Below are 72089 nucleotides of genomic sequence, written 5' to 3'. Positions count from 1 at the left end.
AGGTATCATTTTACAAGAGACTCTCTGAGTTTCTTGGAGGCATATGCACATTTCAGTAAGTTTCCTTGTGTGCATACTCAGTCGTGCCCACCTCTTTGTGACACCATGGACTGTAACACACCAGGCTCCTCTGTTGATGGGATCATCCAGGCAAGAATACTGAAGTGTGTTGTTATTTCTTCCTTTAAGAGATCTTCCTAACCCAGGGATCAAGTTCTCATCTTCTGTCTCCTGCATTGCAAGTTTATACCACTGAGTTACCTGGGAAGCCATAAGTTTCCTGGCTGTTACTGTTCGGTAACTAAATGGTGTCTGATTTTTTGTGACACCATGCACTGCAGCATGCCAGGCTACCCTGTCCTTCACTAGCTCCCAGAGTTTGCTCAAATTAATGTCCATTGAATCAGTGAAGCTATCTAATCATCTCATCTTCTACCACCCTCTTCTCCTTTGCCTTCATTATTTCCCAGCATCTGTTTTGTTTGTTTGTTTTTCCCCAATGAGTCACCACTTTGCTTCAGGTGGCCAAAGTATTGGAGCTTCAGTTTCAGCATCAGTCCTTCCAATGAATATTCAGGACTGATTTCCTTTAGGATGGACTGGTTGGATTTCCTTGCAGTCCAAGGAATTCTCAAGAGTCTTCTCTAACACCACAATTCAAAAGCATCAATTCTTTGGTGCTCAGCCTTTTTTATGGTCAAAACTCACATCTGTATATGAAAGAACATAGCTTTGACTGTGCAGACAGTCAAACGTCAGCAATGTGATATCTATGTTTTTTAATATACTGTCTAGGTTTGTCATAGGTTTCTTTCCAAGGAACAAGTGTCTTTTAATTTCATGGTGGCAGTCACCATTCACAGTGATTTTGGAACCCAAGCAAATAAAATCTGTCACAGCTTCTACTTTTTCCCCTTCTATTTGCCAAAAAGTGATGGGACCAGATACCATGATCTTAGTTTTTTGAATGTTAAGTTTTAAGCCAGCTTTTTTCATTCTTCCTTTTCACTGTCATTAAATCTCTTTAGTTCCTCTTCTCTTTCTGCATCAGAGTGGTATCATCTGCATATTTGACATTGTCGACAGGGCAATCTTGATTCCAGCTTGTGATTCAGTCAGCCCAGAATTTCACATGATGTACTCTGTATATAAGTTAAATAAACAGGGTCACAATATACAGCCCTGTTATACTCCTTTCCCAATTTCGAACTAGTCAGCTGTGCCATGTCCAGTTCTAACTGTTGTTTCTTGACCCACATACAGATTTCTTAGGAGGCAGGTTAGGTGGTCTGATAACTCCCTTCTCTTTAAGAATTTTCCAGAGTTTGTTGTGATCCACACAGTTAAAGGCTTTAGCGTAGTTAATAAAGCAGAAGTAGATGTTTTTTATGGAATTCCCTTGCTTTCTCTAAAATTCAATGAATGTTGGCAATTTGATCTCCAGTTCTTCTGCCTTTTCTAAACCCAGCTTGTACATTTGGAAGTTCTCAACTTACAAGCCTAGCTTGAAAGATTTTCAGCATAAGCCTACTAGCATGGGAAATGAGTGCAATTGTCCAGTAACTTAAATATTCTTGGCATTGTCTTTCTTTGGGAATGGAATGAAAACTGACTCTTTCCAGTCAGTCCTGTGGCCACTTCTGAGTTTTCCAAATTTGCTGGCATATTGAGTGTAGCACCTTAACATCTTCTTTTAGGATTTTAAATAGCTCAGCTGGAATTGCATCACCTCCACTTGCTTTGTTTTTAGTAATGCTTCCCAAGGCCCACTTGGACACTCCAGGATGTCTGGCTCTAGTTGAGTGACCACACCATCATGATTATCCAAGTCATTAATATCTTTATTATACAGTTCTTTTTATTCTTACCACCTCTTCTTAATCTCTTCTGCCTCTGTTAGGTCCTTACTGTTTCTGTCCTTTATCATGTCCATCCTTACATGAACATCCTTACATGTTCCCTTGGTATCCCCAATTTTCTTGAAGAGATCTCTAGTCTTTCCCATTCTATTGTTTACCTCTACTTCTTTTCATTGTTCATTGAGGAAGGCCTTCTTATCTCTTCTTGATATTCTCAGGTATTCTGCATTCATATGGGTATATATTTCCCTTTCTCCCTTGCTTTTCACTTCTCTTCTTTCCTTAGACATTTGTAAAGGCCCCTCAGATAACCATTTGCCTTCTTGTATTTCTTTTTCTTTGGGATGATTTTGGTCACTGCCTCCTATACAATGTTACAAATCACTGTCCATAGTTATTCAGGCTCTCTCTCTACCAGATCTATACCCTTGTGTGATTATACAGTCACCTCCACTGTAGAATCACAAGGGATTTGATTTAGGTTATACCTGAGTGGTCTAGTGGCTTTCCCTACTTTCTTCACCTGAATTTTGCAGTAAAGAGCTGATGATCTGAGCCACAGTCAGCTCCAGGTCTTGTTTTTACTGACTGTATAGAGCTTCTCCATCCTCCACTGTAAAGAATATAACCAATCTGATTTCATTATTAACCATTTGGTGTTTTCCATGTTTAGAGTAATCACTTGTGTTTGAGAAAAGGGTGTTTGCTGTGACCAATGTATTCTCTCCACAAAATGCTGTTAGCCTTTGCCCAGCTTCATCTAGTATTCCAAGGCCAAACTTGCCTCTTACTCCAGGTGTCTCTTGACTTCCTTACTTTTGCTTTCCAATCCCCTATGATGAAAAGAATGTCTTTTTCTGTGTTAGTTCTAGAAGGTGTTGTAACTCTTTATAGAACCAGTGAGTTCAGCTTCTTTGGCATCAGTGGTTGTGGCATAGGCTTGGATTACTGAGATGTTGAATGGTCTGTCTTGGAAACAAACATATTATTCTGTCATTTTTCAGATTGCTCCCAAGTACTGCATTCTGGACTCTCTTCTTGCCTGTGAGAGCTACTCTACTTCTTCTAAGGGAGAAGTAGTAGATATAATGGTCATTTGACTTAAATTTTCCCCTCCTGTCCATTTTAGTTCACTGATTCTTAAGATGATGCTTACTCTTGCCATTTCCCACTTGGCCACATCCAATTCACCTTGATTCATGGACCTAACAGTCTATGCAACAGTGTTCTTTGCACCATTGGACTTTCACCACTAGACACATCATCTCTTGTGCTGTTGGGAAAGGGTGTTTGCTAGGACTCAGCAGAAAAATTGAACATTGTTTTTGCTTTGGCTCAGCTGCTTCATGCTTTCTGGAGCTATTTGTATTTGCCTTCCTCTCTTCCCCAATAGCACACTGGGCATCTTCTGACCTGGGGGCTCATCTTGCAGTATCATATCTTTTTGCCTTTTCATACTCTCCATGGGGTTCTAGCAGTGAGAATCCTGGAGTGGTTTGCCACTCCCTCCTCTGGGGGACCACATTTTGTCACAACTCTCCACTATGACCATTATCTCAAGTGGCCCTGTACATCATGGCTCTTGGCTTCATGGAGTTATGCAAACCCCTTCACCATGACGAGGCTGTGATCTATGAAGGGGTAAGTTTCCTTACCCCTTAATTAATGACCACATAAATTAATGAAGAAAATTCATTTCAGGAGCAGGCAATAAATGTGAAGTTGAGTGATATATGGCAATGGATAGCCCCCAAAAGTAAGAACATCAGTGAAGAGTAACATAGAAATAGTGAAGAATAGATAGGTCCAGAGATCAAGTGCCTCAAAAGAAAACAAAAAGCTACCGTTACATCTCATTCAAACTTTGATGTCCCTGATTTCTCCCACATCTGAAAGGTGATAGGATCGCTGGTTGAATTTTCTGTTTGACTTCCATACTATGGAATGTCTAAGACCATATTAAATCGCCAGTGGTAAACTCAAAATCTAAAGCATATCCTGACTTTATTTTTGAGAGCTGAATCAAAACTTTATGTCCTTGAAACATTAGAATTCTTTTCCTTTGGCAATACTTTTCTATGCTATAGTCATGTCTGACAATAAATTCAGAGTCATTCTCTGTTACAGAAGTTAATTATTTTTGGCATACATTCTAAAATCAAGTGCAAATGGTGCTCCTCATTTCCAATTCGGTAAGTTAAGAGTCTTTCTGCTAATTGGATAGGTGAGTATTTAAACTAATATAGGTAATGAAGCTTAAAATATTCACCTCAGAATCCAAAGAAAAATTATATTTGTGTCTCTTCAGTATTCAAGGGTCTGATGATATTAAGTCTCTACCGCATACTGAGTATGCTATAATGACAGAAATTAGAATAGTTTAAAATATATCACTGTGAATCAACTGAGAAAAATTAAGATTTAGGCAAATCTAACCAGAATATGTATTTTATATCCAATGACCTGCATCTAATAGCTTAAAGAATAACAAAATCTACTGAAACCATTTTTATAGAACATTAGAAGTTTAAATAAAGGAAAACAAAAATGCTAGCTATAATAATATTCAAAGTTAAAGGAATGACTAGTCTATATTATAATCAAGCAGAAGACATAGAAATATATCTTAAATAACAGAGATAAAACCACCCATAATATTGTAATTTAAATGAAAATTAAAGTTTTTCAGGATGATATCTGAGGTATTGTTATTGAGGCAATAATTGAATCTGTTTCTAGGGCACTACCTACTTTTTAAGATATATAGTAAATAATTCTGCATGTTTTCACATTTCACTATTGTGCAAGAAGCCAATATTTATAAACATTTGCAGATAAGCCAATTTTGTCATATGAAAATTACTATTTGATCATTTTTATCAGGAGGAAGATTTGTTCTATATGAAATTAATTCAGCAGGTTATTGCATGATAAAAACAACTAATATTTTTGAGGATATACAGTATGCCAAGCTTATTTCCAAGCTCCTTACAAGTATTCATATATTTAATTTTTATGACACACTTATGAAATAGATAGCATGCTTTTATATGATGCAGGCTGAGGACTCTGGCTTGGAGGATGATTCAATTATCATTACTCTATAGCCGCAAAGGCTTTTCTGCCCAGTCTTAATTAATACATGATGCTTTGGTCCCTTTCACTTACAAGCACAAACTTGACTAAGACGTTTGGATGTCTGGTACAAAATGTACTCAATGCAAATTTGATTAAAACATTTTAATTTCCTTTTCATTAGTTTGAGCCTACTTTCACCTGAATGCTTAAGAAAGGGCAAGCCTGACTTCTAGTTGTCTTTTTTTTTAAACCAGTTTCTGACTAAGACCAAGGGTGGATGTGAAAGGCAAGCTTACAAGTGAATGAGGCAAGATGAGTAGAAGTTAAAAGTAGGGAAGACCTTACTTGAATTTGTTGCATGATAAGCTGACTACACTCGTGTGTGTGTCTGATGATTCTTTCTCTTGTGGGATCTTTAGAGAGTCATTTGCTGGGAATATTATCTTACAGATCTTTTGACCTGGGACTATGAATCCTTTTGAGGTCATGACTTTGAACTCTTCCTTTAACCACTGGGGATCTGGTGTTCACCTTCAGCTTCTTGCTGTTGTCACTCCTCCACTCGGTGGTGCTATTAAGTAGAAGCTGATAGGAACCATGCTTGTCCTTTCCCCCACACACCCTACTACACAGCAAAGACTTTATGTTCATATAGCCCTTATCTTGCAAAAGGCTGAGTCTAGGATTACAAACCTCAGTCAATACACTGGCTGTCTCAAATTGATCCCCAAAGACCTGCTGTCTCCACTTTCATAGTAGTAAGTTGTGTGTGTGTTAAACTGCTTCAGTCATGTCCAACTCTTTATGACCCTGTGGACTGTAGCCCACCAGGCTCCCCTGTCCATAAGGATTCTCCAGGCAAGAATACTGGAGTAAGTTAGTCCGTCATTTATTCTCCAGATCTCTTTGGAAGTCAGGTACTTGGCTTCTGTGTTTCAAAACTTCAGGAAGCATATTTCAGAAATCTGAGTGGTCCCATTGCACTGTCAACCTGAGTAAAAGCGTATAGAGCCCCTTCTCCTTAGAAAGTCGTATCTCAGACAGCTGTCTCCAAAAATACTTCCCAAATTCTCTTTACTCATTGCTCATATCTATTTTTGTAACTAATTTTGTAATTAGTTTTGTAATTTGTAATTTGTAATTAATTTTGTAACTAATTTTTGTAACTAATTTTGTAATCACTTTGTATAAATGCCTTACAAATAACGACACCCATTTTTTTCATTTCCTTTGTTAAGTCTATATGTGAAGACTTTCCCACATGTACTTGGCTGTCAGTCATTATATTTGTATTTTAGCCAATATTGAGGTAGAAAGTTGTCTAGCCTTCTGTTGATATTTATATATCAATATGTTACTAAATTATAGTTTATTACATGTTCCACATGTACAGATGATTGCATATATACTATAGTGCTTTCTCAGAATAATGTTTTCTTACTAACAATGACATGAGAAATAGGGTAAGAATCATTCTTAAATGAGTGCAGTGTAGATTGGTTCCTATCTTGCCTCTGTTGCTTTCTTAGTGAACCAGTGCAGCATAACAACTTAGGTGAGAATCTTGTTTGTTAGATGGATGTTCCTGCTAGAAAAGCTATCCTAGTTTTTTGTTGAAGGTACATTTTGTATATTTCCGTATTTGCATTGTCGGGTTTTGAGAGCTTTGTTCAAGGGATTTCACATCATCATTACCACATAAAAAATAATGTGGTTCTATTTCTTTTTCTTAGCTCATACATAGTAATTAATTATTTAATAATAATTTTTGTATTTAAAATGAAATGTTTCAAGAATTTATTTTAGTTTATATTGAGTTATAGCTTTAGGTTTGTGATGGACAATTCCTGGCACAATCAATTTGTCAACTAGGTTATCAACTCAGTTTCACTAATCACTGTCATAGTCATCATCATTAAATAGTTTTAAAGGCTTTTTTTTCCTTCTTACACTTACATTACTTTATGCCCAAATGGACTACCAGTAAGAGCAAAAGGCCTAAAACACCCTGATGTAGAAATATGACAAGATAATGAGGAAAACTAAAACTGATAATTATGGAAAACCACTTAGATTTGACCAGATGTATAAATTACATTCTTTTGATAAAATTTCTTTGACAGTATATTAAAATGTCCCTAGTAAATAAAGATAAATAAAAGTGATAAAATGTTTTATAATATTTATTTCCAGTTTAGGCTTTTATTAGGACTCTAAATCCTGCTTTCACTGAAGTTGTTTTCAGGCAAATAGCAACCAGTAATCTTCTCACCTAGGTCATTATTTAGAGCAGAAGCTTCTTTATTTTCAAAACATTGTTGTTAAGTATTTTCAAAGTATGATGCATTCTAAAATCTAATGGCTATTTCTGTCATGTCACTTCTGGTTTCTTTAGATGAAGACGAAAGTTCTCACTTTGAGATTCAGATATAGGTTAATTTTCTTGCTTCAATCTCTGTTTCAGGCCAAACTCCCATCTAATTCAGTTGATTTCAGTATTGGTTTTCCCACAGAAGTCAGATAGAGCTAACAAGTAGATGTTATTTTCATTTGTGATTATTCCTTTTGTATTTTTTAAATTTTAGAAAACATTTTATATTATATTGGAGAATAGCCAATTAGCAATGTTGTGATAGTTTCAAGTGGACAGCAAAGGGACTCAGCCATACGTATATATCCATCCATTCTCCCCAAGCTCCCCTCCCATCCAGGCTGCCACATGACACTAAGCAGAGTTCCCTGTGCTATACAGTAGGACCTTGGTGGTTATCCGTTTCAAGCACAGCAGGGTGTACATGTCAATTCCAAACTCCTTAACCATCCCTGCCCCCCCCCTTCCTTATTATCTTTTTAATAGGAAGTGTGTGTTGGCCAGAATGCTTTATTTCTTAGCCTAATCAAATATCATCCCAGATCCAATATCTACTAATCTTAAAATTGATGTATATACTATGCCTTCGAGATTCTAAGACATAAACGTAAATATAAAATTAGAAAAAAATATAGATTTGTAATATTAAGTATTCCAAAGTTAGATTTTAAGTAACATAAAAATGTAAATGCATTAGTGGTTAAAAGCGTAGCACCAAAATCCATATACAGATTTTTATAGACATGGGCAGATATAGTTTACAAGTAGAAAGTTTCTTCCACTTTGTACTTCAAAAAAGTAGTGCATATGAAGAAAGAATTAAGTTCTATAATTTATCTCATTTTCAAAATAAAATTCTATAATTAAATTCAGCTACAAAAACAAATTGTGCTTAACATCCCTGAGTTAAAAATGTTTTCCATTAACTGCAGGTATATTGCTACAGAAGCCTGAGGCATAAACATTTTAACTACAAATGTAAAGTTTCACCTTATTTTCTTTTATATTATAACTTAAATAATAAATAAGATCAATTTATTTTGGAAGTTTTGCATTGCTTGGAAATATTTACATTTGTTTTATCTTTAATGTATATTAATGGACTTTTCATTTTGTTATCATTTTTGTATAAAAAATGGAATAAGATTTTTTTTAGAATATGCTTTAGTCTAGACATAGTTTGGAATAGTTTATACACAATGGCTCTTTTAAATAAAATCATAATTTCATATTTGATTTATTTCTATAGCCTTTTTGTGACAGAAACCACATGGTAGTTCAAAATCTTAATAGAAGGTATCTCTGTGTAATAGGTCTAATATCTGAAAGAACATTAAAGTCAAATCCCATGTGGGCCAGAGAGAATAGTTTGTAATATACAAATCATAATTCTATCTTTAAAAGATAAATAATATGAATTAAAAAAAAAACATTTAGTCAGCTAAAAGTAAATACTAGTTTCTGATTGTGGAATAGAAACTTTCATCTATGATTTAGTTAGAATAAACTTTACAAATTGTCAGATTTTGTGCTTTTATTTCCCTGCCTTAAATAATTAAAGTATTCTATATAAAAATATTTTTCACATTTTTAATCCTCTCCCTAATACCAGGCACTGTAGAGGCTTAGGATTTTCATTTAAGTGGCTCACAATGCAGTGAAGAAATAGACACAATCCAGTGAAGAAATATTATCAGTCTGTAAAAAAAAAAATGCAAAGCATATTTGAAGAACAGAATAAAGTAATACAAGAGTTTACTATAATAGGTTAAGAGGCAGGATGGAAGAAAATTCAGAAAGGAGAATTCAAATGTGATTTCAAAGATTCGCAAGAATTTTCTGTTATCAAGAGATTGTAAGGAAAAGAAGGAAAAGAGAAGGGAAGAGAAACAATACACAAAACACCAGCTATAGGAGGACAATGCATGGTTGGAGCTGAGGTTAACTCATGCTGTGCTAAGGAGCTCAGATTTTGGTAAAGTAGTAATAGAAACCCATCAACACATTTTGACTGAGAACAGTTGCATATTCAAATAGGATTGTATTGACATGTGTGAAATCTGAACTTAAAAGGCAACTATATAGTAGTTTATAGAAGAATTGATGAGTGTCTGAACTAGGGCTATGATGGAGAGGCTACAGTGGAAAGAAAGGTGAGAAGGTGTTCTGGACAAGAGAAAGCTCTTGGATAACAGACATACCTTTTTTTAAATAACCAACTATGATTTTTTTTTTCATGCCTAGACAAGTTATTCATTCAGTCTCTCTCTCTCATCTCTTAATGCATCATTAGGTTGTTATCGATGTATGCAGGTTTTAGTGTTGAATTCTTACACATCTTTCATCAGATTTATACCTAGATGTTTGATTTCCTCTGATATGATTTTAAATGGTATTTCTTCAAAATGTTAATCTCCAAATTATTCTTGCTAGTATAAAAACTCAACTGAATTCTGTATAATAAATTTGTGTTCATGAATGTTTTCAGTTCAAATGTCAATTTTAATTTTATTGGTAGGTCTTCTTGGATTTTCTACAAATACAATTTCATCATCTGAAAATCATAATGGCTCTCCATTTTCATTGTTAGTTTTGATGCCATTTTTTTCCTTCTTTTTAAATTGGCTAAAAATGTCAGTAGGATAATAATAGGTCCTGATTTTCTTCTAACTCAAACCTTTATATTATCTTTTCCAGAGACTGTAACTTTTGTTTACTCTTCTACTAAAGTTGGGTTCACTCCTTCAATGTTATTCTCACTGTTATTGCAGCACTGTGCATGTTCTTACCATAGCACATAGCATATAGTATATCAGTCACTCAATTTGGCCCCTATCTCCTCAAAGTAAATAGTTCTTATGAGTAAGCATTTTCCCATATTTATAATTAAATCTCCAACATAGTATTTAATATTTAAAAAGTGTTTGGAAACTTCTAATGGAAGACTGAATATGGGCCATGGAGCAAATTTTTTTGTGAACTATCACTGGCATGTCAAAAGAAGATCACATATTATTCATTTCTCCTTTCCTTTGTGTTTCACAGCTTCTCTAAGCAAGAGTTGGGGTCTCTTTCTCAATGCCTTAAATCTGTGTTTGGCTCACTGATCTGCTTTTCCTAATTCAATATTAGGGGACAGGATTTAAGCAGAAGCTTGATAAGTGCTTACACAGTGGGGCTTTCTCTTTCACCACCATATATAAAGGTCCACATTATGTACAGTTTTTGTTGGATAGTAAACTTAAATGCTTATATAAATGGAAGGATTCCTGAAATATTCTTTTACCTAATTCTCTGAAATTGGGTAAAGACAAAAGGTAGGCATAAAACCTAAATTTAACAAATAACCTCTTTCTAAGGATTATGAATTTGAACCAGATGACTCAAGGGATAGAGAAATAGTTATAATCCATTTTTTTTTCACTATGCAACCTGGGTGACATTCTTGAGTTCTCTTAAGAGAACTGATCAGCTACCTGATTCTCAAGCTTAGTTCTTTAGTTCCTTGATGCTACAGTTAGCAATTTTTTAAATCATTTTCCTGATTTGGGTTTCCATGCACTCCAGGTCTCTTGTGAACATAAGGTGTGTGCCTGAAAAATAGTGCCTGCTTCTGGTCATCATAGGTCCTTGAGAGAGAGAAGCCCCTAGCAGGAAGAATCTGAAGTCATCTTTGTGCCCAGAAGTTGAAGAAAGAGTCACATATATGTTACTTGGGAGTAAAAAAGTACTTGTCCAGGTCAAGAATAATGGAGGAGATATGGATTTGTAGAGGAAACTGAATAGTTGACAAAAGAAAAGAAACAGATTTCAGGATCTGTAAGGCTTAGAGACAATAAGCAACCCAGCTAAATCAGAACTGACCAGGTTCATCCTCTGTTTTCTTCCAACTACTTTCCTTCTATTTTTTGGAGCAGTGAAAAATCACTAGCTGGTAGGGGTTGAAGTGAATTGGGGGAAGGGAATGAGCAGAAGAGGGAGGCCCCAGGCAACTTCTTAGCCTGAACAAGGTCAGAGCTGGGAGAGGATAGAAGAATTCATTCTGGGTCAAATTTGAAGTTTTCATTACTTCATGAAATTGGATATTTAAATTCCTGAATTGAGGCATGAGGTTGTTTATTTAAGTGTAGATATAGAACTTTCATTTAACCATCTGAGAAGCAAAGTGTGAAATATATCTTTGGTCTCATTCAAGATAGGATTATCCCTGTGCAATAAAGTCTACAAGGGCAGGGGATAAATGTATTAAGATTATGTCATAAATCTTGCTTGTTCAGCACAGCACACCATTCTGACTTCTTACATATAATGTTTTCTTCCAAACTAAAATAACTTGGTTTCTTTTCCCATAAGAATGCTTAGTGATAAGTTTTCAGTCACTTTGTTTAATAATAAAAACACTTGTGTTATCCATTTTTTTGTGAAGGCAGTAGAGAATGAAAATAAACCTCTAAACTTCTCCAATAAAGAGGTAATGTATGCTTGTCACTTGTCTGTTTACACAATACAGTCCCTGTACTTCCCACCCTATTCCAAATCATAGGGGACTAACCCAGCAAACTAAGTGTCCTGGGCTCACACACTAAATGGTTGCAGATTAGAGTTGGCCAATGAGATGATGGTGGGAGACTAGAGAGTGAGAAGTGGGTGACCAGGTTGTTTTCCCCTCTTTCCCTGACCGGCAGTGTAAAGGGGCTACTGTCAATTTCTGCTGAGCAGTTTCCCTTCTGTGGTCCCACTACCTCCTGTCTCAGCCCTTTCCATGGTCCCAAGCCCTGATAACATCCGATCTTCCATGTAAATTGCCTCACCATATTCTATTTGAATTTTTAAAGTTTCAGTATGTAAATAGCTCCCCAAACTAATAACTCTTTAACAAGCTACGTAGCATGAATTTTGTTTCACTGACTGAACTCAGACTTCTAACATCGTTAATATTCTGGAAACTTAATTTAGGAAATCTGTATCTGTTTTGTTTTAGGAACATATGCAGTCTAGATAATAACTCATCCTTTTCTGCTTTTTAGAGATTTGGATAAAGGTGGCCCTGAATTCTAAAGTTAAATCTGCCTTAAATTCTGCAGATCCTGAAAGCCTACTTTTCTATTAGTTCTCACGACTGTAAATTTTGAAATTATCTATAATTTTTTTAAATTTAACCTTTGAAGTTACTTGATGATATCTCAAATTCAGAATATTCAGTGTGTACTCCCTCTCTTCGTATACATATATATATATATATATATATACACACACAAATCTTGTAAGTATAATTGTTTCTGTCTCTCCATCTCTCCATCATTTTCTCTGTCACATTAACCATGTACATAAAATAAATCTTACTATCTAGTATTTATATATTTTCTCTATAATCTAATGTATAGTGTTGCTAATACAATTGTCAAATTCTAAACAAAGTGTGATTGATCTCCATTTCAATGTGGTTTTGTCTAGTTCATGTATTTAACACTTTTGTATATAATTCAATGTTATGGTGCTTGATGAGAAGGTGCTTGATAAAAGGTCAGAAGTATTATATATTTTCATGAATTGTCACTTCTGTCATTGCATAAAAGCCTCTTTGTCCAATTTTTGTTCTCATCTTGAAATTTAGAAACTTATTTTGGCTCATATAAGTATTGGCAAACTGAACTAATTTTATGTACACTTATACAATATACTTTTGCACAAATATTTATTTTAAATAATGTTGGGTCTGTGTTCAACTTCTTTATGTGTAACATTCAGATTAAATTGCCTTTTTACTCTTAGAATTTTTTCTGTTAGTAGGGAAATTTACATAATTATCTTTATTATAACTACCAACACTATTGTGTGTTATTTCTACTATCAGATTCAATTATTATTCCCTTTTCAATGCTTTTGACTTGTCTGACTTTTGCTAGATTAAATGTCTCTTTTGCTCCTTTTTCTCTTTCTTTTTGTAAATTTTTGGGGTTTAGAAATAATATATACTCATGCATCAATTATTTTTCTATAATGAGCAATTTAAAAGTGTGACATTAGATGTAATTTCATAAACTCTTCCCTCTCCTGCCACTCAACATCTTACATACATTCAAGAGTGCAGAATATACTCATCTTAAACATTATTTTGTTTATGTATAATGGCATCATTTCATATGAACAGGTGGCAAAATCTAAAACTTTAAGTAGTACAGAAGATTATTCTCTTTAGAAGATTCATTAACAAAATTTATAAAGTAACTTATGCGCACAAAAGAAACATCACTAGTTTAACATTAGACATTCAAGGGAACACCTAGGCACACTTTGAAAGACATATGAATATTTAATATAATCATAAATGTTGCTTTTGACAGGAAGGAAACTATTCTACCAAATGACTCTTTAGTCCAATAGAAGTTGAGTATAACAGAAATATAAACTGGAAACTCAAAAGAAGTATCACATACTAATAAAATTCCATATAGAGACTTTATTTTTAAAGTATTTTTATTACAAAAATACTCAAGGAAGACAATATTATCTTCTAAAGTGATGCGAGAATACTTTGTTTCCAGTAAGATCATAGGTAATTCCAAGGGAGACAGTCAGGGGACCATCATAACGAGTAACTGAAGAAATCTGGTTAGATTCCCAGATGTCTATGAATAGTGAAAGTGAGAGTCATTCAGTCGTGTCTGATTCTTTGCGATCCCATGGACTATACAGTCTATGAAATTCTCCAGGCCAGAATAATGGAGTGGATAGCCTTTCCCTCCTCCAAGGGATCAAACCCAGGTCTCCCGCATTGCAGGTGGATTCTTTACCAGCTGAACTACCAGGGAAGCCCAAGAATACTTGAGTAGGTAGCTTATCCCTTCTCCAGTGAATCTTCCTGACCCAGGAATTGAACCAGGGTCTCCTGCATTGCAGGCAGATTCTTTACCAGACGTCTATAATAGGTCAGTAAATACATAAATACACTATATTTGAATATCCCCAAAACAAATGTTTTCTAAATTTCATAAGCTGCTGTGCTTTCACATTCATTTGATTTCCTATGGTGAGTAAATATAACAAATTACATTGAAATTTATGTTAATTGAGCTCTTTTAGGCCAGGGCATTTTGTTCTACAGACCTTTAAAACTCAGTATTTGACACAATGGTTTGCAGAAAACTGTCAGTTTATTAACTAACAATTAAACTCTAATTTTTTAATATCAAATTCATAGATTTTACAGTAGACATTTCAATATCTCCTTTTATATTTGAACTAAGTAAAATTTATGCAACTAAAAATAAAATAGTTGGATCTACATAGAAGCAGAATACTGACGCTGTTTAATTATTAAGAAAGAAATTTGCTTCACTTTGTTCCTTTTTAAATTTTTTAAATTGAAGTATATTTGATATATAATATTATATGTTATAGGTGTACAATGTAGTGATTCACAGTTGTAAAGGTTATATTCCATTCATAGTTACTATAAAATATTGACTATATCCCCATGTTGCACAATATGTCCTTGTACCTTATTTTATACACAGTAGTTGGTACCTCCTACCCCTATGTTGTCTCTCCCTTCTGCCCCCGCAACAGGTAGCCACAACTTTGTTCTCTATATCTGTGAGTCTGCTGCTTTTTTTATATTCACTAGTCTGTTGTATTTTTTAGATTCCACATTCTACCATTAGCATGATATCATATGCTATTTGTCTTTCTCTATTTCACTTATTTCACTTAGTATCATTCTCTCAAGGTCCTTCCATGTTGCTGCAAATGGCAAAATTCCATTCCTTTTATAACTGAGTAATATTCCTTGTGTGCATATGTATATGTGTGTATATCTATGTATATATCTCACATCTTCTTTGTCTATTCATCTAGGTAATTAAGATTGTGTCCATATTTTGACCATTGTACAAAATGCTATGAATATTGAGGTGAATGTATCTTTTCAAATTAGTGTTTTGTGATTTTCAGATATATACTCATGAGTGGGATTGCTGGATCATATACTAGAACATTGTTTTTCTAATACTATGTACAAAAATACACTCTAAATGAATTAAAGACCTAAATGTAAGATTGGGAACCATAGCACTCCTAGAGGAAAACAGGCAGAAGACTCTTTGACAGAAATCATAGGACTATATTTTTGAATCTGTCCCTAAAGCAAAAGAAATAAAAGCAAAAAAAAAAAAAAAGGGAGAAGGCAATGGCACCCCACTCCAGTACTCTTGCCCAGAAAATGCATGGATGGAGGAGCCTGGTAGGCTGCAGTCCATGAGGTCACTAAGAGTCGGACACGACTGAGTGACTTCACTTTCACTTTTCACTTTCATGCATTGGAGGAGGAAATGGCAACCCACTCCAGTGTTCTTGCCTGGAGAATCCCAGGGATGGCAGGACCTGGTGGGCTGCCATCTATGGGGTCACACAGAGTCAGACACGACTGAAGTGACTTAGCAGCAGCAGCAAATTAAACTTAAAAGTTTTTGCACAGCAAAGGAAACCATCAACAAAATGAAGAGATAACCTACTGAACAGGAGAAAATATTGCAAATGATATGACCAATAAGGGGTTCATATCCAACATATATAAATAATGCATACAATTCAACATCAAAAAAGCAAACAGCCTGATTTTAAATAGGTAGAACTGAATAGACATTTTTCCAAAGAGGAAAAATGGATGGTCAACAGGCATGTGAAAAGATGCTCAACATTGCTAATTATCAGGGAAATGCAAATCAAACCACAATAAGACAACACATCACACCTGTCATAATAGCTATTACCAAAAAGAACACAAATAACAAATACTGGCTAGGATGTGGAGTAAAGAGAATCCTCGTACAATGTTGTGGAGAAGGCAATGGCACCCCACTCCAGTACTTTTGCCTGGAAAATCCCATGGACAGAGGAGCCTGGTAGGTTGCAGTCGATGGGGTCGCTAAGAGTCGGACACCACTGAGCGACTTCACTTTCACTTTTCACTTTCATGCATTGGAGAAGGAAATGGCAACCCACTCCAGTGTTCTTGCCTGGAGAATCCCAGGGATGGTGGAGCCTGGTGGGCTGCTGTCTTTGGGGTCTCACAGAGTCGGACATGACTGAAGCTATTTAGCAGCAGCAGCAGTAGTACAATGTTGATGGAAACATAAATCGGTGCAGTCACTGTGCAAAACAGAAGAGTGGTTTCTCAAAAAACTAAAAATAGAATTACCATGTGACCCAGCAATTTCCTGTTGATTTTCTATGTAACTGTTACTACATAAATTTATCCATTACAGTTGCATGTTTACAAGTTGCAAGGTTTTATCCTAGGCTGAGTTTGCCTTAATTTTAAGAATTATGGTGCCCTGACATACTAGATTCCTACTTCTCTTGGACTTTTTAAACCAGCTGAATTGTAATAATGTGTTTACACATCTGTCTTCCCCGCTAGAATGTGAGAGCGGGGACACATGTTCATGTTTGTATACATAATGCCTGTGATATATTGAACACTAATGTATATTGGCTAGATGAGGCTTCCTCATCCCCAGTAAGGGAAAAGCACTTCATTATAGGATAACTTTTCTAACCTTAGGTGGAGAAGCAAATAAAGAGCAGTAGCATAAGGTTAGCACCCTCCCTTGCTTTTCCTTTTTCACATTTTCCATTTTTCTCTTGGTTACGATGATACAGGAATTCATATTTCATGGCCCCAAACATAAATTGGTGAGGAGGTGGTATGATTGTACAAATTCTTATTTTAAAATTACTATTAAAATAGATACTTATGAGTATTATTCAGTTACCACATTAATTTTATCTTGAATGAATAAATGTATCTGGGCTATTAACTTGGGTATAGGAAAGCAATATTTATGGGAGCTTTAGTTAAAAAGGCTTTCATCAAATTTAAACTTAAAATATTTACCATCAAGTCTCTCCATTAGTCTTGAAAGCTTCAGTCTTCCAGTCTCTATTGCTGTTAGACATTACTCTTGTGACCTAATAAGGGTAAGGATTGAGGTGGAGAGACATTAAATGCAAGCTTCTTTGACTATTTTTTCACCAGTGTGTTGTGTAGGAGTACTTGAAAATAACTCCCTAAGATGCTTCAGTATATTGTGATACTTAGATAGTAATGAAGTTCGATTGTGATAATTGAACATTCCCCAAAGTGAAACCATACTCCTTGAGAAACAATATATTTAAATGCCAGACAACTGTAAGTGTGACCATTATTTAGGCTGTGTAGACTTAGAAAGCACATTCCAGACATTCCATAACCTTCTGATTATATTGCTAAACAAAACCAAGGGCAGAGACTATCCAGCGCAGGCACACCTTAGAATGAGTGCCTGAAGATTTGTTTTCAGTCAGGTTCTTTACTAGGTAAACTGGAGCAAAGTTTTCATGTAAATTTTATTCAAGCTTTCCAACCACTCTCAGTACATTTCTGCGACTTACATATGAGTTGTAGGTACAGAAATCATGGATAAATCAAAATCAACCTGAAATCTATCAATTTAAAAATTAAATAGCTCCAGATGGAAAATCAACTTTAGTTTTCTTCTTGGAAGATATGGACAATGTTTTTACTCTAATTAGGATAACTAAAATGGCTTACTGTTTATAGGATGTTAATGCTATTTCAAGCAATTTCTTATAGATCAAGACAGCAGTTGGTACATTACCTTTGATAAGCCAAAGCTAATTGTGCGCATAATTATTTGATTTACAAAAAAATAAGGAAAGAATAAACATAGAGAATAAATGAAAAGACTCTGTTTTCAATAATTTTATATTTTTTTTCAAACATTGTTACACAGTTTTCAACAGCCTTGCAAGATAGGTATTTTGATTCACAATTTTAAGAGAAAGTGTATTTTAGTCAAAGTTTTAATACTTAAGGTCATGTAGCTAGAATGTGACAGTATCTGGATTTGAACTTGAAACTGCATGCTTCTAGAAAGCTTCTTTCCATAAATACTGCATTTACTATATGCTGTGGGCTACTATATATTGTGGGCTATAATAAAGGGTGTGAGAAGTATGTCTTTAAGATGTAGTTTTTAACCAAAGATTTGGAATATAGTAATTGTATACCTAAATAGCCACTGAATTGTGGCTGTTCAGGGCAAAGGAATATTAACCTCTTGAAAAGGAAAGTACGATTTCTCCATATACAGATTTTAACACCATGAAAACAACAAGAGGGCTGGGGAAATAGAATTCTTGCCAGAGAGAAGACATGTAAGCAAGGACAATAAGCGGGAAACAGCAGAGTACTTAGGGGATGAAAATAGCCAATAATGACCACAGAAAGAATAATGCATAGAAGCATGTTGGGATCAGAGGGCAGAAAATAAGTTTGGACATCACTTTAAGTGGACCCCAGGCTGGTTAGTATTGAGCTATGAGACAGGTAATGTAGCACTTGGATCCCAGAGCAGCCCCTTATGAATGCTTTCAGTGCTTCCTTGCATTAGGTAGGAATCAAGCATTTGGGCTTAAACTTAACTGCTACTTTGCTTTCAGACCTCCACTTCTGTTTTCTAATGACCTAAGGCACCTGTATCTTTACTTTGAAGGAGTAGCTTCAGCCTAGCATCATCCTGTATCCATGGGCCTGAGCAAGACCATCCCTGAGCAGCTAGCAGCCCACCAGCCTGCAGTGACATCATTCTGCCAGCCTGGAGGATGCAGCCCACATCTCCTATATACAAGGTATGTCACTGCTGGCTCTTAGTCTCCCTACCTTTGAAAAATTAGGAGGATGTGCATGGATGCAATTGGAAACTGTAAAGCTCTGCACAATGAAAAACGGCTGTAATCTTCCCTTGAACATAAATGAGAGGTAAGTGAGGCATCTTTGAGACTTTTTCTCCTTAAATTCTTGAACTAATTTTGATTAAGAGTTTAGACTCAAACTTCTGAACTGTATTTTGAGCACCACATTAGTTTATCACTGAGTTAATTATGTGCTGCTGCTTCTTATTCAAACTTTTCAATAACAAAAGCTCAGTGATCTCAAGAACCTATAAAATATGAAGGTACAATAAGAAGTGTAGTATTAAACAATATTTAATAATGTATAAATAAGTAGGAACTTCTAGGAAAAATATAATTATTTGTTTGTAAGGTATAAAAGAAATTTGAGTTTAACTTTAGGACCACAAGGGAAAATGTGTGATTATTACACTCAGTTAGATATCCCTATTTTAATTAAAAAAAATTAAACATGGAACATGTACTTTATCCATCTAGTGTACCCTGTGATGAGGTTAAAGATTTTATTCTGGACTCTTGATCCTTTTAGAAGTTTTGTGAGTTATCAAAAGGAAAATAGGTTCATCATTAGTAGAGTCTAGGGATTTAAATCTAATCCAAGGGTGATTTGATGCTCCATATCAGGAAGAAAATTGTCCTAGATTATTGCCAAGAACCGCTTTATACTACATAAAGCTTGATTCTAGTTTTGTTCTAAATATAAGGCATCATCAGAACACTTTTATAAATGTGCAATGATCCTTTATGAAAAGGAAGTAAACCTGAATAGTTGTGAATGATTATATTCTAGGGAGAAGCTAGTCTGCAAATAATCATTTTTACTTTGTAATTTTGTGCCTTAAGGCCCTTAATTTGATAGATAATAGAGGCCATACAAGCAAAGCATATCTATTCACTAACTCTATTTCAAATAAAAAAATTTATAATGATACAGATAGGAATAGATTCAGATTACAAAGAGCTCTAAACAATTGACTCTCTGTAAAAAACTACATTAAATATAAGTGTGTGTTTCTTTAAAAATTTTATTTGTAAATTTCTAAATATAACATTATTTTTTGTCATTCTATTTATCATTTCACTGCATGTCCTTTCCATTTGAATATTCATTGATTCTAGAAAGTTAAAGTACTAGGCTTAAATTCATGTGATTCTACCCTTAAATTCCTTACTTTGAATCCCTTTAGGAAAATATTTGACTGTCTACCCCACTTATGTGAACTATTCCTTTAATCCTTATAACAACTCTGTAAGATAGGTACTGTTTAATCACCACTTTTAGAAGAGGAAACTAAGGCACAGGGGTTAAACAATACAATTAATAAGGTAACTTGTTGAGCCAGGATTGGAATCCAGGTAGTTTAGCGCTAGAATTTGAAATCTCAGCTACCACATGACACTGCTTATACTTTTATTTCAATGAAAATCAAGAAACTCTTTTAAAACATTATTATTAAAATTAAAATGCAAATTGTTAAACTTACATACTCCCATTTGTTCCATCAAATGCCAGTGCTAAGCTCTCATGATGTATAGGCATAGGTGATACCTGCACAAAAATCTGGAGGCTAAACTCAGCCAAGCCTTCAATCCTGGTTCCCCCACCTTTTGGCTGTATGAATTAGGTAGATTATTTTATATCTCTAAGCCTCAATTTCCACATCTACAAAGTAGGAATGACAATCTTCTCAGGGTGACTATGAGGAATTCCTGAGACAAACTATTTGTCAATATATTGTTGTTTAGTCACTAAGTCATATGTTATCCATTATCATAGGTTTAATAATTGCAAATTTTGGATTTATGTGGCTGTTTACTGATTTACCTACTAATGTTGCTGCTGCTGCTGCTGCTAAGTTGCTTCAGTCGTGTCCAACTCTGTGCGACCCCATAGACGGCGGCCCACCAGGCTTCCCCTTCCCTGGGATTCTCCAGGCAAGAACACTGGAGTGGGTTGCCATTTCCTTCTCCAATGCATGAAAGGGAAAAGTGGAAGTGAAGTCGCTCATTCGTATCCGACTCTTCATGACCCCATGGTCTGCAGCCTACCAGGCTCCTCTGTCCATGGGATTTTCCAGGCAAGAGTATTGGAGTGGGGTGCCATTGCCTTCTCCAGTTAGTTTACCCTAATTATCATAGTGAAATAAATGAAGATACATTAAATTGAGAAAATGGCTTTCTCATCTATTTCTGTTAAAAATCAGTTTAAATTCCAGTGTTTACTATATAGATGCCTCCATCTTAACTCTAGTAAATATGCTGGTAATTGTAGTTAGGAAGGAGCAGTCTGTAAATAGTGGCAAGGTCATCACACTATGGACGTGTTGGTGGTGGTGATTGTAGCAGTGACCAGAGCAGGGCAACACTTAGATTAGTTCATCTCTTACATATTGCATAAGGGCATTATAAAAGCAAATGCAGTTATTATCAATGCATTTATAAATCTGAAATGTTTAGTGAATAATGAATATAAATTTTATGCATAACTGTATCTTACACATAAAAATCGTATCTATAAAGGGAATGCTTAAGCTTACAAGTATTAAATAAAAGATAATACTCTTATATAAATATTCCTCTAGTGAAACACAAGTCTTTAAATATGATTTGATTAGTTCTAATAGAGATTTTCCTCATTTTCAAAGTAAACTCAAGGGGGAAAAAAAATCATCCTGCAGTCTTGAATCTTCTTTTTATTTTTGCCAATCATCTTGTACTTTAATCATCAGAGATGGCCTTTGGAATCTGGTAGTCATTCATTCTTTTTCCCCAGGCTACCCAATTGTGAAGAGAGCCTGGATTTTTTTATAACAACTATATACTTTTGTTATCTTTTCATAATACAGTTTTTTCTTAAGCTTCCAAACTCTTTGGTAAATAGCATTTCCATGCCTTTTCTAGACTTGCCTATAGGCTTCATTTATTACTATTTTTCTTTTCGGTATCATTCTCAACTTTGATTCTCTAGTAAAGTAGATTATCTTCAGAAAAATAGTCTATAGAAAGTCACTCCATGACTAAATAAAGTTCAGGTAATTTAATTTAGGCTTAAAAAAATAGTCCTTATTCAAGTAACATTTTGTTAGAGTCATGTATTTCCAAGTCTGCTTATTGTAGAATCAGGATCTTGACTTTTATGTTGAGTTAGATTCAGGCAAGATATTCCATACATAGCAACACCTAGAAGGGTGTTCTAATTTAAGAGTTTATAAAGACAATGAAAACACTAATTGAAAATAGTTGAACTTCTATTGTATAATAATTATTTGTACTTTATAATTCAGTTAACTTGGGCATATTTACATTCAACAATATATATGCAGTCCATTAATGCTTCTTCACTAAGTGCAGAAACCCTAATCTGAGGTGGCAGTCCAGCATAGCTGAAGTTCTTTATTACATGAATTAAAAACAGAAGCTTCGAAATAGAAAAAAGAATAGAGATTTGTCCTTTCTCTGTTAAGAATTATCACTAAGCTCCTTGGGTATGTTATTTACCATCTCAAACTCTCAGTTTCCTAATTTATAAGATGTAGAGAAAACCAGGAGAAGGCAATGGCACCCCATTCCAATACTCTTGCCTGGAAAATCCCATGGATGGAGGAGCCTGGTAGGCTGCAGTCCATGGGGTCGCTAAGAGTCAGACAGGACTGAGCGACTTCACTTTCACTTTTCACTTTCATGCATTGGAGAAGGAAATGGCAACCCACTGCAGTGTTCTTGCCTGGAGAATCCCAGGGACAGGGGAGCCTGGTGGGTTTCCATCTGTGGGGTCCCACAGAGTTGGACACGACTGAAGCGACTTAGCAGCAGCAGCAGCAGCAGCAGCAGAGAAAACCAACCTCTTCATAGAAATGCAGTGAGCAATTGATCAGATAATACAGACATTAATAGATGGTCTAGATTAATCAGCATTCAATACATTCCAAATGCTGTTACCTGGAACCTTGTCTATGTAGGTACAAACTGAATTTGTCTTTTTCTGGATTTTTCTAACCTTCTGAGTCCTATCAGTTCAGTTCAGTTCAGTCACTCAGTCGTGTCCGACTCTTTGCGACCCCGTGAACCGCAGCACGCCAGGTCTGCCTGTCCATCACCAACTCCCGGAGTTCACACAAACCCATGTCCGTTGAGTCAGTGATGCCATCCAACCATCTCATCCTCTGTTGTCCCCTTCTCCTCCTGCCCCCAATGTCTGACTCCTATAGTGAATTTTGAACTGTATGCACACAAGGCAGTCCTCCTCCCTTTTTAATTTCAGTTCAGTTCAGTTTAGTTCAGTCGCTCAGTCATGCCCAACTCTTTGCGACCCCATGAATTGCAACACGCCAGGCCTCCCTGTCCATCACCAACTCCCAGAATTCACCCAGACTCACGTCCATCGAGTCAGTGATGCCATCCAGCCATCTCATCCTCTGTCTTCCCCTTCTCTTCCTGCCCCCAATCCCTCCCAGCATCAGAGTCTTTTCCAATGAGTCAACTCTTCACATGAGGTGGCCAAAGTACTGGAGTTTCAGCTTGAGCATCATTCCTTCCAAAGAAATCCCAGGGCTGATCTCCTTCAGAATGGACTGGTTGGATCTCCTTGCAGTCCAAGGGACTCTCAAGAGTCTTCTCCAACACCACAGTTCAAAAGCATCAATTCTTCGGCACTCAGCCTTCTTCACAGTCCAACTCTCACATCCATACATGACCACAGGAAAAACCATAGCCTTGACTAGATGGACCTTTGTTGGCAAAGTAATGTCTCTGCTTTTCAATATGCTATCTAGGTTGGTCATAACTTTTCTTCCAAGGAGTAAGCATCTTTTAATTTCATGGCTGCAGTCACCATCTGCAGTGATTTTTAATTTTACTTATCTTAAATTTAGGGTTTCCCTGGTGGCTCGGAGGTTAAAGTGTCTGCCTGCGATGAGGGAGACCTGGGTTCGATCCCTGGGTCGGAAAGATCCCCTGGAGAAGGAAATGGCAACCCACTCCAGTATTCTTGCCTGGAGAATCCCATGGATGGAGGAGTCTGGTGGGCTACAGTCCACGGGGTCCCAAAGAGTCAGACATGACTGAGCGAGTGACTTATTTAAATTTGCTAAAAGTCTAAGAACTTTTCTTCTTTCTAAAATGCCTTGAAAAAAATGTCTGCCTCAGTTTTACTTATATATTCAGCTTGGAATGTGAGGTCTCTCTCAGGGCATGCCAACCCCCAGTCAGTATCTATCAGATATCCTGGGTCTAGGACTTGCCTTCAGCAATTTCTCCTGTGTGTGGTAATAGGAGTGAGCAATATTGGCTTTCTGTTGCTTGAACTTTGTTTTTGTTTGTATTTATTCCACACGAATATGAATTTTAACATATTTATGTGGAATATGAGGAACAGTGAAGCCTGGCATGCTGCAGTCCATGGGGTCATGAAGAGTCAGACATGACTTGGCGACTGAAGAGAAACAACAATGAATTTTAACAAAAATTTCAAATATACGCAGATTGCATATTTCTCTTGAAACTTTTACTGGGCCTTGTTTTTTTTTCACAGTAGTCAATTATATGGATTTACCATTTTAAAAAGTAACAGTGACTTTATAAGGACAATAATAAAACTTCATTTTTATACTTATCAATACCAAGTTTTCCCAATACAATGACCACTACAATTTACTTATTTTGTTCTGCATTCTTTTCCCCAAAACAGTTTAATAAACTCTATTTGAATATAAACTTATCTTTCTTTTTAAGCATTAACTATGACAAAAATGTGTCTGTGTTTTTAATGATATTTTAGCTACTATTCTAAAATCAGGTTGAAAACGACTTCCACTAAAAACTAAAGCAAAAAGTTTATTGTCAAATAACAATGAACCATCAGATAAGAAAAGAAAACAGTAGACTTTATTGGTCACAATATGAAATTCTTACTGAAACTTTTGAAGACTGAGTTAAGAATACTTAAATCATTTAACTAAAAAATTGAAAGTATAATTTTAATAACCTTGTAACATGTGAGTAACATATATAAAAATAAAATATAAAAACAGGAAATTTTAGATAATATTCAATAATTAAATTTTAAAATAATTTATAAATGAAAATTTGATTTTATACATATTAATAAAATGCATATATTATACATTTCTAATAACCATGGTAATAACTGACATGTAAAATTTAAGCAAATAATTATTCATTCTGTGGAGATTTTTTGAAAAGTGTATATTAAAATGCCTTTGACTTAAACATTGGTAAATATTTTGTATCAACCTTAAGGGTTATTCTAAAAGGATAATAAGAAATAACTGAAGGGATTGAATCTTTATGCAGTGTTAATGCAAAAACTTTTCTTGAGAGAAAATATAATTCAAAGATATTATATCAACTTGCATACCTTAGTAAACATGACATACTGTGGCCAAGGGGCATAGTAATACATACCAATTTTTGTTCTATGACACTAGCTATTTTTATATTGAACTTACTGCTCACTAAATACTAGCTCCAGGAGATAAGCAGAGCTTACTTTACTGAAAAAGTCTCTAATATCAAGTTTTTGTTTCCATTTACCTCTTTCTTATTGAACTAAAATGAAGAATGTTCAGTTGTATGACCTCCTGGGCTCTGTGACACTTCTGTCTTTTTCAAAAATTAATTAGTGACTCAAAGGCTGAATCAGCCTTCTTCCAAGTAATTTTCTTGCTCTTCAGAAAGTTAACTTCTCTACTCTCATTATCAATGTCCTTTGCCTTGTCAGCAACATTTAAAACATTATCCATTATTTCTGCCTCACTAGCACAATGTCAATGGGAGGGGATGAGACCCTTTCTGCTGAACTGATCCCAATGGCAGGGTTAATCAGAGTGGCAGGATCAGGTATGTCAAACAATCCACTGTGGAGATAATCAGGCAGATGGGTCAAGTTATCAGGTACTGATGGTGACAAAGAGATGGAGAGCTGTCAGTAGAGCTTTTAGGATACAGGACACCAGAATTAAGCTACCAAAATTATTTTCATGATAAGATAGAGTATCCAGACAAATGGAAAGATTAGGAAAACTAGAAGCTGGTTTAAAGATTGAGATTAGGATCAGAACCTCAGTTCAGGTTCGCAGAATAGAACAAGGTAAGTAGAACCTACTGGGAAAGGGTATCTGAAGTTCTTTTTTTAAGTTTGTCTATGCTGAGGATTCTCTTACGTCTGAATTCCCCTGACATAGTCATCTGCCTTACCCAGAATCCTTGTCCTTCTAAGTTACACACCACTATTTTGTGCCACAACACACTGTCTTAACTTCCAGTACAATTTGTGTGCATGCATGTGCACTCAGATGTGTCCGACTCTTTGTAACCTCATGGACTGTGGCCTGCCAGGCTCTTCCATCCATGGAATTTTCCAGGCAAGAATACTGGAGTGGGGTGTCATTTCATACTCCAGGGGATCTTCCTGACCTAGGGATCGAACCCATGTCTTCTGTATCTTCTGCGTTGGCAGGCAGGGTTCCTTACCAGTACAGTGAAAGTGTACAACTCAGTTGTGTCCAACTCTTTGCGACCCAATGGACTATACAGTCTATGGAATTCTCTGGCCCATAATACTGGAGTGGGTAGCCATTCCATTCTCCAGGGGATCTTCTCAACCCAAGGATCTAACCCAGGTGTCCAGCATTGCAGGCAGATTCTTTACCAGCTGAGCCACTAGGGAAGGCCTACCAGTACAGTATCTATGACTAAACACACACTCTTCTCTATACTTCACATTGTAAACCTTTCTTTTTTATTTCAAAAGATGAAAATTGTCCCTTGGCATCATTATGCCCCGAAAATTCTACAAACTTAGTAGCAAGTAGCAATTCTTAATTTTTAACTTCAGATAGAATACAAAAAGATTAAAAGCTATAAAATATATGAAATAATATGTTATATTTAGTGAATACATTAAAAAGAATAAATTTCTCTGAATATACAACAGTAACAAAATCTGGACTGTGACTACTTTAGTTAAACAATGTTCTTTAACTCTGCAATGTTTTTAAGAAGAAAAATATGATCCAAATATGAAAAACATTGCTACATTAATTTTTGTTAGCATATACATGAGTTTTTATTTTGTTTTCCTTAGCAATTTTCCTGAACTTTAAATAAAAAAAAATTGTGTGTGAGAAAGAGTGATAGAAAAACAAAGATAATGAGAGAAAAATAATAAACTCTCCCTTCCCTCATATAGCTTTTTCCTTAAATTAATTTAACACTGTATTCTGTCTCTGATAATTTGGCTTCAGTTTTCTCTTTTTCCAACTGACTCTTGCCATCTGCCCACTATTAATTTTCACCTCATTCTGCTATACATTTTAAACTCACTGCAGCCCAGTTCTGTGAATTATAGATAGAAAGTGATGGAGAACCAGAAGACACAGAACCTAGTACCCAAGTATGAGAACCCTTCATCAGATGAAGGGGCAGATGCAGCATTAGGCCAAGGGACAGTGACTTTGGTCTTCCAAACTAGATTATCTGAGAGACGGAGGGTAAGGATATGATAAGGAGTACATTGATTGCCTGGTGTGATGATATTCTACTTGAGTAAGAGTGAAGTTGAGTAAGAGTGAGGTTTATTTGAGGAAAATGCAAGCAAGAGATTACTGGAGAAAGTAGAAGCAGATAACTAGTTTGGGACAGAAAGAAAAAGATATGAATGCAGATGATAGAAGGACAATAGATGGATAGATGATAACGCGCATGTGCGCGCACACACAGACAGACCTCTTGGTGGGAGATATATTGGAATCTGGATCGAGAGAGAAAATATGAAGTTTAAATACCCTCTTCAGATGGTTCAAATAGAGGTGTGCCTTTTTGTCTCACTACTGAGAATGACTACCCTTAAGACTATTTGCATTTGCAAAACTCAAGATTTTGTCTGATGGAATACTGCATATAAGAGTAGTCAAACTGAATTTATTCCCTTAAAAATTAGGAAGACAATTCATGAACAAATACTAAGCTAGAATATCACAAGTATCATAAATAAACCAATCTCACTAGCATTGTAAAACTATTCAGGATCTGGACTGCATTCAGAAATGAGGTTTCTGAAAAGGGCACGAAATTATATTGCAGCCCCATGGTTTATTCATCTTTTTGATGGATTATAGTAGCTTTCTATATTGTCTGTGTTTAACGTGACAAAATTGTACTTGAGAAAAAAATCATGGCTTATTCAATCTCATTTGCTCATAAAAATATTTGAAAATTCCAATTAAGATTGGGACAGAGATGTGCCAATTTCTAATCTCCTTAAAACTAGTTTTATAAAAGTGTTCCAAATGAATCATACACAGAGTATAACTTTCATTGGCAATTGGCAATTTTCAGTGCTTCAGAATTTTTAAGAAGATGCTTTTTATATTCTAAATTTGCACTTATGGAAAAATTAATACAATAATCCTTAATAATCTTACTTTCACAGATTTCAGTCCATGTGTGATTATCTCCTATAGCACTCTTAAAGCTGATGACTATTTTGTTTTTCCCTAAGTTCTTTTTTGCTCATTATTGGCAAATATTTATGAAATGCATGTGTGGTAGATGCTGCTATTTGTCTTCCAAGTGCTAGTCTCTTTTTCTTTGGTAACATCTCCTTATTGTTAGGTAGGAATGTGAATACCTTGAGAATAATGCTATGATGTCCAATCCTCATTGAAGCTATGGGGTGTGTAAGCAATCAAGCTTCTGCCAGTGGGTTGTGAAAACAAATGATATATGCCACTTCTAGGAAACACCTCAAAAAAGAAGAGTTGTATCTGATTCCTTTCACTTCTTTTCTTCCTGTTAGTTGCAATTACAGACATGTTGATTGGAACTGAAAGCCACTCAAAATCCAAGCATGGAGTATATTAGAGAAAAAGGTAGATAAAAATACCAATTGATATTATTAGTACAGATCGTATCAGTGCTGGAATGCCAATGTGGCCATCTATGTGAGGGGAAATAAATTTTAATCTTGGTTAAACCAGAACTTCTTTCACTGACAGATTCACTTAATCCTAAGCATGTGGTTTGGAATGTGTCCTATCCTTCAGATAGCTCTACTACTTCTTAGGAAGTGAACATAAAGAGAGCAGATAAACACTTTTGTTTGGTAACTGGCAACATTATAGGAAAATCTGAACTTGGAAATGCTCTGAAAACTGCTGGGGTATTTTATTTGATGACAGTAGATACTTTCTAATCCTTTTTTACTCCCTTCCTCACTGATGACTTCTCAGTCAACTCTCACTGCTACTTTCCTATGGATGTTCCTCTACTTTCTGAGGTATTTCTAATCAAGTTATTTAATTCACATCGCATGTCAATTGTTTTCGTCCTTGTCTTTTTACTTTTATTCTATTTATTTATTTCTACTTTCCTTGAGCTACCTTTATATTTCTTTGATTCTGTAGACATTGTTCCATTAGAGTTAGAGGGTTTTATTTTGTTTTTTCATTTGACAAAAAGACCCATCACATCTCAACACCTTCAATCAGTTTTGCTGAATTGATTCCCAGCTCTTGACTGTGACACTATAATTCTTTGTCTCCATCTTTCTGTGTACCTTGCTCTCCTAATTCATTTTCTCCCCAAATTGAATATACTGGACATCTGAAAGAAGAATAATTTGTATGTCTAAAATATTTTAAGTGGCTATCATAGACATTGGGAGTGCTTTTTAAAAAACATTCCTATTTTACTTTTACAAATCCTAGTGATGCTACTTCTAAAAATAGAAAATCTTATGATTTCTTTAATAATTACCTAATATTGGCTGATATGTTACATAAAATAATTGACTAATCCTATACAACTGAATCACAGGCCAAAGGGGTAAAAAGTATAAGTAGTAGCAGGCTGTTGCAGCAGAGTCTTGAAAATTTTTAAATATTTGAGGTTGGTTTAGAAAGAAAACAGAATTATAAAACACACAGTTCTATGGGTATGTAAGTTGCTGCTAAGTCACTTCAGTCGTGTCCGACTCTGTGTGACCCCATAGAGAGCAGCCCACTGGGCTCCCCCATCCCTGGGATTCTCCAGGCAAGAACACTGAGTGGGTTGTCATTTCCTTCTCCAATGCATGAAAGTGAAAACTGAAAGTGAAAACTGAAAGTGAAGTCGCTCAGTCGTGTCTGACCTTCAGAGACCCCAAGGACTGCAGCCCACCAGGCTCCTCCGTCCATGGGATATTCCAGGCAAAAGTATTGGAGTGGGGTGTCATTGCCTTCTCCAATATGTAACTTAGTGACATTTTAAAAAGAAAAAGCAGTTTTAGTGGACTATAAAGAAGGAGAATCTAGGAGAGATAAACTTATCAGTAAAAGAGCTGCTACTGCTGCTGCTAAGTCACTCAGTCCTGTCTGACTCTGTACGACCTCATAGATGGCAGCCCACCAGGCTCCCCCTGTCCCTGGGATTCTCCAGGCAAGAACACTGGAGTGGGTTGCCAGTTCCTTCTCCAATGCATGAAAGTGAAAAGTGAAAGTGAAGTCGTTCAGTCGTGTCTGACTCTTAGCGGCCCCATGGACTGCAGCCTACCAGGCTCCTCCATCCATGGGATTTACCAGGCAAGAGTACTGGAGCGGGTTGCCATTGCCTTCTCCTCAGTAAAAGAGCAATTCTTTGAAATTCACGTTGTTACATGGCCTATGTGTTGAACAAGTCCAAACTAAAATATAGCATCCTGATAAAATGATATTATTTGATTTTGGGTGGTCAACTCAAAATCAAAATGGGGGAATACTGTTGCCAACCATGGTCTTAGCACATGATGCTGTTTTCTTATTTCATGTATTTTTCCTGACAGTTTTCCTAAGTTATTTCTCATGAGAAAAATTGAGTTAAGTCATCCCTAGAAAAGTGAGTCATAGTATCTAAACACACAGGAGTATCATTCCATAGATGAATAAATGATAGCAGTTCTATTTCAAACATGCCAGATGCTATACATTTTCTGGAAAGGATCAGGATTTCAGGTCTTTAGTGAGACTTCCTGCTAGGCTGAACATCTGTTCCTAATATATTGTGCACTTGCTTGTAAACCTAAGAATGCTAAGGCAATTAGAACATCTTTGTTGTGTTTTCCAATAGTACACAGACAAAAGGAGATGTCATTTGGAGCACTGAGCAGGCAAGGATTCAATATTCAGCCACCATCCAAATATCTACCACCTTGTTTCCCTACTCTTCTCTTTTATCACATGTTAAAATTTTTCACAAAAATATAATTCACCTATTACTTAATGAAAAGCATGTGACTTCATCCCTGAAAGGAATGAACAACCAATGATGAGGATATACACAAGAATAACTTTCACGTATACAAAAACATTTCTACCCTTTTAAGCGTTTTAATTTTCTTGGTCATTTTGTCTGAATTGTTTTTCTATACTATTGAAATTATGAAGTAATGAATATAATTAGTGTAACCTTATAGGGCATATGGAATTGATTGCTTTGTGAAATTGATCTTCCATTTAAATATTCCTCTTCATCCATTAGTTTATATCTGGTCATTTACCAAATTCTTTCTGACTTTTTCCTAACCATTGACCTTTTGTCTATAAATACTGCATTAAAAATTCATATATTCTATTGAGAAATCTCCAAACAAGCACTATAATGAACATGAAAAGCAATCAAGTCAATGTACATTATTTGCAAATAAAGTTTTGAACTACTGAGACATAGCCCCTTTATTAAACTCTCTAAATTATCAGTAATGCAGATTCAAAACAATAGGAATGCAATTCTTCCCTTAGGCAGTAACTGATTAAGCAAATTTGATTCAATTAATTGTGTCTATATGTAAGGTATATCTGTAAAATCCTAATATTATGAAAAGTTTATAACATGGTTTCCTTTTGTAAAGAAAAGATGGTTAAAATTATAGGTACAGGAGAGATAACAAGATCATTTTTTCCAAGTACCATAATCATGCTTAGGTCATTATTGTTTGATTTGCCATATTATCTTTGAAAATGTGTTTCATACATTCATTTTGAGTTTAATTCAGACGAAGAGCATGATATTTCACTAAAACTAAGGGCTGGAAATGAGTTTTCAAGATTTTTGTTTAAAATGATGCTCACATACTTAGGGACCAGAATCATTATAAAGCACAGCTGGGAAATAAGTTTGTGAAAAATATGCTATATTTTAGCTTCTCAGACTGAGAAAACAGAAGGTCTTTCAATAGTTCTGACCATCTTAGGTGTGTAAAACATTTGTCTAGCTTTTATATAATTGTAATATCCAATTGCTCAAGGGAAGAAGAGATTTGGTTGGTGAAATCCAGTCTTATGTGTCAACATTCAGAATAGCTTAGTAGATTATTACAGCACATAAATGATACGAAAACAAAGATATAGTAAAAAATAATATTATGCTATGAAACATCTTATTTAAACTGATGATTCTCGTGAAATAAATTTAAAACAGAATAACAGCTGCACAAAATCATGTGAGTTGGTAAAAATGTGTGTGGTTTGCGTACATTTCCCCAAATGGTCCAATTCAGAGAATAATATTTCAGTAATTAGCAGCAACCAAGAGGGAAAAATCCAAAATAGATTATCATGTCTAGTGTAATATCTTCATTAGGGTGTAAGAATTGTAACAGGATTGATGTTCTATAATACAGAGCACAATTGTCAAGATCCCTAATATATAATCCAGTCTATTTACTGTGTCTAGGATATGCATAATTTAATTTTTCAAACAGACCTGGTCTTTTCCTATCATTCTTATTATATCAATTATTTCTTAATATATTCTTAACATATCAATTATTTATAGCTCTACTTGAAATATTAAAACTCTGAAAACCTGAAAATTTTAAATATGTAGAAATAAGTGGAATTCTGCATATTTTAAATTTAGCTTTACTATTGGGGGGGGGGTTCTTTATTATATTACTTTCAAAGAGTATTTAGTTTTATATTGTATAAAAAGGAAAACTTGATTCACTTATTTTCTGAGCACAAACAAGTCTTGGATAAAACTAACTTCAAAATTTAACTTCAAAAAGAAGTAACATTTGGGAAATTTTTAGTTCTAAGGTAACTGCAAGAGATTCCTTTGAATGAATTAATGTCCCTTTTCCTGAATGATTCATATAAGGATACAGAGAAAAATAGAGATAATTCTGTTGCCTATGTCTATGTTGAGTATACATGAAGAATGGGAAAGAAGCCAGAATTCTGGAAACAAAAACAAAAAAAAGTCCTGATTTAAAAAAAAAAAAAAATCACTAATGTCCAGTCAGTCTTATTTGTCTTTTGCTGGTTGCTAAGTTGCTAAGTCGCTTCAGTCGTGTCTGACTCTTAGCAACCCCTGGAGTGTAGCCCACCAGGCTCCTCCATCCATGGGATTTTCCAGGCAAGAGTACTGGAGTGGGGTGCCATTGCCTTCTCCTCTTCTTCTTATTTGTCTTTTAATGGGGTTATTATATTATAAGAAGCCATTCACAAGCATATCTAGATTTTTTGGCTAAATATTTTTCAAAGCCTTTTAGAATAAATGTGAAGAAAGTGGAGTATGGGAGCTAGAAGAAAATACTCCCTTTTATAGTTATTTTTTTTTTGAAAGCTTTCCTCCTCATATTCAATTATTTATTTAAATTATTTGACCACACCTCTGGGCATGTGGAGTCTTATTTCCCCAACTGGAATCAAACCCATGCCCCCTACATTGGCAGCACAGTCTTAACCACTGGCCCACCAGGGATGTCCTGAAAATACTCTTAAGTAGATTAATAATTGAATGAAAATCCTGCCATATGAATGTCTCAGTGTCATTTTGAAGAGAAATCTTATCACTATCCTTTTCAAAAATTTTATCCAAGACTTGTTAGTGACACCACTGGCATGCTTATATGTGTTCAGGTTGGTACAAACCTGGAGGTCACAGCTGATATTCAGAGAGCATAATTGAATGCAAAATACATATATATATTTTTTACAAATTCAGTTGATGGTTCATACCTAATAAAAAGAAATTTTGTAAAGATAAATGTTAATTCCTGGTGGTGGTGGTTTAGTCATTAAGTCGTATTGAACTTTTTACAACCCCATGGACTGTAGCCCACCAGGCTCCTCTGTTCCTGGGGTTTCCCAGGCAAGAATACTGGAGTGGGTTTCCATTTTCTTCTCCAGGGGATCTTTCCAATCCAGGGGAGGAACCCATATCTCCTGCTCGGCAGTGGATTCTTTACCACTGAAGTACCTGGGAGGCCCCAATGTCAATTCCTTCTTTGTTCCAAACTCCATTGAAAAGCCAAAAGGATTAGGGAAATGCTGTTCTAAAATTGTGAGGCAATCAGAGAAGGTTTCTTCTACCTCTGAAATTAAATAATCAGATACTTATTATACTATATATATTTGGGAATTGTTTGGAAAGCAGTTGTAAGTAAAACTTTTTCTAGCTTCTTGAGCATCAGAGTGAATGAAAAAGATTTATTGAAATATTTTATATGAAAAGATTACTCTTTGATCCCTCTCTCCAGGATGATCACAGTATAACCCTACTTGGAAAAAAAATAGTTCTTCAAATTCTCCTGATATTAACTCTTCCTCTATTGCAAGTTCATTTTAATGTTGGAGAAAGAATATGTCTGCTTTTACTTTTATAGAAATTGGTTCTACTATAGAAGATGCCTTGTGCTCCTTTTACTCAAGTAGACAGAGTAATTGGAATAATCATTTTAATGCATATCAAATATAAATGTATAATCATAATTTTGGTACTAGAAACCATTTTCAGATATTTTTAAAAATCTAATTTTTAAGAAAACAAGTTTTCATGTTGGCAATAAGGTCAGTTGGAAATGGATTGATTGCAAATGATATTTTTCAAATAAAATTGTGCTTGCTTTTGAGGTAAACAATCAAAAGAATTATAACAAAGTAATCATATTGACCTTATAAGAACATTCCTCTCACTGAGGAACTAACTTTAAAGTTCTTAAATAACCTAATTAGGGACCTTTAAGAGAGAGAGGAAAAAAAAAAAAAAAAACCCTGGCCAAATGAAGACTAATTAGAATGACAGGCATTCTTCTGACTATGGGGGAGTCATAGTATCTAAGCAGTAAAAACAGTGTCTCATTAGTCTTTTAAACGTTATTCCCAGGTTTCCATGAAATTGATATTTAATCACTTTCCCAGTGTATAGCAAGCACTTATTACACTGGGAAGACATGGGGAGTGAAAAGTTTATAAAATTTCTGTCAATCTCTTCTCAATTTGAAGAATGATTCATTATAATGGGCCACCGGTGGCAGAGGGATGCTGAATGGGAGCCTGTAATTAACTTCACTTCCTACTTTATTGATGGCATTTGCTGGGTACTGAGATTAGATGGTGTATCTGGGGGAATGTACCCCGTGGATCATGCTGTACAGTATTCTAAACTACATCTAAATCATATCTATGGATGTGTTCCTCACAACTCTAGGTAGCAATTTTATGAAACTTGGGGCTATTTTAAAGTATTTGGAGACCAAGTTTGTTGCTCAGAATAGCACATGTACATAGATTTAGTGTCTAAATGAATAAAACATGTGTCTAAATTACAGTACAACTCTACAAGGAACAAAAATTGACCTTAAGAAGAACATAGCACAACAATTTCCTTTTTAAAACTGTCATTGCATTTAATCACTGATTTGGTTTTTTTGAAGTATGGCTATAGTTTTAGAAGGTTGCAGTATGTTTTACTGTTAATAGATGCTTAAAATAAAAGTATGGTTGTAAGAGCTATTTAATTTGTCATTAAAATTTAGCCTCATGTGCATATATAAGAAAAGTCAATCTAGCAACCTCCCGTCTCCTACCCCTGAAATATTTTCCCAGACCAAAGAAAACAGAAAAGAATGAACATCCTAAGTTCTTTTATTCCATTACCAATTTAGCAAACAGTTTTTTTCATGAAAAAAAACATAATTTTCATAAGAATGGTATGATGATCGTTCTTTGTTTTTATTTTCTATCCTAATAAAAAGTTCTCTTTCTTTTATACTCTCAAGAGAAATATAATCATGGCATATTTACCATACTTCGTATTGTTGACTTTATCTGTTTTCAGTTTCCCATTCTAAGAGTCCCTGGGCATTTCCTGCTAAACTAGTATGGGCTTTGTCCTTCTAGAGCTCATGTTCTAATGTGGGTAAGGACACAAAAACCATTGAAAAACAAGCAGTGAGTACTTTTCTAGCAGATATTACAACTTCTTCAACAAGCATTAGAGCCTTTAGGGCAACTGTTCATCTTAGGCTCAGAAATGAATAGTATCAACAAATACTTAAAGGTAACTCAAAAATCTTCAAGTATTTCTTTTAATATGGCCCAGTAGAATGTATTATTCTGAAAATCAGAAAACAGTTTCTCTAATAGTTACACTAAGCAAAATTGGATAAAAATGACACTAAAATATACCTAGGTAAAACAGAAAGATTGATTTTTGCCATATTGAAAAAAAAGGAATTTATAAAAATTCCATCTGAAAATTGCATTATTGCTTAAAATTCCCTCCAAATGCTTTTGTATAAGCATTTTATACAGTTCAAAATTTAAAATAAAATGTATAATATTCTTTATAACTATTCAACATCTGTGACAGTAGCATAGTATTATAAAACCTTCTCTATACTGTACTGTAGCCTTTACAAATCATATGCTGAAAGCAAGACCTAAATTTCACAATGTGCATTCCAATTTTCTATTAAGTGAGAACCCTCTAAAGACCACAAAGGGGCCAAATTATCTAAAATATTAAAGGCTTATTATATTTCTACTAAATTATCAATTTTGTAAAACAATTAAACAGGGAAAGCCAATTAGTGTAAAAGTGGTCTTCAGAGTATAATCATTAGTTAGAAGCTCGTTTGATAAGGTTAGGTCCAAATCTAATAAGTTAAACCCCCAGCAGAACCATAATAGAGCCTTAGTGGCAGTTTTTAAGAGTCTTATTCTCTAAATAGAAGCCACAAGAAATTAAGGAAATTGAAAAAAAAGGTTATTTTTGCCACAATCAACAAAATCTCTATAGAGCTATGTCAAGTAAGAATCAGGGTAGTTTCTTAATTATAATCACTAGAAAGTTATTATATTATGAATCAAAACTATTATTAGTTCTAGTTTCTTCCAATAAAGTACTAAGGACTGTAAGTTAAAAAGTTATTGGAAGAGACAAAATATATAATAAAGCAAATACTTTTTAACTTTGGGGAAAATGAAAGAACATTAATACAGTGAGAATGTACAAATCTGATTTACATGATTTACACTATTACCCCAGCTAGCTCTGCCTTGTTTATGTTTCAGAAATATTCTTTAAGTAAAAATAAAACAAATTAAAGGAAAAGTTAGGTGGTTTATACAAATATATCTGTTTACATAAGTGTGCACTCATCTAAATATTGAAACAAAATTTCTGGATTACTAAATCAGTTATTTATTTTGCATAAAGAATTGGATCATTTTCAAGAGAAGAAGATGCAGCCTACTAAGTGCTAACCTGTTGGCCTATTTGAATGAAGAAAAAGTCACTTATTCTAGAATACAGAGTGGAAATATATATATGTGTATGTATGTATACAAAGATTAAAATAAGGCAGCCTTATTTTATTTTAATTTTGTCCCAGCTCCTTACATTTTACTTAACTATTAATGAATAGACATGAATGAAAAAGGATGTACTAAAGATCAGAAAAATAATATTTTTGGTTCAACATATTCTTCAGAAAACTTTTATCACCTCTGTTCTTTGAATTCTAAAGGAAGCAGATCATTGACATAATCTGGTCATCTACCCATCACTACATTCACATTCAAAAATAACAGTTTGATCCTTATGGAACACTGGCTGATAACACCATCTCTTGCACAATCCTGTGCAAAAATGATTACTTTCAAGGTTGTATAAACCTTATAAACGGTTATCTGCCCCATCCTATTCCTTTATTTTCAATTCTTCATGTGCATATAGTTTATGATTAACTTTTAAATACTGCTATAATTGATTCATTATTTTAGCATCTTCATTTTAAAGTATAAATCTTTGTTATATTAAATTTTTGAGTGGCTATTTTGTTCTTTTTTGATAAGAGTAGTCTGAAGCTATATCTTATTAATATAGTTGCATAAATAATCAACCAGATCCCTTAGGTAATTAAAAAATAAAATAAAATGAGCATCTGTTGGTACAGGTTCATAATGTGAGTGATAATATGCAGGTGAAAGGTTAACATAGAAAAAATTGGACACAGTGCATGAACACAAAATAAATTATTACATGGCTAGGTAATTTTATTGCTCCCATTTAGTTAATTATGCTGTATATCAAACTAATAGTTAAATAGGCAAGCTCTTACTTCAGTGTCCTATTCATACAACTATAAATTGCTCCATACATCTAGAATTGTGATTAGGCATAAATCTCACAGCAAGGTATAATAACAAAATATAATTTGCCTCACTACTTGAAAACTTCACAAATACACTTTTAAAATATATTTCAAAAGAAATCACATTAATTCTAGCAGTCATAGCTTAATAAATTTAAATACCTCAATATGTAGAAAAATATATTTCTGTTAATATATGGCTGTGTGACAGGTTTCCTCAAAACTTCGTGACTAAGACAACAACCTTTATTTGCTCTCAATTCTGCAATTTGAGCATGACAGCTCATCTGTGTTCCATATGGCATCAGCAGGGTGGCTTTCCTGGAGCTGAATAATCCACTTCTTTGATGGCCTCTCTCACATTTCTGGAGAGTTAGCACAGGCTGCCAACTGGGAACTCAACTGAGGCTGCTGTCCAGGGTCTTTGGTTATTCTTGGTTATTCATGGTTTCTCCAGTTGAGCAGAATGACCTCCTCCCAGTATGTTGTAAGGTAGCCTCATGGCAGTCAGACTTTTTACATGTTGTCCAGTGTAACCCAGAGCACAAAATATAGCCTGCTCTGCCTTCTTAAGGCTTTAGTCTTTGACAGGTACACCTTCAATTCTTCTGCCTTCTCTCAGATAAAGCAGGTCAGGAGCTAAATGAAATATAATGGGAAGGGACTGCACAAGTGTGTGAATACTAGGCCCTGAAATATATAATTGACTTCCACAAATAATCCCATAAACCATTTCCACAAGTGAAAACCAATATGTTTCTAGTTTATATCAATTTCTTTTCAACTTAATATAAATACATATATATGATCAACAAGGTATCCAACCTAAAATGTATTTTGTTAAAAATCAGTGATAAGTCCTGGGGCAGAATTCTATGTAATTCATCCATGTTCCCCATATAATTAATCTTTTAACTCTACCCATCAAGTGTAGAATTAGCCCAGTTGGCAATAAAAGAAAGCCAAAGTAGACTTACAAATAGCAGTGAATAGAAGAGAGGCAAAAGGCAAAGGAGAAAAGGAAAGATATACCCAATTGAATGCAGAGTTCCAAAGAATAGCAAGTTCAGTTCAGTTCACTTCAGTTGCTCAGTCATATCCGACTCTTTGCGACCCGATGAATGGCAGCATGCCAGGCCTCCCTGTCCGTCACCAACTCCTGAAGTCCACCAAACAATGTTCATTGAGTCGGTGATGCCATCCCACCATCTCATCCTCTGTTGTTCCCTTCTCCTCCTGCCCTCAATCTTTCCCAGAATCGGGGTCCTTTCAAATGAATCAGCTCTTCACATCAGGTGGCCAAAGTATTGGAGTTTCAGCTTCAACATCAGTCCTTCCAATGAACATCCAGGACTCATCTCCTTTAGGATGGACTGGATGGATCTCTTTGCAGTCCAAGGGACTCTCAAGAGTCTTCTCCAACACCACAGTTCAAAAGCATCAGTTCTTCGGTGATCAGCTTTGTTATAGTCCAAATCTCACATGGATACATGACCACTGGAAAAACCATAGCCTTGACTAGATTGACCTTTGTTGACAAAGTAATGTCTCTGCTTTTTAATATGCTATCTATGTTGGTCATAACTTTCCTTCCAAGGAGTAAGTGAGGAGAGATAAAAAACCCTCCTCAGTGATCAGTGCAACGAATAGAGGAAAACAATAGAATGGGAGAGACTAGAGTTCTCTTCAAGAAAATTAGAGATACCAAGGGAATATTTCATGCAAAGATGGGCACAATAAAGGACAGAAATGGTATGGACCTAAAAGAGACAGAAGATATTAAGAAGAGGTGGCATGAATACACAGAAGAACTATACAAAAAAAGATCTTCACAACCCAGATAATCACTTTTATGATATGATCACTCACCTAGAGTCAGACATCCTGCCAAGGGAAGTCAAGTGGGCCTTAGGAAGCATCACTACGAACAAAGCTAGTGGAGGTGATGAAATTCCAGTTGAGCTATTTCAAATCCTAAAAGATGATGCTGTGAAAGTGCTGCACTCAATGTGCCAGCAAATTTGGAAAACTCAGCAGAGGTCACAGGACTGGAAAAGGTCCGTTTTCATTACAACCCCAAAGAAAGGCAATGCCAAAGAATGCTTGAACTACAGCACAATTGCACTCATCTCACATGCTAGTAAAGTAGTGCTCAAAATCTTCCAAGCCAGACTTCAAAAGTACGTGAACTGTGAACTTCCAGATGTTTAAGCTGGATTTAGAAAAGGCAGAGGAACCAGAGATCAAATTGCCAACATTCACTGGATCATCAAAAAAGCAAGAGAGTTCCAGAAAAATATCTACTTCGCTTTATTGACTATGTCAAAGCCTTTGATTGTGTGGACAACAACAAACCGTGGAAAATTCTGAAAGAGATGGGAATACCTGACCACCTGACCTGCCTCTTGAGAAACCTATATCCAGGTCAGGAAGCAACAATTAGAACTGGACATGGAATAACAGACTGGTTCCAAATCGGGAAAGGAGTACGTCAAGGCTGTATATTGTCATCCTGCTTATTTAACTTATATGCAGAGTACATCATGAGACACTCTGGGCTGGATGAAGCACAAGCTGGAATCAAAATTGCTGGGAGAAATATCAATAACCTCAGATATGCAAATGACACCACCCTTATGGCAGAAAATGAAGAAGAATTAAAGAGCCTCTTGATGAAAGTGAAAGAGGAGAGTGAGAAAGTTGGCTTAAAGCTCAACATTCAGAAAACTAAGATCGTGGCATCCAGCCCCATCATTTCATGGCAAATAGATGAGGAAACAATGGAAACAGTGACAGACTTTGTTTTTCTCTGGGCTCCAAAAATCACTGAATATAGTGATTGCAATCATGAAATTGAAAGATGCTTGCTCCTTGGAAGAAGTTATGACCAACCTAGACAGCATATTAAAAAGCAGAGACTTTGCCAACAAATATCCATCTAGTCAAAGCTATGGTTTTTCCAGTGGTCATGTATGGATGTGAGAGTTGGACTATAAAGAAAGCTGAGCACTGAAGAATTGATGGTTTTGAACTGTGGTGTTGGAGAAGACTCTTGAGAGTCCCTTGGACTGTCAGGAGATCCAACCAGTCCATCCTGAAGAGAATCAGTCCTGAATATTCATTGGAGGGCTTGATGTTGAAGCTGAAACTCCAATACTTTGGCCACCTGCTGTGAAGAACTGACTCTCTGGAAAAGACCCTGATGCTGGGAAAAATTGAAGGTGGGAGGAGAAGGGAATGACAGAGGATGAGATGATTGGATGGCATCACTGACTCAATGGACATGAGTTTGAGAAAATTCTGAGAGTTGGTGATGGACAGGGAGGCCTGGCCTGCTGCAGTCTATGGGATTGCAAAGAATTGGACATGACTGAGCAACTGAACTGAACTGAAGTAACCACTGGGGCCTCATCACTTGAGAAGTTGTGAGAGTGCCCATGTCGTCTTTATCACACATGCACTCACAGCAATTCCAATTTCACACTCTGTTCCTAAAGTATGCAGTACTCTTTATGTCCATCAACAGCAATTATACTGTTGACATAATTTCTATCTTTAAAAAATAATTCCTTCAAATTTTATGCAAAGATGATAAACTTAAGTGTAAATACATATTTAGCAGTAACTTACTAGACAAAGTTAAAATGTTCTACACGTTTTCGAGATTAGGAACTTGGAACAGTCAAGGTATCTCTTTATTGCTAGTCCAAACAATGCAACTTATATTACACCAAGGCAAAGTTGGTGGGAATACTGAACACGGACTAGAGTTTTAGATGTAGGGAACACATAAAATATGCAAATGCAGAAGTCGGGAGAGGTGAGTAAGAGGTGAAGTGAGAACTAGTACACAAGAGAAGAGCTACAATAAAATTCTAAGCATCTGACATTTTTTGAGCCCTTATTATGTATCAAGTATATTATTTATAACATTTACCAAATTAAAGTAAGTCTGAAAACCACCACCAATATAGTACTTACATAAAGGAAAAAAGAGATGATAGGAGACAATAAATGGCCAAGTGGAAGAGCAGGAGCACAGTCTGAGTAAATTCCTGTAAGAGGTGTCATTATTTACAGCTTAAGCCTCAGTGGTTCCTAAGGAGTTACTAGTGCATGGGCTAGAATTTACTAGAAAATATCATTGGCAAAATTAGAGACCTTCACAGAAGATAGGAACTAATTTGTGGGAGTGGGTGAAAAATGTGGATTCAGACAATGAGTTTGGGGTAACATGGTAGCTAGTACTAATATATGGTCAAGAAAGTTATAGAAATTGGGATTCAAAGTTAGAGGAGAGAATAATTAGGGAAACATAAACATAGCATCTCAAAGACAGAATCATCTTGCAAAGAAAGCAAGTAGAAATAAAAGAACAAAGTTACAAGGGGCTAGAATTGAGGAAAACACAATGTGCAAAGGGAGGAGAAGGAAAAAGAATGAGTGAAAAAGAAGGATTGTAAAAATAAAAAGAACAAATATATAGTGTCATAAAGAACAAAAAATACAGAATTGTGGCCAACACTATGAAGCACATTTAGGACTGAGGAAGGATGATATTGTCTGTTTAGTTTTTATTTGGAATAATTCTGTGTGATTCATTTGGATGTGTTTTTCTAATACATCTTAATGGCAACAGGTCAGTTTCTTAATGTATTAATCCACTGTATTTCTCAGGCAATATTTCTCTAATGGCAGGACTGTCTAATATACTGTAGATGTTTTAGCAAATTTAGTTTAATTACACAATTAAAACACTTCCTGATAGTAATATAATGACTTCATATAAGATAATTATACTTTCTTATGCAGTATAAATAATAACCTGTATAATAGTGTTATACAATTGAAAACAAAAAATAAACAATTAAGGATGTTCTATCATTGTTCATTAAAAATCACACCTTCATGGTATTGATCATGGAAATTTATTTGGACAAATTACCCCATAGAGTAGCTGCCATAAGAGAATTTTCATAGAGAGACTATATAAATTTAAGAATACAATTATTGTTTTGATATTAAACTATACTATTGAAAATATATGAAAATTTAAGTTTAAATATTTACTTTGATTTTTGTAGCCTTTTAGAGAACATAGGCCATTGACCATTTATTGAATGTGTACTAAGTTTTCTACATATACTATCTCATTTTAATCTCCAAAATACTTCATTGAGGTAATACTATTGTTATCTTCATTTTATCGAGAAGACACATAAGGCTCAAAAAAGTGATGATCTGCTCAAGGTTTCAGAACAAGAAAGTGATGGAATCATGTTCAAATTCAGATTGCCTGTTAAGAGTTGCATTTTTCACCATCCCAGATGATAAGATGTCAGATAACAAGGTCAGCTGGCCTTTTAATTGTCCTGCCAGAAAAATTTAGTGGAAAGGATAGCCCTGAGTTGTCATGTGTTATGTAGTTACAAAAATACCTTATTAGAGCCATTAGAGAATTGGTTTGATATACACTAGGGAGGGCTGTTTGGTACCCAGAGAGCCATTAAGGAATTCATCCTAAAGATCTAGAAACCAAAGACTTCAGAGCAGCTGCACTCCAGGGAAACTAACAAGAAAATGAACCTTCTCTGCCCTTCTGCACTCTCTTACTTGGTAGGTCAGAACCCTGCAACCCTGTGAATGACCCAAGCCTTCAGTCTATTTCAGCACTGAATTTAAGTACTTCTGATACGGCTAAAGAATTCACAGAAGACTAAAGAATAAATCAATAAAATAACTTCTAAAAACTATTTATGGAAAGCAATAAGCTCCATCTTTGCCCTTTTTGACCACAACTAATCTCTACAAATCTCCCTTGCACAATGACCTCACCTAACCCTTAGTCTTTGAATTTATCCTTATCACTGTCTCACTTCTTGATCCTATGACCTTCTGTGGTAAGGCCTCAAACAGGCAAGGGAAATCTGTAATAAATATGAATAAATTAAATGAGTAAATGCATAATAACTAATACTAAATGATTTATATATCTATATTTTAAAATGGAAACAATTAGCTTCTCATAAAAGTAATATAGGTTTATTTGTTGAAAATAGGTTTAGAAAGTTTAAAATTTCTTATAAGCCTACTCTATAATTTGTCCCTCAAACTGCTAAAACAACTTAATTCTGGCATGTATCTTCAGACATAGAAACACACATGGACACGCAGCACATACATTTAAGTTCTTATTTAACTGAATGCATACACTTAAAATATTTAAATGGCTGATGTTTATTATCATCTTCATTTGTGTATTGTTAAAGCAAATTAATGCACATTTAAGGTATAGATTATTTGATCAATCTGAGCATTCTCATCTGCATATAATTTTTTAAATTATTGTAAGTAATTATAAGTAAACATCTTGGAAAAACATATTTCCATATTTTGATTATCCTTTAATTTTTACACATATTTTTAAATTTTTTTTTTAGTGGACATAATTTACATTTACGTATCCACTAACATTTTTCAAGGCAGCATATACTCACATCTTTACAAACAATGGACATTAATAATTTTTAAAAATGTTTTAGCATTCCCTTTTTCATTTCAATAGGATTTGAATAATCACGGGAAGTAAAGAAATAAAACAATTGGCATCTCAAAACTAGAAGTCAGAAGAATTTGTTACACTAATTTGAAAGACTTTTATAAGCCTTATTCGTTTTTATTAAAAACAGTCAAGTAAAGAAATGCTATTATTTTATAGAAAATACATTTTATATCAGAATTTTGTTAAGTAACATAAACCCTATAGCTTCTTAATTTAGGAGAACACAGAATTTTCCTATATTTGTATCTATTTTTAAAAGTTCATCAGGACTGTATAAATATTTTTAATATATGTAAAACAAAGCATCAAATCGTTGACATAAAAGGAAAAATGGCCTTCTAAATGTATATCTTCATTCATAAGCAAGTGCTGTGTCCCAGGTCTGTAAAAGTGAAACCAAGATGATGAAGTTACCCTGATGCTTTGGTGCTGATACAGTAGTGCCTACAGGAGGATCTTGTTAACGGAAGGTGAACACAAACATGTTCCAACTTCAGCAAAAGACATTACAGCAACTTCTCCCTGAGTGTAGCTATCATTGTTTCAAAGCAGACACTAACGGAAAGTTCCAAGGAAAGAATTTCTGAATGAAAAAAGAGCCAAAACAAAGTATGATTCAGGACATTTCTGACACCCCAGACTTCAACCATTCCTTCTTTCTGACTACCCCTAAGAAGAAGCCCAAAATAGCTACTACCTTTAACACATCTGAAAGGATTCATGGCAGAAACCTGTGCTTCTGTAGGTCCTATCCGATTTCCTGTGAAAAACTCGATCCTTTTTCGAAGAATATATTATGTACATTATGTGTGCTTATGTACATTTTGTATATATGGTATAAATACACATAAGCATATATCCCATCTATCATATATGTACAGAAGCACATATAATAAAGTACATATATACACAAAATTTATATGATTATATATCTCTAAATAAATACTTATATTGTAAATAAATATGTATGCATTTATTGTATATATGTACCTATTTTCCAACTTTATTGAGAAATAACTTACAAATATAATTTTACATATTAAAGTATACAATATAATGATTTTATATACATACAGTGTTGTTCTTACTTTACTTAATCCCCACAGCAACCCTATAGAGTGGGTAATGTAGGTATTAACACCCCCATTTTACAGATGAAGAAACTGAGGCACAGAGAGGTGGGGGCACCAGGAAGCTGCTAAAGGTTAGGAGACTCAAGAGTCCACCATTTATAACCACTAGGCTATATGATAGGGTGAACCCTTGATAAGGGAAAAGACATCGAGTAGAGCCAAGCTTCTAAAATTGGGGGACAAGAGAATCTGAGGAATGCCGGGATGTCCTCTCCACAGGCGACTCTCCAAACCACTTCCTTTATGGCTAGCACTGGCTTACTAGAGAGTGGAATCTTAAAGTGAAAGAGACTGCCTCTCTCTCTCTTTTTTTCCCCCTGGCTGCTCCCCACAGTTAGTGGGATCCAACCAGGGCCCTCTGCAGTGAAAGAGCCAAGTTCTAACTACTGAATCACCAGGGAATTCCCATAAAGGGATTCTTTAGACGATGACGATGCTAGATCGTGTCCAAATTTGAGACTTCGTGGATTACAGCACACCAGGACTCCCTGTTTTTCAATATCTCCCAGAGTTTGCTCAAATTCATATCTGTATATACATAGTGGGATGATTACCAGATCAAGATAATTAGTGCAATTACCCCTCATAAAGTTAATTCTTTTTCTTTTGTAGGGAGAATGCTTAACATCTACTCTAAGTAAATGTCAAGTATATAATACTTTTCAGTTCAGTTCAGTTCAGTCGCTCGTCGTATCCAACTCTTTATGACCCCATGAACCGCAGAATGCCAGGCCTCCCTGCCCATCACCAACTCCTGGAGTTTACCCAAACTCATGTCCATTGAGTCAGTGATGCCATCCAACCATTTCATCCTCTGTCATCCCCTTCTCTTTCTGCCCTCATCTTTCCCAGCATCAGGGTCTTTCCACACAAGTCAGCTCTTCACATCGGGTGGCCAAAGTATTGGAGTTTCAGCTTCAACATCAGTCCTTCCGATAAACACCCAGGACTGATCTCCTTTAGGATGGACTGGTTGGATCTCCTTTCAGTCCAAGGAACCCACAAGAATCTTCTCCAACACCACAGTTCAAAAGCATCAGTTCTTTGGTACTCAGCTTTCTTTATAGTCCAAATCTCACAACCACACATGACTACTGGAAAACCATAGCCTTGACTAGATGGACCTTTGTTGACAAAGTAATGTCTCTGCTTTTTAATATGCTATCTAGGTTGGCCATAACTTTCCTTCCAATGAGTACGTGTCTTTTAATTTCATGGCTGAAATCACCATCTGCAGTGATTTTGGAGCCCAAAAAATAAAGTCAGCCACCATTTCCCCACCTATTTGCCATGAAGTGATGGCGCTGGATGCTATGATCTTAGTTTTCTCAATGTTGAGCTTTAAACCAACTTTTTCACTCTCCTCTCACTTTCATCAAGAGGCTCTTTAGTTCTTCTTCACTTTCTGCCAAAAGGATGGTTTTATCCACATGTCTGAGGTTGTTGATATTTCTCCTGGGAATCTTGATTCCAGCTTGTGCTTCATCCAGCCCAGCATTACTCATGATGTATTCTGTATATAAGTTAAATAACCAGGGTGACAATATACAGCATTGATGTACTCCTTTTCCTATTTGGAAACAGCCTGTTGTTCCACGTAAGTTCTAACTGTTGCTTCCTGACCTGCATACAGGTTTCTCAAGAGGCATGTCAGCTGGTCTGGAATTCCCATCTCTTTCAGAATTTTCCTGTTTATTGTGATCCACACAGTCAAACGCTTTGGCATAGTAAATAGAGCAGAAATAGATATTTTTCTGGAACTCTCTTGCCTTTTCGATGATCCAAAGGATGTTAGCAATTTGATCTCTGGTTCCTCTGCCTTTTCTAAAGCCAGCTTGAATGTGTGGAAGTTCACAGTTCATGTATTGCTGAAGCCTGGCTTGGAGAATTTTGAACATTACTTTGCTAGCATTTGAGATGAGTGCAATTGTGTGGTAGTTTGAGCATTCTTTGGCATTACCTTTCTTTGGGATTGGAATGAAAGTCCAATGGCCAGTCCTGTGGCCACTGCTGAGTTTTCCAAATTTGCTGGCATATTGAGTGCAGCACTTTCACAGCATCATCTTTTAGGTTTTGAAATAGCTCAACTGGAATTTGATCACCTCCACTAGCTTTGTTCATATTAATGCTTCCTAAGATGGTGACTGCAACCAAGATATTAAAAGATGCTTACTCCTTGGAAGGAAAGTTATGACCAACCTAGATAGCATATTCAAAAGCAGAGACATGACTTTGCCAACAAAGGTCCGTCTAGTCAAGGCTATGGTTTTTCCAGTGGTCATGTATGGATGTGAGAGTTGGACTGTGAAGAAAGCTGAGCGCTGAAGAATTGATGCTTTTGAACTGTGGAGTTGGAGAAGACTCCTGAAAGTCCCTTGGACTGCAAGGAGATCCAGCCAGTCTATTCTGAAGGAGATCAGCCCTGGGATTTCTTTGGAAGGAATGATGCTAAAGCTGAAACTCCAGTACTTTGGCCACCTCATGTGAAGAGTTGGCTCATTGTAAAAGACTCATGCTAGGAGGGAGGAGGCAGGAGGGGGCAGGAGGAGAAGGGGATGAGAGGATGAGATGGCTGGATGGCATCACTGACTCGATGGACATGAGTCTGAGTGAACTCCGGGAGTTGGTGATGGACAGGGAGGCCTGGCGTGCTGTGACTCATGGGGTCACAGAGTTGGACACGACTGAGTGACTGAACTGAACTGAACTGAAGGCCTACTTGACTTTGCGTTCTAGGGTGTCTGGCTTTCAGTGAGTGATCATACCAACATGATTATCTGGATTGTGAAGATCTTTTTTGTACAGTTCTGTGTATTCTTGCCACCTTTTCTTAATATCTTCTGCTTCTATTAGGTCCATATCATTTCTGTCCTTTATTATGCCCACATTTGCATGAAATATTCCCTTGGTATCTCTAATTTTCTTGAGGAGATCTCTAGTCTTTCCCATTCTATTGTTTTCCTCTATTTCTTTGCATTGATCATGGAGAAAGGCTTTCTTATCTCTCCTAGCTATTCTCTAGAACTCTGCATCCAAATGGGTATATCTTTCATTTTCTCCTTTGCTTTAAACTTCTCTTCTTTTCACAGCTATTTGTAAGACCTCCTCGGACAGCCATTTTGCTTTTTTGCATTTCTTTTTCTTGGAAATGGTCTTGCTCCCTGTCTCCTGTACAATGTCATGAACCTCCATCCATAGTTCATCAGGCACTCTGTCTATCAGTTCTAGTCCCATAAATCTATTTCTCACTTCCTCTGTATAATCATAAGTGATTTGATTTAGTTCATACCTGAATGGTCTAATGGTTTTCCCCACTTTCTTCAATTTGAGTCTAAATTTGGCAATAAGGAGTTCATGATCTGAGCCACAGTCAGCTCCTGGTCTTGATTTTGCTGACTGTATAGAGCTTCTCCATCTTTGGCCCAAAGAATATAATCAGTCTGATTTCAGTGTTGGCCATCTAGTAATGTCCATGTGTAGTCTTCTCTTGTGTTTTTGGAAGAGGGTGTTTGTTATGACCAGTGCATTCTCTTGGCAAAACTCTATTAGCCTTCGCCCTGCTTCATTCCGTACTCCAAGGCCAAATTTGCCTGTTACTCCAGGTGTTTCTTGACTTCCTACTTCTGCATTCCAGTCCTCTATAATGAAAAGGACATCTATTTGGGTGTTAGTTCTAAAAGGTCTTGTAGGTCTTCATAGAACCATTCAACTTCAGCTTCTTCAGTGCTACCGGGTAGGGCATAGACTTGATATTGAAACCAAAACCGTGATATTGAATGGTTTGCCTTGGAAATGAACAGAGATCATCCTGTCATTATGGAGATTGCATCCAAGTACTGCATTTCAGACTCTTTTGTTGACTATGATGGCTACTCCATTTCTTCTAAGGGCTTTCTGCCTAGAGTAGTAGATATAATGGTCATCTATGAATTAAATTCATGCATTCCAGTCCATTTTAGTTCACTGATTCCTAGAATGTTGATGTTCACTCTTGCCATCTCCTGTTTGACCACTTCCAATTTGCCTTGATTCATGGACTTAACATTCCAGGTTCCTATGCAATATTGCTCTTTACAGCATTGAATGTTGCTTCTATCATCAGTCACATCCACAACTGGGTGTTGTTTTTACTTTGACTCCATCCCTTCATTCTTTCTGGAGTTATTTCTCCACTGATCTCCAGTTGCATATTGGGCACCTACCAACCTGGGGAGTTCATCTTTCAGTGTCCTATCTTTTTGCATTTTCAGACCTCGTTGCCTTGTTTGCCTGGTTCATGGGGTTCTTATGGCAAGAGTACTGAAGTGGCTTGCCATTCCCTTCTCCAGTGGACCACATTCAGTCAGTCCTCTCCACCATGACCCAGCCATCTTGGCTGGCCCCACACGGCATGGCTTAGTTTCAGTGAGTTAGACAAGGCTGTATCAGTTCAGTTCAGTTCAGTTCAGTCGCTCAGTCGTGTCTGACTCTTTGCGACCCCATGAATCACAGCACGTCAGGCCTCCCTGTCCATCACCAACTCCCGGAGTTCACTCAAACTCATGTCCATCAAGTCGGTGATGCCATCCAGCCATCTCATCCTCTGTTGTCCCCTTCTCCTCTTGCCTCAATCCCTCCCAGCATCAGAGTCTTTTCCAATGAGTCAACTCTTTGCATGAGGTAGCCAAAGTACTGGAGTTTCAGCTTAACATCATTCCTTCCAAAGAACACCCAGGGCTGATCTCCTTCAGAATGGACTGACTGGATCTCCTTGCAGTCCAAGGGACTTTCAGGAGTCTTGTCCAACACCACAGTTCAAAAGCATCAATTCTTCAGTGCTCAGCTTTCTTCACAGTCCAACTCTCACATCCATACATGACCACTGGAAAAACCAAAGGCTGTATAATACTGTATTATTAACTATAGTCATGATATGAATATAAGATCTTCAGAAATAATTAACTTTGTAACTTAAAGTGTGTTATATTTGGTCTCTCCCCCCAGGCCCTTGCAGCCACCATTGTATTATCTGTTTCTATAAAATCATTTGTTTCTTTTTTCAGATTCTACATATAAATGGTACCGTATAGCATTTGTTTTTTCTCTATCTAGCTTATTTCAATTAATATAATGCCCTTTGGGCCTACCCACGTTGTTGCAGATGACAGGATTCCCTTCTTTTTGTGATTGAGGAATATTCCTGTGTGTGTGTGTGTGTGTGTGTGTGTGTGTGTGTGTGTGTGCTCGTGCATGCACAATCGTGTATGTGTATCAGTTTCTTTATCCATCCATCAATCGAAGGACATTTAAGGTGTTTCTGTATTTTAGCTATTGTGAATAATGCTGCAATGAGCATGGATATGCAGACTTCTCTTCAAGATACTGATTTCATTATCTTTCAGCGAAATATATCCAAGAGTTGGACAACTTTATTACATTGTAATTCAATTTTTAATTTTTTGAAGGACCAGCATACTGTGTTATTCCCATCAACCATGTATAAGTGTTCCCTTTATTTACATTCATGCCAACATGTGATAACTATTGTCCTTTTGAAAACAGCCATTATAACAGGGCTATACAGTTATCTGAATGGATAACATATTACAAGTACAATTTACTTCAAAATAAGAATAAATCCAGGATATTATCTAAAATGTAATGATCATTATAGGTGTACCTCAGAGAGATTGCAGGTCCAACTCTCAACCACTACAATAAAGCAAATATAGTGGTGAACCTTTTCATTAAGTTTCCCACAATTTTTTAAGTTTCCCTATGTGTGTAAAAGTTATGTGTACACTAGACTGTGGTCTGTTAAGTGTGCAACAGCATTGTGTCTAAAAAATGTACAGACCATAATTTGAAAATCCTTTATTGCTAAAAAATGCTAACCATCACATGAGCCTTCAGTAAGTAGTGGTATTTTTGTCGGTGGAAGGTCTAGGTCTTGCCTCAGTGTTGATGGCTGCTGAATGATCATGGCGGTTGCTGAAGGTTGGAGTGGTGTGGCAATTTCTTAAAATAAGACAGCAATGAAGTTTGCCACAGTGATCACCTTTTCCTTTCATGAAGGACTTCTCTGTAGCTTGAAGTGCTATTTGATAGCATTTTACCCACACTAGAATGTATTTCAGAGGAGTCATCCACTCAACCCCTGCCATGGCCTTGTCAACTAGGTTTATGTAATATTCTAAATTATTTCTTGTCATTTCAACAATCATCACAACATCTTTACCAGGAGCAGAGTCATCTCAAGAAACCACTTTTTTTTTTCTCACTCATAAGAGAAAATCTTCATTCATATTCAAGTAAAACTTGAGATTGTAGCAATTCAGAAATATCTTCAGGTTCCTATTCTACTTCTAGCTCTTTTACTATCTCTCCCACAGCTTCAGTTACTTTCTCAGTTGAAGTCTAGAACCCCTCAAAGTCATCTGGGAGAGTTGAAATCACTTTTTTTCCAAACTCCTGTTAATATTCTTATTTTGACCTGTTCCCATGAATCAGGAATGTTTTTACTAGCATCTAAAATGGTGAATTCTTTCCAAGAAGTTTTCCATTAATATCGCCCAGATATATCAAAGGAATTACTACCTGTGGCAACTATAGCCTATAAGGATTAGACCTCATATACAAGTGTCTGAAGAACTATGGATGGAGCTTTGTAACATTGTACAAAACTATCCCCAAGAAAAACAAATGCAAAAAGGCAAAATGGTTGTTTGATAAGGCCTTACAAAGAGCTGAGAAAAGAAGTGAAAGGCAAAGGAGAAAAGGAAAGATATACCCATTTGATGCAGAGTTCCAAAGAATAACAAGGAGAGATAAGAAAGACTTCCTAAGTGAACAATGGACAGAAATAGAGGAAAAAATAGAATGGGAAAGACTAGAGATATCTTCAAGAAAATTAGTGGTATCACAGGAAAAGTTCATGCAAGAATGGCCACAAGAAAGGACAGAAACAGTATGGACCTAACAGAAGCAGAAGATATTAAGAAGAAGTGGCAAGAATACTCAGAAGAATGCTACAAAAAAGATCTTAATGACCCAGATAACCACGATGGTGTGATTACTCACCTAGAGCCAGAAATCCTGGAGTGCAAGATACTGGGCCTTAGGAAGCATCACTACAAACAAAGCTAGTAGGTGCTGGAATTCCAGTTGAGGTATTTCAAATCCTAAAAGATGATGCCATGAAAGTGCTGCACTCAATATGCCGGCAAATTTGGAAAGCTCAGCACTGGCCACAGGACTGGAAAAAATCAGTTTTCATTCCAGTCCCAAAGAAGGGGAATTCCAAAAATGTTCAAACTACCGCAAAATAGTACTCCTCTCACATGCTAGTAAAGTAATGCTCAAAATTCTCCAAGGTAGACTTCAACAGTATATGAATTATGAACTGCCAGATGTTCAAGCTGAATTTAGAAAAAGCAGAGGAACCAGAGCTCAAATTGCCAACATCCGTTGGATCATAGGAAAAGCAAAAGTATTACAGAAAAACATCTATTTCTGCTTCATTGACTATGATAAAGCCCTTGACTGTGTGGATCACAACAAATTGTGGAAAATTTTTAAAGAGATGGCAATACCAGACCACCTTACGTGCCTCCTAGAAACCTGTATGCAGGCCAAGAAGCAACAGTTAGAAGGGGACATGCGTCTGCAGACTGGTTCCAAATTGGGAAAGGAGTATGTCAAGGCTGTATATTGTCACCCTGCTTACTTAACTTATAAGCAGAGTACATCATGGGAAATGCTAGGCTGTATGAAGCACAAGCTGGAATCAAGATTGCTGGGAGAAATATCAATGACCTCAGATATGCAGATGACACCACCCTTATGACAAAAGGAGAAGAGGAACTAGAGAGCCTCTTGATGAAAGTGAAAGAGGAGAGTGAAAAAGCTGGTCTAAAACTCAACATTCAAAAAACTAAGGTCATGGCATCCCATCCCATCATTTCATGGCAAATAGATGAGTAAATGATGGAAACAGTGATACCATTATATTCTTGGGTTAGATACCTGCATGAATCTCTGGATAACTTGCTGCAGAGTCTATGCCAGCATTTGCTGCTTTACCTTGCATTTTGATGTTTTGGAGACACCTTCTTTCCTTAAACGTCATGAGTGAGTTTCTGTGAGCTTCAGAATTTTCTTCTGCAGTTACTTCACCTCTCTTATCTTCACAGAATTGAAGAGAGTTAGGGCGTGGCTCTAGACTGTGTTTTGGTCTAAGGTAATAATAAATATAACAAAATGAGAAAGTTTGAAGTATTGCAGGAATTACCAAAATGTGACACAGAGACAGGAAGTGAGCAAATGCTGTTGGAAAAATGATGCCAACAGACTTGATCAGCTCAGAGTTGCTACAAAACTTCAATTTGTTAAAAACAAACAAACAAACAAAAAAAAAAACACAGTATCTGTGAAACACAGTAAAGTAAGATATGGCTATATATTTGTGTTTAAAAACTGACACTTTAAATTCTTGAGGAGGAGAGAGGAAATGAATGCCACTTTTGTCTAGTAGTTTTCTGAGAATTACCATCTGATATAGCTCACAGCCACTTGGCCTGTCTCTCAAGGAGTTACAGATTGCTTCTGTGAGATTAAAAACCAAATCAAACCAAAAAAAAGAAAAATGTGAAATTTTGCATCCCATAAATTTTATTTTTGACTGTATCACATAGATATATACTAAATACAATTATAATTGCATATATAAAGATTAAACATCAGTATTTGAAAAAAGCACTACATCTTACCACAAATGCATTTATCTAGTAACCTTATGCTCTTTCCAACCATTCTTGGATTTAACTCTACATATTTGAAAAGTGAATGTGTTAGTCATTCAGTCATGTCTGGCTGTTTGCAACCCCATGGACTGTAGCCCACCAGGCTCCTCTGTCCATGGAATTCTCCAAACAAAAATACTGGAGTGGGCTATTGGTAAGGAAAAACAGCTTTAAAAAATTAAAAAGCAAGTCTTCAACTTGGCTATCCTGAATCTTCATGTTCTGGTCTTAAAAAGCAAGAAAGTATGGCATATTTCTTCTTATGCTAAAAGAATATTAATTGACCAGGCATCCTGATTTCTATTAGAATTTATGTTCATTTTAGGAAACTAAAAACAAAATAATACATACTATCAGTTAATGAAAAGCGCTAGTCGATTAAAATGAGAGCTTCTCTATGTGGTTGGCCATTGCTCTTTATATATTAGCATCTTCAGCAATTTCTTACCTAGATAACTAAAGAAATATGTAATTTTTCTGAATATATATATATGTTTATTAAAGTTTTAATACATCTTAAGATAGCTTTAGTAAAAGTATTACTGATAACAGATATTTAACCATGGTTCAGAAAATTGGAAATGTGTAATATCTTAAAACTAATAAATGTCATTGCATGCTGTTCTTGTCAGCCTAATATATTATTGCTACCAAGCATCCTTAATCTAGGTCACTCAAGGTATAACCAAAGAATGTCAGAGCTGCAGTGGTCAGTAAGTGGACACTAAATAGGAAGTAAGCAGGATGTCTGTCATGTAGACATATATATACCATAGATATACATTGTCTGTTAATTAAGAGCAATTCTGATAATAACATAAATTTGATCAAAACTTTACCTCTGGCATATATGCAGAGTTCATCTTGCAAAATGCTGGGCTGGATGAAGCACAAGCTGGAATCAAGATTGCTGGGAGAAATATAAATAACCTCAGATATGCAGATGATATCACCCTATGGCAGAAAGCAAAGAACTAAAGAGCCTCTTGATGAAAGTGAAAGAGGAGAAGGAAAAAGCTGGCTTAAAACTCAACGTTCAAAAGACAAAGATCATGGCATCCAGTTCCATCACTTCATGGCAAATAGATGGGAAAACAATGGAAACAGTGACAGACTTTATTTTCTTGGGCTCCAAAATCACTGCAGATGGTGACTGCAGCCATGAAATTAAAAGACGCTTGCTCCTTGGAAGAAAAGCTATGACCAACCTAGACAGCATGTTAAAAAGCAGAGACATTACTTTGCCAGAAAAGGTCCATCTAGTCAAAGCTATGATTTTTCCAGTGGTCATGTATGGATGTGAGAGTTGGACTATAAAGAAAGCTGAGCACCAAAGAATTGATGCTTCTGAACTGTGGTGTTGGAAAAAAACTCTTGAGAGTCTCTTGGACAGCAAAGACATCCAACCAGTCCATCATAAAAGGAAATCAGTTTTGAATATTCATTGGAAGGACTGATGCTGAAGCTGAAACTCCAATACTTTGGCCACCTGATGCAAAGAATTGACTCCTTGGAAAAGACCCTGATGCTGGGAAAGATTGAAGGCAAGAGGAAAGGGGACGACAGATGACGTGATGGCTGGATGGCATCACTGAATCAATGGACATGAGTTTGAGCAAGCTCCAGGAGTTGTTGATGGACAGGGAAGCTTGGCATGCTGTAGTCCATGGGGTCGCAAGAGTCGGACACGACTGAGCAACTGAACTGAACTGTAATGTTTATTCTAAAATGACTGGACAGACTAGAGTTGGAAAGTGCCAGAAATTAAATTCATTCTAAATTAGTGAACTGGGGGATTGGGCATGAATCCTGAACACAGGATGAGAAATTATTACTCTGTAGTAATGGTTTCCATAATACATTATACTCATTTCACCACTCAAAACACCAATGGAAACCTGTATATGTAAATAGTAACAAAGCGCAAGCATGGTTAATACCATTTCCCTATTAACTTTATGTTGCATAACACTTATATAATGCTGTGAAAATGTTCACTTACAATGAAGTGTAATGACTACAATAATGCTTTATTCAGTGCTTTAATTTGTCCATGAATCATCCAAGCCAATGTAATTGCACTGTTAATATGACACTGTTGAATAAACAGGTCATATACAAATGGAATGGATACTTCTTAACTGGGCCATGTTAAGCATTTCTATGGAAGCATCTTCTGGATAGTTTTATCTGCATGTTTCTTGTTACCAGCACTCTGAGGGAAAGTATGATGAGTTTTGTAAATTTGTAATTACACTAAAAATATAGGGCCAGTTATCCTACAAAACTAAAAGGAGATTGAGGAAGGTTTGCTGTCTTTAAACAGGCTGTCTTGAATCCTATAAAATATTTAACCCTGTCACATTCATAGTTTTATACTAAAACATGAGACATAATACCTAAATAATAAACTGAGTTGTAGTCATATAACAAATTAATGAAAGATTTCATGTAAATCAGTAGTATATAGAAAGGTGTTTGAAACATCACTGGGGATTGTAACAATTATGGGATATATTTCAACAAGCGTGGCGTGAGACAATGTTAATTTGCACTACAGAGAAAGAGAAAGCAATTATGAATAATAATATAAAAATATTTTAGAATATCTAAAAGTAATTTATTATCTTTAAAATACAGTAAGAGGACAGAGTAGAATATTCTTTATCTGAATTTCTGTCAAAAATATTGAAAAATATTGAATTTTCAAAAACACATCTACAGCAAGAGGATAAGATAAATGACACTTTTATAGACTTTGGCAAGAAATTAAAACATAGATTTGCCTGAAAGGCAAGGAATAAACATAAACACTTTTTCTCCCTTGACTGACCCTTGGAAGTTACAAAAATTATCAGAAATATAGTTATAACCCTAGGAATAGAACAAAAAATGATTGCAGACCTAGACCACTCCAGGCAAACTACAAACCAAAATAAGAAAATGGGGGAGAAAAGTAGAGCATTTTTATTTCATGCAAAAATATGCTGCCATCAAAAATGAAAATGTTGAAAACCATCATGACAGTTTAGGAAGTATTTGTGCTATAATGTTATGTTAAAAAATCACAATATAAAATCAGCTATCAGAGGATAACTGGAACCAAAGAGCTAGTACAAGGGGACACAGAAGATGTTTATAATAAATGACTCTGGGTCACAAAACAGGGAAGTTGTGTTTTCTCTGCTAATAAGTTTTTTCCTATATTTAGAAATTTTTTAATAAGTATACATTTTGCAATTAATGTTTCTCAATGTGGCATCTAAAATGAAACTAGCTTCTTAGATATGTTATAATCATGGAAGTCACTAATGGTGTTAGAAGACCATGTTAAAGTTTCAGTAGGAGAAGACTGAATTAGGTGAAGAACTTGTTAGAGATATCTTGGTCCTAGTGATAGCTTCAAATGGGTATATCTTTCCTTTTCCCCTTTGCCATTCACTTCTCTTCTTTTCATAACTGTTTGTAAACCCTCCTCAGACAACCATTTTGCCTTTTTGCATTTCTTTTTCTTGGGAATGGTCTTGATCACTGCCTGCTGTACAATGTCACAAACCTTCATCTATAGTTCTTCAGGCACTCTGTCTATCAGATCTAATCCCTTGAATCTATTTGTTACTTCCACTGTATAGTCGTAAGGGATTTGATTTAGATAAAAACTGAATGATCCAGTAGTTTTCCCTTCTTTCTTCAATTTAAGTCTGAATTTGGCAATAAGGAGTTCATGATCTGAGCCACAGTCAGTTCCTGGTCTTATTTTTGCTGACTCTATAGAGCTTCTCCATCTTCAGCTGCAAAGTAGATAACCAATCTGATTTTGGTATTGACCATCTGATGATGACCATGTGTAGAGTCTTCTCTTGTGTTTTTGGAAGAGGGTGTTTGCTATGACCAGTGCATTCTTTTGGCATAACTCTAATAGCCTTTGTCCCGCTTTATTCTGTACTCCAAGGCCAAATTTGCCTGTTTCTCCAGTTGTTTCTTGACTTTCTACTTTTGCATCCCAGTCCCCTATAATGAAAAGGACATCTGTTTTGGGTATTAGTTCTAGAAGGTCTTGTAGGTCTTCATAGAATCATTCAACTCCAGCTTCTTCAGCATTATTGGTCAGGGCATAGACTTGGATTACTGTGACATTGAATGGTTTGTCTTGGAAACAAACAAAGAACACTGTCATTTTTGAGCTTGATTCCAAATACTGCATTTCAGACTCTTTTGTTGACAACGATGGCTACTCCATACTTCTAAGGCATTCTTGCCCACAGTAGTAGATATAATTGTCACCTGAATTAAATTCACCCATTCCAGTCCATTTTAGTTTGCTGATTCCTAGAATGTTGATGTTCACTCTTGCCATCTCCTAATTGACCACTTCCAATATGCCTTGATTCATGGACCTAACATTCCAGGTTCCTATGCAATATTGCTATTTACAGCATCAGACCTTGCTTCCATCACCCATACATCCACAACTGGGTGTAATTGTTTTTGCTTTGGCTCCATCTCTTCATTCTTTCTGGATCTATTTCTCCACTGATCTCCAGTAACATTTTGTGTACCTACTGACCTGGGGAGTTCATCTTTCAGTGTCCTATCTTTTTGCCTTTTCATACTGTTCATGAGGTTCTCAAGGCAAGAATACTTAAGTGGTCTGCCATTCCCTTGTCCAGTTGACCATATTTTGTCAGAACTTTCCACCATGACCCATGTATCTTAAATAGCAAGGAAAGATAAGAAAGCATTCCTCAATGTTCAATTCAAAGAAGTATAGGAAAACAATAGAATGGGAAAGACTAGAAATCTCTTCAAGAAAATTAGAGATGCCAAGGGACATTATCATGCAAAGATGAGCAGAATAAAGGACAGAAATGGTATGGACCTAACAGAAGTAGAAGATATTGAGAAGAGGTGGCAAGAATACACAGAAAAACTACACAAAAAAGATCTTCACGACGCAGATAATCACAATAATGTGATCACTCACCTAGAGCCAGACATCCTGGAATGTGAAGTCAAGTGGGCCTTAGGAAGAATCACTACCAACAAAACAGTGGAGGTGATGGAATTCCAGTTGAGCTATTTCAAATCCTAAAAGATGATGCTGTGAAGGTGCTGAACTCAATGTCAGCAAATTTGGACAGCTGACAAGTAGCTATAGGACTGGAAAAGGTCAGTTTTTATTCTAATCCCAAAGAAAGGCAATGCCAAAGAATGCTCAAACTACCAACAGTTGCACTCATCTCACATGCTAGCAAAGTAATACTTAAAATTCTCCAAGTCAGGCTTCAACAGTATGTGAACCATGAACTTGCAGATGTTCAAGCAGATTTAGAAAAGGCAGGGGAACCAGAGATCAAATTACCAACATCCTCTGTATCATAGAAAAAGCAAGAGAGTTCCAGAAAAACATCTACTTCTGCTTATTGACTACACCAAAGCCTTTGACTGTGTGGATTACAACAAACTGTGGAAAATTCTGAAAGAAATGGGAATACTGGACCACCTGACCTGCCTCCTGAGAAATCTGTATGCAGATCAGGAACCAACAATTAGAACTAGATATGGAACAACAGACTGGCTCCAAATCAGGAAAGGAGTATGTCAAGGCTGTGTATTGTCACCCTGCTTATTTAACTTTTATGCAGAGTACATCATGAGAAATGCTGGGCTGGTTGAAGCACAAGCTGGAATCAAGATGGCCAGGGGAAATGTCAATAACCTCAGATATGCAGATGAAACCACCCTTATGGCAGAAAGTGAAGAGGAACTAAAAAGCCTCTTGATGAAAGTGAAAGAGGAGAGTGAAAAAGTTGACTTAAAGCTCAACATTCAGAAAATGAAGATCATGGCATCCGGTCCCATCACTTCATGGGAAATAGATGGGGAAACAGTGGTAACAGCATCAGACTTTATTTTTTGGGCTCCAAAATCACTGCAGATGGTGACTACAGCCATGAAATTAAAAGACACTTACTCCTTGGAAGAAAAGTTATGACCAACCTAGACAGCATATTAAAAAGCAGAGACATTACTTTGCCAACAAAGGTCCATCTAGTCAAAGCCATGGTTTTTCCAGTAGTCATGTATGGATGTGAGAGTTGGACGGTGAAGAAAGCTGAGCGCCGAAGAATGGATGCTTTTGAACTGTGGTGTTGGAGAAGACTCTTGAGAGTCCCTTGGACAGTAAGGAGATCGAACCAGTCCATCCTGAAGGAAATCAGTCCTGAATATTCATTGGAAGGACCAGTGCTGAAGCTGAAACTCCAATACTTTGGCCACCTGATGTGAAAACTGACTCATTTGAATAACCCTGATGCTGGGAGATAGAGGGCAGGAGGAGAAGGGGATGACAGAGCATGTGATGGTTGGATGGCATCACTGACTCAATGTACATGAGTCTGAGTAAACTCCAAGGGTTGGTGATGGACAGGAAGGCCTGATGTTCTGCAGTCCATGGGGTCCCAAAGAATCAGACACAACTAAGCAACTGCACTAAATTGAAATGATAGCTTGCAATAAACAGCGATGGATTGTTGATCTCTGAAGGAGAGAATTTTGCTTCTGGACCAGAGATTCGGCTTCAGTAACTCTCAGAGCTTCATGCGATAAATGTTTTATTACAGTTAAAAATGGATAGAAAAAGCTTCTGAAATTAGATGTCAGAAGGGGGCAGAGAGTGCCCCACTTGCTCTTCTTATCAAGGCCTTATGTACTTTTTCAATTCGTTACTGAAAATAAAAAGGTCTTACCAGATTCACTCCCACAACTTACATCTTAAGATAGCAGTGTTAGTCAGAAAGTTCCTATTAAGGAGAAACATATCCTGGAGCAAGGTACCTTGTTGTTATATAATCATCAATACAGAGCTTAAAGAAAAACATACCCTTGAGAAAGATGAGTTGTTTTGTTCTGTAATCATTTTGTGTTAGTCGGTCAGTGGTGTCTGATTCTTTGTGACACCATGGACCTTGCCTGCCAGGGCCCTTTGTCCATGGGATTCTATAGGCAGGAACTCTAGAGTGTGTCACCATTCCGTTCTCCAGGGGATCTTCCCCACCCAGCGATTGAACCATGGTCTCCTGCATGGCAGGCGGATTCTTTATCATCTGGTCCACCAGAGAAGCCCTGGTGTAATCATTAGCTTTGGGCTTAGTGAAAGTTAGTCTTAGGTGAAATAGATTCCTACCATAACAACTCAGAGCTTAAGAAAATAAAAATGCCTTAGATGACTAAGATGAAAGAATATAGGGGGAAAAAAATGTCCCTTTCTCCTCCTTGAGGGCCTTGGTCTCCATATCAATGCACCTAAGAATAAACTCTCTCAGTTCAGTTCAGTTCAGTTGCTCAGTCATGTCCGACTCTGTGACCCCATGAATCGCAGCACGCCAGGCTTCTCTGTTCATCACCAACTCCCGGAGTTCACTCAGACTCACATCCATCGAGTCAGTGATGCCATCCAGCCATCTCATCCTCTGTCATCCCCTTCTCCTGCCCCCATTCCCTCCCAGCATCAGTCTTTTCCAATGAGTCAACTCTTCACATGAGGTGGCCAAAGTACTGGAGTTTCAGCCTTAGCATCATCCCTTCCAAAGAAATCCCAGGGCTGATCTCCTTCAGAATGGACTGGTTGGATCTCCTTGCAGACTCTCTCACTAGCCTGTAAAAACAGTCATCTCATTAATATGTTCTAGTGCCATAGTTAATACGCTGAAAGACTCAACAGTTAAGAGAAGTCATTTTCTGAAAAGCTCAGTCTTAGAGTGATATGGGTGTGGGGTGGATAGTAGAGCAAGAAAATGAGTATCAGAATATAAGGGGTTATGTGACTGGAAGTGTAGGGGACATAGTAGTATATATTTGTCATATGGGCCTCAATGAAAGGATGAAGTTTGAGCAAAGCTTTGAGAAAGGTGAAGGGGTCAGTCAAGTGGAATTATGGCTGGAGCTGTTTTAATGAATTGGCATTTGCTTTCCTTTGAAGGCTCCTGGAATTCTAGTAACACTAATGCAAACAACTGCTTGATTTTTGGGAACATTTACACAATTGACCCCACAGCACATATAATAAAATTAGTTTCTATTCTGGGATGCTGACTGAAATTATTGTTCTATTAGGATTTCATTCTATATTATTATGTTATTAGCACTTTGGGACTTAGCAAGAGAAACTACTCAATGATAACAGTCTCATTAATGCCTCTAGTGAAACACTTAAAAAGTTCTTTATTGATCTTGGTTCCAAATACATCAAAATGCTGTATTATAGTTTTCTTGAACTATTCACCTTGCTGGCATTTTCAGGTGAATAAGCTCATTCCCTGTTCACATGTCCTTATTCTTAAGCCCCAGGTAGCCTGGAGAAATAGCAAAATTGGCCTACAAAGATTTAAGATCCCTTATTTAAACTTCTTACTCATTTTTTAAAAATACTACTATTTTCTGTATCATGATATGCTACTCTTCATGTGTCTGTTTTATAATATTTAAAATATATACACAGACATACAGAGGAAATCTCAAAAATAAAAAATGCAATGAATACAAAATTTACTGTGTAAAAGCTCTAGATCCTAATTTACTACTGTAAGACTAGTTCAATTCAAAATAAATGACTTTTTGAATTGTCTCTCAGGTTTTGATCTAGAGATCTTGAATGATTTGTATTCTAGTGTCAGTAAAGCCCTATTTAAATCGTAGTTCTGTCATGAAATATGTATATATATATTTTTCAAGTGATTGAAATGAAGTCATGCTAATTTGTGAACAATCACTTCATGCTAATTATTGGGCTGCATGATATGCAAATTCACCTGGCTCTGATTCAAATATATCTTAATGGTACTAATGCTGTCTTGCACACCTGAGGCTTGCACTATTGAGGGCCACAAGAAGCATACAATATTCTATTTCCCAGAAAATGCCTGAAATCTCTAACATAAAGTCAGTAGAATGGGTGATTATTTAAATGTTTTATTTCTAGTTTTATCATTTTCTGACTTCATGAAAAGTAAGAGGATCAAGAGCAAATGGACTAAATATAGATAACATGAAATAATTTACAATGAGCACAAAGTAAAAATATACACCATAACAACATTTATGTTATGTGAGTAAGGTAGTCACGGGGCCCAGTATTTTACTATACTGAGGCAAACTGATATTTGATAAAATACTCTGAATCATGTATTATTCAGTCAATTGGTTAAAAATTCATTCATACTGAAATCAACTGAATTTTGCTTTATCTCCATTCTAACATAAATGTACACTCATGCTTCTACACAGTCTCTTCTGTTGACTATGATTTAAGAGCAAAGAGTTTAAATGAAATAAGGTCTTAATGCTTCATATATATAAGCAAAAGTAAGTTGTGATGTTATGAAAACGTCACAGCTAGTTATTGCAAACACTTAAAAGTATCATACAGTTTACTATGAATCTGTGAGTAAGGTCATTCCCTAATTCCTATTCCAATATGAAATAACCTATCTGAGTAAAGTTAACTAAAATAACTACTCTATTAGATTTGGCAGAAAGATAGAGAACTTAAATTCTCTAACATTTGTGATTCCAAACTATATTACTATTGAACTTGGGAAAGCATATAAAAATTCCAAATTAAAAAAAAAAAAAACTTACTACCCGTGCAGTTAGCTCTGCCATGTGTTGAACAGATTTTTATGCTTTTACCTAAAAATCTTTTTGTCAACTGTTATACTTTGAAGATTGTTTCATTGACCTGTCTAAAGCTTTTGAGATGAAAATAGACTCATATTTTTAAAAGCTAATCTAATTAGCCAGGATTCAATATTTTTTTGCCAGCATTTACCTTGGCAAAAGTAAATAAGCCTATATTATGCTACTATGAATTATATTGAAAAAAGTCTATAACAAGCTAATAGTTTTTAAAATCCACTCTTCACCCTTCAAAAAGATGTTACAAAATGCAATTAAAATTTTACTTTGAGAGGCAGATCTGTGAACTAGAAAAAAGAATTGTTCATGAACTCAGAATATGCTCCTCCTTTTAATTCATTACACTCAAGCTCATAAAATATGTACAACAAATGAACTACACATATTTCATTGTATTTCTCTGAAAGGGATTGATGGGAGACGACGAGATTCTTTATTATTAGTGTTTAATGTCGTAACAAAAAAAAAATTGGAGATAAATTGAAAAATGCATATATCCCCAAGTCTCTATTATAAAACAGCAAAAATTTTCACTAATAACAGAAGGTTTAAATGTTAACCATGTGCTTAAAGTTCACAAGTGATCTTCAGGTTTTGTGCCAACTCTTCCATTCCTGAAAAACTCTTTAATTTTCTCTTCTATATGAAAATAAAGTATTTTGATGCATAACTATAGTTGAATAAGGTATAGACATTTGCAATGCTGGGTTTTTTTCTTCCCACTATCGAGATGCTTTCTTCTTGAAAAATTACAAAGCCTAGTGCTTTACTGTCCTCTATTGTCACAATCTCAGTATAACACTTCTGCGCATTAGATAGTCTAATGGCATTTGAGATTTTTCAGTGAGGAAATAATATGTAGTCTACAGTTTTAAAGATGCCACAGAAAACAAATCTGATGTTGCTCACATTATACAAAGAAACTAAGCAATTCATTTGAAATAATATAACATAGGTGTTGGCCAGACAACAGACATATATTAAAGTTCAGAAAAGAAAAATCTCCGCTTCTAAAAGTTTCTTTTGTTTTTTTGTAAATCAATTAGATATTAATTCTTGTCCCAGATCCTATGTTTCTAGAAACACACTAAACTTGGCCTGGCAGAAATTCTCAATCTACTTTGGTAAATGTGATGTCAGTATTCCCTCTGTGATGCTGAAGAGAGATTATGTGAAGCAATCGCTATATACTTCACTGAAAACACATACAGGCCAGAATTAGTTTATTTACAGTCCAGATATCAGGTCCCTGTATCCTCTCTGTAGAAAGTGAAAGTGAAAGTTGCTCAGTCCTTCCAACTCTTTGCGACCACATGGACTATACAGTCCATGGAATTCTCCAGGCCATAATATTGGAGTGGGTAGCCTTTCCCTTCTCCAGGGGATCTTCTCAACCCAGGGATCAAACTGAGGTCTCCTGCATTGCAGGCAGATTCCTTACCAACTGAGCTATGAGTCATTAACAATTTAAATATCAACTTTACTAAAATTTAGTCAGATACCACAATTCAGTTTTTATGCTTGATGAAACAGCAATACCAAAGTGCACTATATTACTAGAGATTTGTTTCAATGATATATTAACAGTTTCCTTAAACTTCATTTGCTTAGATAGCAACAGTATAAATAGCAAAGCAATGCTTTTTAGGACATCTGAGTAAAGGATAGATGTTAACTGGAAGAATTCTTATCTTAAAAATGTCATTAAGAATGAACTAATCACCTTTGTCTTTCTGTAAAAACGCAGTCATCATCTTTGCTGACAGACTAAGCATTGATAGATCACACCACTGCCTATACAGGCAGCTTTTGCCTCCCAGCTATTGTCTAGATTGTCATTGTCCAAATGAAATATAATGTGAGCAACATATATAATTTTTAAGTAAAAAAAGTAAAAGAAATAGGTAAACTGAATTTTAATCATGTATGTTTATTTGACCCAGTGAATGCCCAATATTATCATTGGAATGCATTAATGAGATAATTTAATTTTTAATGCTAAGTTTTGAAATCCAGTGTGTTGTTTACATTTATCTATACCTCAAGTCAAATCAGCTACATTTCCAGACCTCAGTGGCTACATGTTAATGGCTTCTGTATTGTCGTATAGGTCTAGATCTTCTGAATTCAGTGAAAGACTTCTGAAATGCCTAGAGTTCAGTGGTTTTCTCTTTCTAATGACCACTACTTTGTAGAGTTCACTAGAGTAGAGACACCCCTATTTGTAGAGTTCAAGTGGGGAATTGTACATTATCACAGAGGAAGACAATATAAGAACAACTTACACCTGCAGACAGCCCAGGACATGCCACCCAGATGATGCAGGTTAATCCACTCAACAAATATCTGAACACTTGTCCTGTCACTGCATCAGTGAACAGAATTAAGTAGAAATTAAGAGCATGGACTTTGGTTGCAGTCTTCTCAGGCTTGAATCTCAGTTCCATACCTTATAAGATCTGCGGTCTGGAGTAATTGAGTTAACCTCACTGTGCTTCAGTTTCTTATCCAAAAAATGGAGAAGATGAGTATCTTCCAGGAGGCAGATATGAAGATTAAATGAGTTCATTTGAAGAAGAAAAAGAAGGAAGGGGAGGTGGGAGGGAGAGAAAGAGAAGGTGAAAGAAAACATTTCCTTATGGATCTCACGTTCCTGAATTTGGTGAAGATGAGAAAACAAATAACCAAAATACTCAGTATGTGACTAGGTATTAAATGCTGGTGATGAATTTTTTAAAAGGAAGAGGGATAGGTAGTTTTGGAAGTCTAGGGTGTTTGCAAATTTTAAAAGATTGGCTAGAGAGAGTCTTAGATAGTGATATTTAAACAAACATTGAAAATGTCAAGGAAGAGAGCTATATCTTTGAAAATGGGATAAGAGTTTTCCACATGAAGAGAACAGCAAAGGAGCAATTGCTTAGTCAGTTTCCTGCATAGTGTTATCAAGAAAGAAGCAAAGAGACCTATAAGACTCAGACAAAATGAGTGACTAGAAAAGCAATAAGAAATGTGAGCAGAGAGGAATGGGTGACCAGATCATGGAGGGTCATGTAGACCACTAGGAAGCCAAGTTAGAGTACAAATTAGAAAGTCAGTGAAATATAATCTTATACAATCCTATGGAGATTTGTAGCCAACTTCTGTACTGAGAATGTTGATATTGTTCAGTCACTAAATCATGTCCAACTCTTTGCAACCTCATGGACTGCAGTACTCTAGGTTTCCCTGTCCTTCACTATCTCCCAGAGTTTACTCAAACTCATATCCATTTAACAGATGAGGAAGTACAAAAATTAGAAAATCTGTGCAGTGATTAGGGAATGTGCATCTTTTTCTAGGGAGATGGTATTGATACTACAGTCACATTCTACATATAGTTTGAAGGTGGAGGCAACAGAACTTGTTGAGGGATTAAATACAGCATTTGAGAGAAAGAAGAATCAAGGATAATATTTCGTTTATTTTACAATTTATTGAAGTATAATTGATTAAAAATGTTCTATTAGTTTCTGGTGTATCAGTTCAGTTCAGTTCAATCTCTCAGTTGTTTCTGACTCTTTGTGGCCCCATGGAAAGCAATATGCCAGGCCTCCCTGACCATCACTAACTCCTGGAGTTTACTCAAACTCATGTACATTGAGTTCGTGATGCCATCCAACCATCTCATCCTCTGTCATCCCCTTCTCCTCTCGCCTTCAATCTTTCCCAGCATCAGGGTCTTTTCAAATGAGTTAGTTCTTCGCAGCAAGTGGCCAAAGTATTGGAGTTTCAGCTTCAGCATCAGTCCTTCCAATGAATATTCAGGACTGATTTTCTTTAGGATGGACTGGTTGGTTCTCCTTGCTGTCCAAAGGACTCTCGAGAGTTTTTTCCAACACCACAGTTCAAAAACATCAATTCTTTAGCACTCAGCTTTCTTTGTAGTCCAACCCTCACATCCATACATGACTACAAGAAAAACCATAGCTTTGACTAGACGGACATTTGTTGGCAAAGTTATGTCTCTGCTTTTTAATATGCTATCGAGGTTGGTCATAACTTTTCTGCCAAGGAGCAAGAGCCTTCTAATTTCATGGCTACAGTCACCATCTGCAGTGATTTTGGAGCCCCCCAAATTTAAGTCTGTCACTGTTTCCACTGTTTCCTCGTCTATTTGCTGTGAACTGATGGGACCAAATGCCATGATCTTAGTTTTCTTAATGTTGAGTTTTAAGCCAGCTTTTTCCTTCTCCTCTTTTACTTTCCTCAAGAGGCTCTTTAGTTTCTTTTCACTTTCTGCCATAAGGGTGGTGTCTTCTGCCTTGCTGAGATTATTGATATTTCTCCTGGTAATCTTGATTCCAGCTTGTGCTTCATCCAGCCTGGCATTTCTCTAGATGTACTCTGCATATAAGTTAAATAAGCAGGGTGACTATATACAGCTTTGATGTACTCCTTTCCTGATTTGGAACCAGTCTGTTGTTCCATGTCCAATTCTAACTGTTGCTTCCTGACCTGCATATGATTTCTCAGGAGGCAGTTCAGGTGTTCAGGTATTCCCATCTCTTTAAAATGTTTCCATTTTGTTGTGACCTACCTAGTCAAAGGCCTTAGCAGCTTGAACATCTGGAAGTTCACAGTTCACGTACTGTTGAAACCTGGCTTAGAGAATTTTGAGCATTACTTTGCTAGCGTGTGACATGAGTGCAGTTATGTGGTATATGTTTTCTGGTGTATAGCAAAATTATTTAGTTATACATGCACACACACATATGTGTGTGTATATATATATATTTTCTTATTCTTTTCCATTATATATTATTATTATAAGTTAATGAATATAGTTCCCTGTGCTATAGAGTAGGTCCCTGTTGTTTTATTTTTTTATTGGGATATAGTTGCTTCTTTACAATGTTGTGCTAGTTTGTGCTGTACAGCAAAGTGAATCAACCACATGTATACCTATATCCCCTTTTCCCTGGATTTCCTTCCTATTTAGGTCACAACAGAGCATTGAGTAGAATTTCCTGTGCTATACCATCTGTTCTTATTAGTTGTCTGTTTAACACATGGAATCCCAGGGATGGGGGAGCCTGGTGGGCTACCGTCTCTGGGGTCGCACAGAGTCTGACATGACTGAAGTGACTTAGCAGCAGCAGCAGCAGCAGTGTATATGTTAATCCCAATCTCCCAATCCATCCCCCCCCTCTCCCCAACACACACAGCTCTCCTCTGTATTCATATGTTTATTCTCTATGTGTGTGGTCTCTATTTCAAGGATAATATTAAGTCTTACTCAGATAATTGGACAAATGAATCTGGTGCAGTGAATAAATCTGCCACAGTTTAGATGGGAAAGACTGAGGGAAGAGCAAGTTTAGAAGTGAAAAGGAGTTTGGTTTAGAACTTGTTCATTTTAAGACATCTATTTAAATGTATTACAACTAGACTAGAGGCCTGTAAGCTAAGGAAAAGGAAAAAAAACAAAAAAACAGTTTGTCTTTCTACAAGCCAGGTGAAAAATTTGCTCCAAGAAAGGTTAAGTAAATAATTGTATTTAACATAACTAAAGGGTCAAATAAATGAAGACTACTGTCTGACATTGCCTTAGGAACTAGAATCTAGAGAAGCTTGCTTTTAGAATTGGAGAAATAAGGATTGATGTGAAGAATCCAATAGAATGGTGTGTATGTATGTATATATATATATATATATATATATAATTTTAAACAAAGAGGAGAAAATTGCTGGAATGATGGAATTAAGTTGGTAAAATACGAGGAATTCTTGTGCACAAGTAGAGGACATAACCTTGGCTAGGATTACTGAGAACTCAACCAAAGGATCAGTAGTGTCAGGGGAGTTAGTAATTCCCTTGGTTCTGTCTCGCTGCAGCGAAAATTTGAAGTGATGGACAGACCTCTGGTATAGCTCTGTTTAATTGGCAAGCAAAGGAAAATACATCCTGGAGGCATGAGAGAGGGCTGTCCCAAGACACAAGAGAAGAGAAGCCCCCAGCTCAATTTTGGCTCCTCTTTTTATATGTTTATTCTCCTCCCCCTGAGCCTGCCCTGTGTAAATTGGGCTGGCCAGGAGGGTTGTTTGTTTTACCTGTGGTCCTTACTCTGGTCCTCGGACCTTCCTTTATTCTATTTTCACGGGCTTTTCCCTTCTTTGTCTTTTAGTCACTGCCATTTTGGACTCCACTTTCCTATTCTAACTGCCTAACATTCCCCCCTCAAGAGATGGGAGGCCCAATTCTTCAGGAATAGGGGCGTCAAGGTCTCTCTGGCTACATCCTGCTGAGCTGGGATGGTGAGGGACATTGGGCCTCCGCATAGTGCTAGTCTCAAGCCTCAGAGTCCTTATAGCGGTGTCCATCTAAGGTTGAATGATATTTTCTATGGTTGGGTATAGTTTTATTATTTCTTGTTGAACTGGCACTGCATGTGGTAGCTTGTTGACCTGCACAGAGACAAAATGGGTTAGACAGTTGATAATACATGGAGCAATCAGAAGCAGCATCAATGTGGTGATAACAGGGATTAGTAAGGGCATTAGCCAACTCCAAATTCCCCCTCATGAGGAGAAACATCAACCAAAGAGAGACTGCAACTACCCCAAGAACTCTCCAGCTCATTCTTTGAGATCCTGTAGGATCTGAATGTTTTTCTTGTGGACTGTGAGACTTTCTTTAACTTCACTTCAGTTCAGTTCAGCCACTCAGTTGTGTCCAACCCTTCGCGACCCCATGGGCTTCAGCATGCCAGGCCTCCCTGTCCATCACCAACTCCCAGAGTTTACCAAAACTCATGTATGGTGATGCCATGTAACCATCTCATCCTCTGTCATCCCCTTCTCCTCCCACCTTCAATCTTGACCAGAATCAGGGTCAAGTGAAACCATAGCTTTCACTAGACAGACCTTTTTTGGCAAAGTAATGTCTCTGCTTTTTAATATGCTGTCTAGGTTGGTCATAACTTTTCTGTCAAGGAGCTAGTGTCTTTCAATTTAATAGCTTCACTCACCATCTGCAGTGATTTTGGAGCCCCAAAAATAAAGTCTGTCACTGTTTCCATCGTTTCCTCTTCTATTTGCCATGAAATGATGGGACCAGATGCCATGATCTTCATTTTCTGAATGTTGTGTTTTAAGACAACTTTCACTCTCCTCTTTCACTTTCATCAAGAGGCTCTTTAGTTCTTTTTCACTTTCTGCCATAAGGGTGGTGTTATCTGCATGTCTGAGGTTATTGATATTTCTCCCGACAATCTTGATTGCAGCTTGTGCTTCATCCAGCCCAGAATTTCACATGATATACTCTGATATAAGTTAAATAAGCAGAGTGACAATATACAGTGTTAACATACTCCTTTCCTGATTTGAAACAAGTCTGTCGTTCCTGTTGTTCCATGTCCAGTTCTAACTGTTGCTTCCTGACTTGCAATACAGATTTC

General features: G+C 36.2%; 1 long non-coding RNA gene across 3 annotated transcripts; it reads right to left on the bottom strand.

The window, feature by feature from the left end:
• Positions 1 to 38706: 38706 nt before the first annotated feature.
• Positions 38707 to 61960, bottom strand: LOC112448132 (uncharacterized). 3 transcript variants are annotated; one of them, XR_003036528.2, is made up of 3 exons: positions 61841 to 61960; positions 54239 to 54390; positions 38707 to 39146 (listed from the first exon to the last, which is right to left on the bottom strand). It is a non-coding gene; the product is annotated as an uncharacterized lncRNA (long non-coding RNA). The 3 variants fall into 3 exon arrangements; XR_009495815.1 differs by having other exon boundaries at positions 38707 to 39121; XR_009495816.1 differs by lacking the exon at positions 38707 to 39146 and adding an exon at positions 52016 to 52174.
• Positions 61961 to 72089: the final 10129 nt, after the last annotated feature.

The sequence above is a fragment of the Bos taurus genome, chromosome 9, assembly GCF_002263795.3.
Source record: "Bos taurus isolate L1 Dominette 01449 registration number 42190680 breed Hereford chromosome 9, ARS-UCD2.0, whole genome shotgun sequence".
Lineage (NCBI taxonomy): Eukaryota > Metazoa > Chordata > Mammalia > Artiodactyla > Bovidae > Bos > Bos taurus.
This window is presented reverse-complemented; position numbering and strand designations above follow the sequence as displayed.